The sequence below is a fragment of the Leuciscus leuciscus genome (genome assembly GCF_965113295.1).
Source record: "Leuciscus leuciscus genome assembly, chromosome: 20".
NCBI lineage: Eukaryota > Metazoa > Chordata > Actinopteri > Cypriniformes > Leuciscidae > Leuciscus > Leuciscus leuciscus.
In genome coordinates this window covers 8,184,362-8,251,138 of record NC_138744.1, presented here as the reverse complement: position 1 = coordinate 8,251,138, position 66,777 = coordinate 8,184,362, and the positions used below count along the sequence as shown (strand labels likewise).

Genomic DNA, 66,777 nt, shown 5'->3' with positions numbered 1-66,777 from the left:
AACGAATGAGTGAATTGAGACCGAAAGATTCCCACTACCCACCACCTCAACGTTTTCAACCAACCCAACAGCCAAATAAAAGCTAAACACAATCAGCTCTCTTATACACCAATCAGCTTGAGAAAGTGCTTTGGAAAGTGGGAGATGTTGAAACAGATGTTTTTCATATTGCTCTTGCTGTGTTAAACTGAGAAGTGTTGTGTTACATTAGCACAGCGAGGTTCGCTGCTGTCAGTATCGCCTTCAATTTCATTTCCCCGTAATTACACACAACTCCACTCTAGCGTCCATTAAAGCAGGTTTGAGCGGGCCTGCTCCACTGTACTGGCGCTCCAAAAATATGTATCCTTTTCAAAGGTAATATTAGTACGTTCCATGGCTCTCGCAGCAGCCATTAAAAAGTTCTCAGTATAACATCATTCAGTCAATTTGCATTCGAGCGTTCAAACAAGGAGGTTTGTGTTTTTCGGGTGTAAACCTTCCCCTTGAGAAACAGAAATGTAATCCAAACACTAAAACTCTGGAGTAAGTAGTCCGAACTTAACTGACCTCTCACTGAGGTGGGAATATTTTCATGCTCCCAGTCTGCATGTTGTGAAATTACAGCACTGGCCTCATTGTACAGGTATTTAATAATTATCTAGACCTACTCGTTTACCACCTGGAACTGATAATGACCAACTCGTACTGAACCCAAACTGTCCCGTTACCAGGTATAAATGGAGTTATATACTGAAGTTGTGCAAGCATAGTAAGAGTTGTAGTATGTGATGAAGATGATGGGTATTGTAGTTTTAAAGTGTACCCTACTTATCAGACATACACAGTGTGATGGAGGCAGTTTTTTTTTTTCACAGGGTCCCTACGCAGTTCACTGCTTCTTGCACACTGAGCAGGGGATATCTAAAATTTCACTTGACAAAATGTGTTTGGAATGCCCTGCAGCATCAAACACAGGCATCACTTTAGTCCTGAAGATTAGAAGTTATGTTGACATAATATACTTGTGTAGATACATATGAATATAATGTCAATTTAAATACTTTCCTGTTTTTAAATGCATCCATATGCATTTATATAAAATATATCATTATAAAATAAAAAAATTATAATATTATAAATTATTTTATTTTGGAAAAATGTAATGCATCATGCTCAAAACCCCTACATTTATTTATAAATGTATGTTGCAATGTTAAATATGAATGAACTTGTTTTGGTTGTATTAAATGTGTTTTCTTTATTTTTATGAGTAAAATCATATTGAACTTTTAAATTTTTTTTATTATTATTATTAATAATAATAAATAATTGTGCTTATTTTAAGTTATTAAAATCAGAAATGCGATTATTAAAATCAAAGATTTCATAAGAAGCCTTAAAGGGATAGTTCACCCAAAAATTTGCATTTTGTCATCATTTACTCACAGGTTGTTCCAAACCTGTTGAGACCGTTTCTTTCTCCTGTTGAAAACAAAAGGAGAAATTTTAAAGAATGTTGGTTATCAAAAAGTTGATGGTACCCATTGACTTCCATAGAGGGAAAAAATACTATGGAAGTCAATGGCTATACTGTCAACTGTCTGGTACTCATACAGGTTTGGAACAACTTGAGGGTGAGTAAGTAATGACCAAAATTTTCATTTTTGGGTGAATTATTCATTTATTGGTCACCAAGTAAGGACAAATGTAAAAAAAAATACTGAACTGTTTTACTCATCCATTTTTCTCCCTCTTTTTGTTTTGCTCATACAGACCCACAAGAAAAATAAGAAATGTCCCTTCCATGTGTCAGAGACTTACAGTCTCACTTGCCTCTGTCGATTAACATTGTATTGTATCATGAGGTTGAATAATGATATATTAAATGCATATCTTGAAAATCATTTTAATGTCAAAACAAACCACAATTCAGTATTGCATGAGTCTGTGGTATTTGCTTCAAGGCTGTTTTTGATATACGTAGATGTGCCTCCTATGTGATGTGGCAGTCTTTAGCAGTCATTCTTAGTCAAAGCTCCTCTTTCCATCACTCCATTCCACCTCTCCGCCAACATCACTCTTAGCCCACAAATGCTCCTTGTTTTCACTTTGCCCTTTCAGTGTCTCCTGTCTCAGACTTTTGACAGAGCGGCCTGACTCTTTCGCTGGAGGAAAGAGAAGGGTCCGTAAATCTGCCAAAACACCACTAGCGGTTGAGAAACAATGGCACACCCTGCACATTTTTCGACACTCTGAGAACCCCAGACTTCCCCTCAGCACAATGACCCGCCTCTCCTTTTGTTTGTCGATCTCAGCAGCCCTGCAAATCGGCATTGGCAGCGTTGGCTGGCGAGCCTCAAGATGCCTTGACCAACATGGTCACCTCTCCTGCCAATGGAGCAGGGGAAAGGAACAGAGAATGAGAGAAATGCTTTAATTGCTACAGGAATGACAGTTTCAGATGAAATTTGTTTGAGAAATGTGTGGGTAATCATATGAGGTGAGGGGAGTCGGACCCATCCAACAGCCTAATGGCAACTTCTGTGGCTTTCCAGACCATGAGCTGCAAAACCATTTCCAGAGAGTGAAGGAGAATTTTAGAGCAATTATATGTGCATGTGTTTGTTTAGATCGCATGAAAAAGCAGGCTGTTAGGGTTGTGCCACGAGATAATAACAAAAAATCATCCAGGTTCCAATATTCCAACATTCTCATAATCTTTAAAGGGATAGTTCACCCAAAAATGAAAATTTTGTCATTTACTCATGTCATTCCATAAAAGGAGACATTTCGAACAATGTACCGCTTGCTCTTTTCAGTTTAATTACAGTTAATGGGGACTGGAGCTTTCAATCTACAATAATCACAAGTAGGTAACACTTTATTTTGATGGTCTACTACAGACATTCTTCTAACTCCAAGTAACTGTGCAACTACATGTTAACTACCAGTCATTAGAATATAAGCAGATTGACTGCATAATGTCTGCTAACACTTTATTGTCTTAATCCCCCAACAAACATTCTATTGACTATAAGTAACTTTGCAAGTACATGTTAACTTATTAACCCTAACCCAAACCTAACAGTCTACTAATAGTCTAATTAGAGTTAGTAGACATGTAGTGGCAAATTCATTAGAGTTTGTTGACATGTGGCTGCAAAGTAGAATGTCTAAAGTGGACTATCGAAATAAAGCGTAAGCCAAAATGATCATAAAATGTTATTAAAGTAGTCCATATGTCTTGTGTGGTAAATTCCAAGACTTCAGAAGCCGACGGACTAAAATAAGTCTGTATTCATTGTTAATGTTCACGCAATGAGCTGTTATTTGACTGAATCATTGATTCAGAGAGAACTTGAAATTAGTTTTATAAATTGAACCGATTCATTGAAAAATTCATTAACAAAAATTAATTCCCAAATCAGATCTTGCTACTTCTCTCATGAACATGCATGGGAATGTCAGTAGTGAAAAACAACGGACATTTCAATTTGTTTATCACAAGCTTTCGAATAGGCATCCAGAAGACTTTTAATGGCAAATGATTCATCCAGACAACTTTTATGATTCTTTTACAGTGCTTGCTCTTACCCATCCCCTTTCTCATTCACTTTCAGGATTTTCTTCTAAATGAATCTTTTTTTTCCTACTAAAGAAAATGTCATGCGGGTTTTAACAGCATGCATTGTTGCCAAGTCTGCGGTTTTCCCGTGGAATTGGGCTACTCTTAAATTATTCCTGTGGGTTAAAGGTCGCAACATCACCAGCGCTCCAACCGAGAAATTTCATGACAACACACATATGAAACAATATTTAATGAGCATCTATTTATTTATCCTGAGAGGTCACTTTTAGGTATTCAATTTTCTCTCACCGTGAAACATTAGGCCAATTTGATCTGTTTTCAGGATGAATTATGCATAACACTTGTATTGACAAAGAACAGGATAGGAGATGGTGCTCTAAGCAGTATTGGTGAACTCAATACAGCAAAAGCCATTACAGTCATGGTTAATCAAGTGGTCTCCAAACTTTAAATCAATTCATTGTAGTTATCCCAGTAAAAAATGACATTCAAAAGTATGAGTAATTTGGCACAATAAAAGCCAGTGAACACTGTGTAAAGTAAAGAGAGGTTTACGTCTAGTCTGCTGACTTTACTGCGAGCGATGGGTTCAGTAAAGGGAAAAAAGATTATTTTGGCAAATCATTTTCAAATAAAATGCATTAAAAAAATCCACGTCTGGCTGGATGTGAATGTTACACTTTGCACTCGACCAATGCCAAACCATCAGGCGGTTCCAAAAACCCGTAGGTGATTTTTTTACAGCCCAATATCGAATGAAAGTATGGAGTTTTACACACAGAAGACTGTTGACATGACCGGCTAATTTCCGAAACGGTCTGCTGCATACCTGCAGGCGTCGGCAGGAGGGCATGATTTACACTCATCCGACATAATGCGGTTTCACATTAATAATGTGTTGTGTTCACTTTGTCACTTCTCTCGCACACACTCAAAATATGGTCAATCTCTTAGTAATGCTCTGTGTCAGGTCATGTACACAGAGCGTTCTGTGAGGCAGCCGGGCGATTGATGCATCCTGCTATTTATTGCCTTTAAAGTCTTTTTGGAATGTTATCGAATGGCATCCGAAGTGAGGACATACAGATAGACCATGGGTCCAGTATGGAACCCATTTTTGCATAATACATAGGATCTCACAATCTGACTTTGTTTCTCTTTATTGTGACTATATCTAACAATTGCAACTTTCATCTTTCAATTTTGCATAAGTGTGACTTTACAGCTTACAATTGTATATTTATATCTCACAATGTGACTTTACATCTTAGGGTACATTTACACCACAATGACGTGCTAAAAACAGAAACTATTTTCTTTTGCGTATGATAACGTTGTCAAAATGATCCCTGTTTACACTGATCCACAAAAACGATTAAAAACGCTGTATTCTGCTGCCAGGCCAGTAATTGGTGATGTCACTGTGTAAAGAACCCATAGATAGTATAAGAAATGGACAGAGTCATCTCATTGGAACTCAATTGAGGCAAGTGAAGCCCATTTTAAGCGATTTTTTAGGACTTCCGTTCCTGACGCGCAGACTCAAACTGAGCTTGACGACGTAGATGTGACGTGAGCAACCCGTCTGTCTTCTAGTGGCTGTGGCATGAGAAATCTGAATCATTCCCTTCCGAATCTTGCAGAGACGGAGATCGTGAGTAGGAGGTGTCCACGAGCTAGGAGCAGGAGAAACTTTTGCTAGGTATTCTGATTAATTATTTTGTCATTTTGCCTCCACGTCTCCCCGATTGCCCGCGAGCTTCTCCTCCCGTCAATACGGTAATCTCTGAGTCGCGTGGTTATGACGCAATCGTTAGCCTACTTTTACAAAAACTGTTTTTACGGGGCCATAACGTAAGCTACAAGGTAATGGAGCATTTTATACATTGTCGTGTTTCTTTAGAAATAAATAATGGACAAATGGAGTCTTCAAACGCCTCAGATGTAAAGTTATTCGCTGTCAAAGTGACGCCAAAATGAATGGGAGTCAATGGGATGCTAACATCAGGTGAAGTTCTGCTACAAGATGGTGGCACGCGGCCGGCTTCAACTTCCGGTCGACTTCCTTCCCGCTTGAAAGAAACACTACGTGCCTATATAGACTGAACACGTAATACGCATGCGCATGACGTCACCGGTTTCACAAATTCGCGTTTTTGTAGTTTACATAGAGACGATAATGGCATTGTTTTCAAAAACTTGCACTTTGAAACATGTTTTCAAATGTTTGCTTTTTCAGGCCACCGAAATGTCGTGTAAATGAACAGCCAACACACATAAAAAGTTTTCTGTTTTTTGTTGAAAATGTAATTTTTGGTGTAATGTAAACAGCCCATAACATTTTTTATATCTTTATATCTAACAATTGCAATTCATATCTCATGGTTTTGACTATTTTTGCATAATTGAACATTTATTTCTCATAACTGTGAATATATTCATAGCGTATCTCACTATTTTCTAACAATTACTACTTTATTTCTCATTATTATGACTTTATATCTAAGAATAGCATCTTTTATCTCACAATTTAGACTATTTTTTGCATAATTGCGACTTTATTTTTCATAATTGTGACTTTTAAACAATTGCAACTTATTTCTCAAAATTTTGACCATATTTTTTCATAATTGCAACTTTGTATCTACCAGTTGTTTCTTTATATTTCAAAATATTTGCATAATTGTGCTTAATATAAACTTTATATCTAAAATTTTCAAAAATTACATCTCAAATTTGTGACTTTATAACTTACAAATGTGACTTCAGATTTCACAGCTGTAACTTTATTTCTTTTTCCTCACAAGTACTTGTTTTGTTCTTTTACTCTGGCAGAAACAGGCTTCCATTGTCAAGCAATTTGTCATTAAACCCCAAATATGTACAACAGCATCTTGCATAGTGAGAGGAAGTTATTTTGCACATTGGTTTTTTTTTGTGATCCCTAGACAATCAGTTTCTCAGCTGTAGCTGGTTAAAACCCACTGTCATTTCAGTGGCCCAAACACCCTCAAACTTCTTTTTTTTTTACTTCCCCTAAATCTGCATGAGCTGACTCTCACTTTTACGATTAGGTAATCTCATTATAGCTTGCGATGACCTCATAGTTGTTGACAAGCGCCCTTTCATTAGTAACGCCGTTTCAGTAAGCATTAGCCAAGTCAAATTTTATTATGCTCCTGATGGCTTCTACCTCACAGCTAGTATAAATATTATTTATTATCCACTTTTCACTGCATTTTCATAATTTATGAGCTTGCGAGAGAGCGCTGGCCTGAATATAGATCGCTAGGCCTCTCTGTTATTTTGCACAACAGATAATCAATTTCATTAAGCAGTGTCAGGGTAAATCGGCTTGAAATCTGATAATTACATGTAAGTGAAACTTGTATAATTTTTACAATGCAGTGAAAATTGATTTCTCATCTGCTCTCCTCCAAGGCCTATTAGAGGCTTTCTCCAAAAGAAGAACGTAGCATTTATCAAACCTCATTGACTGCATTATGGCAAATGGCAAAGGTTGATATTTGGACAAAACGCCTTTGGAGACATCAAATTTTAGTGCAGGCAGTAAAGCGGATGGACAAGGCACCTAGATTTGCTTTTTTCTCTATGAAAACTCACTGTTATTCTGTGGAGACGGTTGCTCGCAAATTCATATTTAAAAGCAATGGAATGAATCCTCTGCAAACTAGTTCTTCCCACTGGGTGAGGGGGTTCAGGTGGAGGGCAGCCCAGTATTAGCAGTGCCCCGCGGTCAATGAGACGGCCTGATGGATGGAACACATTAAAGGTGTCTGCAGCCTTGGAAAAGAGGAACAGAAACACAGACCGGTACAGGCCTCAAGCTCAACAATATATGGCTGAGATGTCAATAGATTTTGACCTTTCCTGTCCTGGGCTACAATTCTCTTTGTGTTCTCAAAAAAAGACATACATTTCTCCAAGTGGGGCTGGGATGGTTACTTCTCAGTAAGGATGAAGGTATAATGAGGCAGGTGGCCTGTGAGTGAGTGCCTGTAAGACCCACCAGTCAGGTAGTCGAGGGTTGATCCCCAGGAGGAGGGATATCGGTGTGGTACGGTTGGCTGACAGCTCGGGAGGCCCTTATTGAAAAATCAATGTCCATTTGTGCGTCCAGCTCACCTGGCTGACTGCCAGCTTGCCTGAAGTCACCTAATGAAGCCTGATCCCGTTACCTGATTCCTCATTCGCTGTGTCAAAGTGACTTTGTGGCTGAAGTCATCCCTTTAGTTTCTTCTCCTCCTCTATTCTGAGGATCAAATGCATCTGCCAATCCATTCGGCTGTGTGCGAGTATGTGGTGAGTACATGAGAGCTGTCTGTGGGACAGCACAAACACTCAATCAAAATAGTACTAATATATCATGCTGAGAACATCAATCAGAACATCCCGCAAGCTGAAAAGAACACTGTGTCTACTTATGATGCTATTTATCATCCTAATTCCATAATCTGTGAGAGAGAGAGAGAGCAAATATTTTTTTAAGGGAACACAATGTGATCATGTCTTCAAGTTTCTAAAAAGAATACTTTTATTTTAATATGTGTTTTGATATTCTCTTCGCAACACAAAATAGCCAAAATATGTATGCGTTCGACACACGAGCATTGCCTTACTTCACCTGACCTGTCGAGAACAGCATGAAGTGTCTTATGCTGCCTTGAAGGATTAGTTCACTTTCAAACATTTTTTTGCTGATAATTTACTCACCCCGATGTCATCCAAGATATCCATGTCTTTCTTTCTTCAGTTGAAAAGAAATTAAGGTTTTTGAGGAAAACATTCCAGGATTTTTCTACACAGAATGGACTTCAATGGCAACCAACAATTCCAACGTTCAAAGAAGGTTCAAATGTCCGTCTCAATGGAGCTTCAAAGTCTCTACACGATCCCAGTCGAGAAATAAGAGTCTTATCCAGTGAAACGATGGGTCATTTAAAAAAAAAAAATATATATATATATATACTTTTTAACCACAAATGCCCATCTTGTACCATCTCTGAGATGTGCCACGTATTACGTCATCACGTTGGAAAGGTCACACACACACACACACACACACACACACACAAAAAAATAAAAAATTAATTAAAACAAAGATGTCGGACGATTTTGAAATTGGAGGAGAAAATGACCCATTTCCTCTTTTTTTTTTTTAAGAAAATGGCAGATCGTTTTGTGAGATAAAACTCTTATTTCTCGACTGGGATCATGTCGAGACTTTGAAGCTGCATTGAGACTGACATTTGAACCTTCTTTGAACATTGGAATCATTGGTTGCCATTAAAGTCCTGGAAAAATCCTGGAATGTTTTCCTAAAAAACCTTAATTTCTTTTTGACTGAAGAAAGAAAGACATGGATATCTTGGATGACATCGGGGTGAGTAAATTATCAGCAAAAACTTTTTTGAAAGTGAACTAATCCTTTAAGTTGTTAAAAATTGGACATCATTGCCCTCTCAATTTGTTTTTACCACTGGGAAGCTCGGGGGTCATTTTGATGCAATTTCTCGAGTTGAGCGTGCCATAAACTTTAAACATGGAGGAGGGGAGAATAATTGCTGCTGTGACTGGTATTATTTTGCCTTGACTTGACATTAAAGTAGTGCATATTTAGATGTATGAATAATCATTTGAAACGTATTGTATGTTTTATACACATCGAAAATGTCCTGTAAATAGCAAGCTGACTGTCTAGGATAGTGGTGTGAATGTTTATATGGTTGTATATATCATTTTGGCTTTAAAGGGACAGTTCACCCAAAAATGAAAATTATCCCATAATTCACTCACCCTCAAGCCATCCTAGATGTATATGACTTTCTTCTTTCAGCCAAACACAATCAGAGTTATATTACAAAATATCCTGGCTCTTCCAAGCTTTATAATGGGAGCGAATAGAGCCTGAGTTTTTGAAGCTCCAAAAAGCGCATCCATCCATCATAAAAGTTATCACTGGCTTCCGATAACGGCCGTACGCGAGTCGAGTTCCAGCAGAAGAGCCATTTTTTAGGAGAATTAACCCTTTAAAAGATTTTCCCAATAAAAAGGCAAGAATAAACCTGGTGTCCTCCATGTTTCCTGTTCTTTCCGACAACAAAGCACTTGAATGCGACAAGCTCGTAATCACAACTTCAGAAGTGGGAAGCAGGGAAATTTTCAATAGCATGTGAAGGCAGCATTAATACTCTTTCAAACTCAAGTTGTACAAATGTGAGTATGCAAGACATAAAAGCAAAAAATGTATCATACACCAGGCTTTAAGTACAACAAAGAGCTGTAAGTTGTAATATCTGTGTGTTTGATTTACTATGAAAGCCTGGCTAATAAGAATCATTTGTTAGCGAATTAGAACATTCTGGTGTCGCTGTATGTTTTTGAATCACTAAAACGAACTGTTTTGTTTTGTCATTGGTCCTGCTTTAGGCAAAAAACAGTATGTATATACGAATTCATAGTATTCGTAAAACAGTAGGCGAAAAGTACCCGGGTGACCTGTACTTCCAGCGAGATTCTGAAGCGTGCATTCACTGGAAACTTTACTATCCCATCAGGCCATGGGAAAGAATTTGTTAAAGGACAAGTTCGGTATTTTACACTTAAAGCCCTGTTTACAGATCGTATCTGATGAAATAGAACGGTTAAGATTAAAATTTGGACACATGCTGCTGTCCCGAGAATTTTAGGTTTATTTCGCTTCCCCCCCCCACCCCCACAATGGTTGTCTATATGCACTGGAAGATTCCGACCTAAAAACACATTAAACTTTCGTTTACAAAGACGTGAAACTCACCGAGTGGTCAGGGGTGTTCACTGATATGTTCCCTCAAAAATCGCTGAAAAAAATGCATTCCAACAGGTTTTATCGTAGTTTTTGTCCAACTCCATTGACTTAATAGGACGTGCTGTGAGACCGCAGCACCTTTACGGTATTACTCCGCCGCTTCTTCTTCTGCTTCTTCTGTGTATTCAATGAAATGCCCGTGGTTTGCTTGCAATTGGCAAAGGTGCATTATCGCCACCAACTGGGCTGGAGTGTCTATTATTCAAGCTCTCAACGGAAGAATCACGGGTGTGACGCGTTTGGCAAAATAGGTCCACAAAAGCTAAATAAACCTAAAATTCTCGGGACAGCAGCATGTGTCCAAATTTTAATCTTAACCGTTCTATTTCATCAGATACGATCTGTAAACAGGGCTTTAAGTGTAAAATACCGACAAAAATACTTGTCCTTTAATGGCAGCGAAGCGACACAATAGACGTCGTAGGTCACATGACAGTGACAACATGGTGGATGTAGTATACATCCAAATTTAATTCACACAATTTAAACACAATTAGAACATATATTTTTGTTGACTATAGTGTTCCGTTCAAATTTGAGATCTGTTTGAGATAGGAGATCTCTTAGGATGAACATAAAGAGAATTGGGAGGACATGATTGAGCAGTCTTGCAAGTAAGATTCAAACTAACATTGCCTGAATGGGCTGACCACTTGGCCAAGACTCCAATTACATTATTGACATTCATATTGGCAGTGAATTTAGTCTCTTCTCAAACTTATTAAGTTGCGCCCTTGCAGACTGGAGAAGACAGGACCGAGCTGGTTTAAACACTCATTTGACCTACACTTGTGTTTGCATGACTCTTTAAATATCCCACCTGCATTCGTCAGCCATCATATCCACCCACTGTTCAAAGTGAGAGGAACGAAGTGTCCTGTCTGCCCCCTGCCGTTTCCTCCTCTCCTCCGTCGGGCGGCCGTTGAGAGGGGGGGTACTGCACGCCATTGGTGTATAATGCAATTTGGTTGATTAAAAGAAAACATTAAAGCACTACCTTATTGAATTTGACGGCACGTACAGAACCGGATCTTTGCTGGCCACTCTCTTTTATTGGCTGGGATAAAGAGGATCACGTCATCCTCATCCTTCCCAACACACACACACAAATCTCAAACCTCAGACAAACCGTAGTTAAGAGGACGTCGGTCAGGACGGAGATTTGTTTAGCTCGCCCAACCCTTCCGTCGCAAAATGAACTCCTGCCAACCATGATTCAAGAGAACCCTACGGTCGGACAACTGAGGGAGTCCTTTTATTTATCTCGAAACAAGGCCAGTGACTTATAGCCTCTACTCTTTGCTTTCTCACCTCAGTGACTCATTCATTGTTCCGCTTGTTCCAGACTCTCTTAGAACAATGAAAGAGAGATGGGCTAAACACCAAACACCTGTCAATTCACTCCATTGTGAATTCCCTCTTCCATTCGTCTGATTTATCATCCGTACTGTCTCGAGAGCAATCACCATCAAACACTCTCAAAGCTCTATGTCAGTGACGGGACTCTTCTGGGAGTGATGCGGCACATCAGACCAGCTGTACTAACCAATAACAACTGAGACTTAGTAGGGATTTGCATTAAGCTCACACTGTCAATCAAAAACAGACTTTTTTCTTCTTCAGTTGAGCTCTGGTAGACATAGACACATGAAATAGCATTCCCAATGTCATTTTTCAGCAATATCACAGAGATGATATTCCCTGCTAATTGACTGAGACAAAGTCTGCCTTGCATTAATTTAGGTTAATAATTGGATTTCATCCATCCATCTTCCAAGTCCAATGTAGGGTTGTGGAGCCTAGAATTGGATTTCAGTTATTATTATATTTTATTATATAATGGAAAATGTGTGCATGTAGAAGCTTGGTGGAGCATTTATCCTATAGTGTACGGATATGAATAGCTAATGGACAATTTGAGTAAATTATTACTTGATTAATTAATTGGTCATGTCGCAGACAGGTCATGTTCCTGCAATTTCATCTTAGCTGTGGTAATGGAATCTTTTTCTAGCTACATTAAATTCAAAGGGATAGTTCACCAAAAAAAAGTACATTCTGTTTACACACCTTGTTATCATTCCAAAAATGCATGACTTTATTTATGTTTAAGAATGTTTCTCTTGTTTTCTACACAAAGAACCACATTACAGGGGCTTTCAAACAAAGACAAACTGATTTATGGTTGTCGAACCTGTTTTGATGGAAATAAGATTACAAAAAGGGATTTGAGAGTTATAGCAGAAGGCAAAATTTGCATTGCTCTGAACATCTCATTTAGTCTTCCACTGAAGAAAGAAAGACATTCAGGTTTGGAAAAGACACGCTACAGGTTGATAGCAGCTGGCTGTAGCAGATAGTCTCCTCAAAGTGTCCCATTGTTACATACAATAGTTACTACAGCTGATATTCAGAAGCTCCAGGGGAAGAGAAAGAATATAGCGTCAATTAGGAAAAATCAGAAAAGGTAATTCCCGTTTCCAGACAATAGTTTTTCAATGATGTCAGGTCAGGTCAAATCCGTCTTTCCTGTCACTTTCAGCTGAGTTATTGTTTTACTGGCTTCGTTTATGTAGAGCATATGTTTGCACGTACATTCTCTCTCTTCCTCTGGAGATCATGGAAGAGTCTCTGTGTTTGTGCAAGGCGAAGTTGGGAAGATAGACAGAGATGCATGCACACATGCATTTAATATTTATTAATTAAGATAGACAGAGATTGAGTGTTGCGATATGTACACATGCATTTAATATTTAATATTTATTTAAACACATATTTTTAAAAGATCCACATAAAACATAAAAAATGACTTCAAATTTACAAACTGAACGCATGTTCATCATACACTAAAAATGCTGGGTTGTTTCAACCCATGCTTGGGTCAAATATGGAAAAACACAACCGCTGGGTTTAAACTTTTAATTACAAATTTAAACCAGTGGTTGGGTTTGTCCATAGGCTATGTGACCCGAACATGGGTTGAAACAAACAACCCAGCATTTTGTACAGTTTTTTATTTTATTTTTTTATTCAAAAGATCTAGACAAATGTATATTTATGTATATCAAAAAGTGTGTATTTTTGAGTAATATTACAAAACACACAATCTGTCAGTTGTTCTGCTCCTGTGTTTACAGTAGCCACTGTCAGGGCCAGAGAGTGCGGAGTCCGGCTCCAAGGTTAAGAGTGATGACAGCGAACAGCATCAGGTCTCGGTGCAGCTGAGAAACCCGAGAACGGCCCAGATACGATCGTTCGCCAGTGATTCCCGCAAACGGTCCTCTCCACTCCACAGATAGCCGAGGAGGAGGAGGAGGGAGGAAGGCTACAGGCCTGAGCGAGATCACACCAGGGCATCACACACCTTGTCAACATCACCACTAAACAAAACATGACGCAGCACTCATTCTTGACACGGTGCGCGAGCGCGACATGCAAACAAAAGACGCCTTGATCCTTGCGATACGCGAGAGGAAACCCTCGTTCCACACGCCTGCTGGTCTCTTCACCCTTTAACAGCTATTGACGTGAATACATAATTCAACTCTTTGTTTGTTGCCCTACTGTGGGTTCTTGGCGAAGAGAGAAACACTTGATGCACAAGCGATCCTAAATAAACCCGAGCACCGAGATGCGAGGTCAGGTCAACTCCCCAACATACATGCATGTGTTTGTGTTTTATAACAAGATCAGCGAGAGAAAGAGGTTGTCGTGCAGTTCCATGGGCTACGTGTAATGAGGCTGTTTTACACATGCATAAGCGGGAAGCGTTTAAAGCTGTTTGTTTGCATTGGCTATGTCTGATGGGTTAAAATAGGTTAAAATGTGGTGAACTTGCTTGCGAAACTGAATTATTTAGAAAAATTCACTAATCTAAAATCTGCTATCGCAGAGTTCACCACATGGGAGCGAAAAGAAAAAAAAGTCTGTAAACTGATAACAGAGAGGATCGGATACCACCATGCAATTTATGAAATCAAATAAACTGTGAATCTAGGGTAAGATATGGATCCAGCACTCAGTTTATGCAGATCTAAAGGTGCCACCTCCTGGTCGTTAGTGGAAACTACATTAAAAAACGAGGTAAACTTTATTTGACTGTTTTAACAATGTTATATAATCTCAAAATGACCTTAATTTAGAATTAAACTGACCCTAAGATATTTTTTGCTTGACAAAAATGTATTGTCCAATGTGTAGGATGTGCAGCATATTTTAGTTTATCTTGTGAATAGTCTGGCTAGAGAGACCAATTCCAGGTTACTTTGATGCTTGCAGGTCCTCTGAAGAAGATCATTTTCACATAACATTTCTTCAAACTCCAGGTAAGAAAGCACAGAGTAAATGAACAGTGTTTTAACTTTAACTTTGAAACTCTGGCCTGCTTGCTGTCTTGTTTGCGCTTGTTTATTTTTATTTACTCTGCAGCAGATACCAAACGCTCAGTGCAAATGAAATGTGACAAAGGCAATGATTTCCGGATGCTCTGCGTTGACACCGCAGGGCTTTATTTTCAACTGACTTCGCCTGATCTAAACAGACTATGAGTTTCTTCACAGCTTCCTTTGCCAGGACAGACCACAACGAGCCATTCTGGAGACACCGTTGCAGACCAGCCTCTCCTGCAGACTTGGCATCCTTTGAAAAGCAAGAAGGCTGCACTTTTATAGGCTAGCTTGCACTGTTAGACTTTTCTGTAATTTCTACAGTTATTTACTTTAAATCCCCCAGTATTATACTGCTATTTCTCTTTACAGTAAATAACTGTGATTCCCATTGCATCATGGGAATTTTCTGTGACGTCTAACACCACATACAGAGACTTACTGTATTTTTTAAATTTGCTGTATACTACTGTATTTGACGTAACTGCCTCTCTGGCTGGCACCATTCCATCGTGCTTTTTATTTCCTAATTTTTGCCTTACACCGCGTGTCTACAACGCTATAATAGCCAGAGGCTGTCTATATTGGACACATTGAAGCGACCGGACCTTTAAATGCATACCTGTTTATCCCTTGTCAGAAATAGCGCGAGCGCTTGGACTCGTATCGGACTACGTCAGAAATATAACGGCCGCGGCGCATCACTACACCTATTTTTTACAGTCTATGCACTACACTGACTGTCTGGGATTTGTCGTGTCGCGTCAGAGCATCCAGTGTAGGTAATGGGGTCTGTCTTTTGTTGGATCGCGACGTTCGTGTCTGGCCCGGGGAAGAGACGGAATTCACTTCACCGAGAGAGAGAGAGAGATCAGCAAGCAAGGTAAAAAAACAAAACATTCTGTGTGTGTTGTCAGGATTGTGCCCAGTTTAACCTATGTTATAACGTTAACGTTAGCCTAACGTTACTCGTCGTCAGCATGGCGGTAACGAACTTTACCATGGTAAACTGAGCTAACGTTTCATTTTACACACTTTGTTAGATTATTGAATTGTCGAGTTAAAATATGCCAACGAGCAACGCGTTTACATTAACAATAAATGTGAATAAACTAATGTGAAATTCTGTTTATAGCCTAATGTTGGCCTACTGATGAGAACCTTTATAGTTTTAGCATTAGTTTGCAAACTATACCATATTATACTTTTTTTTTTTTATGGAATTTAATATTTACTTCCATTTTTGTGTTTAAAGGCAACTGCAACAAAGCGCCAATTCGCGCCAGTGACTTCCAGCAAGATTCCAGAGGTAGGCCAGCCCATTTGTGATATATTTTGAGATAAATTTGCTGAAATGATTAACAATACGCTATGTGAAAATTGCTTTTGAGCCACTGGTGCAGACTAGGTAGCTAACAATATCTTATAAAATCTCTATAAAATTGGCTAACTTTATATCAAATAAGTGACCTTTGCATTATGTCTAACTTTATTACACAGCAAATGAACCAATCAGAAGATGGACCATTGTCTTTGTTCAGTCTCACCAGATTAAATGTATCCAGGTAAGCACTGCAGTAAAACTCTCACTAATTCATTCATACAAAATCTAGCATTCTAAACAACTTAAGTTTATATTTTTGCATTATTTTGATATTTTATTAGCCAGAAGACTCTACCATTGCAGTCCCACCTGACTAGGAAGGTCCTAACATCAGCACGCAGGTGGGTTAACTACTGTAGGAAGGAGAACGATCATCACACAGTGATTTCTTGCATGTATCTTACTGTGTATTTGTCTCAAACAGGTACTCCTTCACTGCAGACAAGCTGAAATGGGCTAAAATCATCGATTTCAGTTGTTCTTTCTATGGATCTCAGCATTTTTGGACAGAATTTAGGATTTGTAAGTATTAAAATTTAATCTGGCATAATTTTATTTAGTTCTTTTGTATGCTATTTATTGACAAAAGCTGTTTACAAATATATATTCTTAAGTTTTTGTGAAAATAATAATACAAATTAACAAAAAAAGGAGGTTAAAAATAATGTGACACTAATACTCTCTCTCTCTTTCTCTCTCTCTCTCTCATATAGTGTTGGAACCGGGATCTCCTCTGAAGGACTGAGTACATTTGTGTTTGTGGGCACGCATGCAGACCAGGGAACACTCTGATGTTGTCAATCAAGTTCTGAACAGGAACCAATCTTTGGAGAAGTTCATTTATTCACAAAGGTGGACAAAAACATTGTGTTGGCTTTTTAAAGATTATTTTGATGATGACTTTTACTCCTATGCTGTAGAAAAGATGGAGTAGACAGTCAGACATTGATAATAATAAGAAATGTTTCTTGAGCATCAAAGAGACTTCTTTCAAAAACATTAAGACACTTAAATACTTATTTTGGCCTCCAGTGTACATGAATCCAACAAATTTTTGGAAATAAGTGAAATTATTTTGAAGGTGGGGTTATGTGTCATGTATTGTGAAAAGAACTGTGTTTTGTCCTGTGTTGGACATTTCCTTTTTGAATGCTTAAAAATGTATTTATATTCTGCAGTTTTATGAATGTAATGGTTGATATTTCATTATAATACTTGTATAAGCTAAACAACCAATGACTACATTCATTTAGTCCAGGGTTCACCAATCTCGGCCCTGGAGGGCCGCTGTCCTGCAGAGTTTAGCTCCAACTCCAATTAAACACACCTGAACCAGCTAATCAAGGTCTCATTAGGCATACTAGAAACTTTCAAACAGGTGTGTTGGAGCTGGTTGGAGCTAAACTCTGCAGGACAGCGGCCCTCCAGGACCGAGATTGGTGAACCCTGATTTAGTCAAATGCTAATGTTTTGTTTATGGTTTTATGTATGTTTTCAAAAATGTTTGCAGTGAAGGACAGCACATAATGTGTTAATTTAACACGTTTACACATCTTTGTGTTAACCTCTCTGACATATTTACTTTGTTAAAATCATTAATGTTAAAATCATTAACACAATGAATGAGTTAAAATTAACACAAAAAACATTATCCCTAAACTCACCCATTAATGTGTAAAAATTTCACACATCATTTCCAGCATTGGCATGTTTATTTTGTGATATATATGAAATGTTTTAAATAAAAAAATGGTATTTTGTGATAACTTTGTCTAATTGGTTTGTATGAAAGTAGTACTTATGTAGGATAAAAATAAAATTAATCATATATCAAAATTATCAAATCTAATTTATATTTAGTACAAATAAAAATAATTACAGTAGTGTACTGATTAGCTTCGTTTTTACAGTAATGCACTGTACTGATTAGCTTCGTTTTTACAGTAATGCACTGTATTACACAAAACTGAAATATGGTTTGGTACTGTAACTCTTAATTACAGTAACTTACTGGCAACAGTGTTGCCAGTAAGTTACTGTAAAAAACCCTTGAAAAGTCTAACAGTGTGGACAATGAATCAGTTTAGATGATGACAAATGACACCAGCTAAAGCAGCACATCTGTCTGTAGCTATTATTGTATTGCTTCAAGTGTGTTTCAGGGTCTAAAAGCTCTACATTTTGCAGAAAGGTTAATAGCAACACGATTGCACTCCCCCAAACTAAAACTTTAGAAAGGGAGAGCAAAATATTGCCTGCACTGTAAAAAAAATTGTTTCAACTTTTAAAAAAAGTAAGTTTTGTGCTGTAATAAATTTAGTAATAAAGTTTAGTCACTTGAAATGTGAATTTGTACTCAGTGACATCTTGGATATTTGAGTTGACTAAACGTAACATTTTAAGGCAGCACGAACACTTACTTTTTTAAGTTGAAACAACTTTTTTTTTTACATTGTGGTTGTCTCGGGTTGCTGTCTTACACTGTGTATGGCATATTGTTGGTTTAACTTTCCTGGTTGAGTTAATACAACGGAGATTGATTTAATAAATAGAAACTCAAAATATTATGTTATCTGAACCACATTAAATAAGTTGATTTGACAAAAGATAAAAAGTTGTGATAACGAATCATAATTATTATTTGGAGTTTATTATTATTATTATAATTAATTATAATTATAAAACTATTTGGAGACTTGGACGAATTCTGATTCACTTTTTTTTTTTTTTTTTTTACAATACTTGGCATTGAAAACCAAAGTCTACATTTGCAAATAAGTGTGCATGCATAAAGAAATGTGACTTTTGCATTTGCAATTGAATCTGGATTGTTTATCCAGACAGGTAGAAACCTCTCTGAGCCAAACAGGCCCCTCAGAGATTTCCCGTGGGCTTTTAGAAGCATTCTTATTCCACCTCATAATGACAAATGCTGCAGTCTAATAGAGCTGATGGGAGAAACTAATCTAGGTGCTAACGCAGAGTGCAGGGGAGCATAGTTCCACTTCAGCAAAAGGGCTTAAAGGATTGAATTTACATTACAAAGAGATATCAAGTCTAATGTTAATAAACCTCGGTAAAGCCGTACAAATACCTACATTGTGCTGCTACTAAAAATAATGCTGAGGAAACGCAGCCAAGAGTTGGGGTCAGATCCCTGAGGCTGTCTCTGTGGAAAGCTCTTCTCAGAAATCAATACCACTGGAAATTGTCCACAGGGGTTTCCAAGGGTACCAAGTATCCACACTTCAACTTTCCATCGAATGCTGGAGCATTTCTGTAGGAACAAGTGGCATCCCTGTGCTAGTGGATGAGTGGATGGGACTAGATGACTAAAAGCTTCCAGTGAGGTTAATGTGTTCCATCTTGAGAAGCTGAAGTGTACAACAAACAAATGCACAAAAACGTCTTTATTGGAAATGCTGCAAGTGCTTTAGTTGATTCAATCCTTCCGTAAAATCTGCAGCGCTAAGCGCATTTTCCAGAAAACCCTCATTCTCTTTAATCATGTATGATTTTGGAGAACCCAGGTTTCTAAGAACATATTGCTGATGGAGGCAAGCTGCCATGGATGTCGCATAGATTTGAAGGTGTCCCCTTACATGACAGTGTTGTTTAAAATGGACAGCATTGCTATTTTTAGCTTTGACATGGAGTTCAGAAACATGATTTATATTACAGGAAATAGGATGCAGAGAGTGGTTAAGGGGACAAATTACTTTCTATTTTTATATATACATTTTTGCTTACCGTCGACAAATAAAAAGCAGTCAAAAAATGTCTAAATTGTAAGTTGAACAACCGTTTGTGAAAAATAATGACAGTCCTGCTTTATAGGCTATTTACAGCGCGCGCCAAATTGTAATAGAAAGCGTGCGATACTTATGGTTACCTCTATTAGCGCTGACTAATCATACCGTCGACAAATAAAAGATGTCAACCCTTACAAAAAATAAGTTTATTCCACTGGTGCTATTAGTATAGGCCTGCTTCTTTTAAACTAAAATAATAATAAAGTATTGCAGTCTACTTTGTATGTAGCCTTCTTCTTAGAAATATAGGCTACTTAAAATTGCACTTATAGGCCTACTTGATTTATACTGACTGAAAAGTCTAATATTTGGCCAATACTTGTACACAATCTTTTGATGGAGATAATACTTAAAAGTATAATTAAGTGTTCTAAGTATAGGCTTACTTGGCTTGTAGTTGTGTAAAATCTTTTGATTGAGTATTAAATAGGCTACTTTTTTCACATAGTTTTACATACTGTACGTCTTATAAACTTACATTGATTTATAAAGAAAACAGATATGTTCCTAATTCCGAGCATCTGAATTTTTGTGTAGGCTAGTCCACTGGTAGTGTACAGGAATTTACTTAACTTCCGTTAAGTCCGCAAGACCGTAGGGTGTCCCATTTGTTTAGGTCTCAGAAGGGTGCCCCCTATGCGGTCGATTTGCGCCCTCGATGCGCACTTTTGCCGAGCCCGCACTGATGCCAGCTCCAGCAGACTTCTTCCCGACAGTCAAAGCGGCGTTACGTCACGAAAGTGCGGACTCAGAGGAAGACTGCGAGTGCTTAGGGTGCCATTTGGGACAAGGCCATAGCAGATTGTGTAAGAAGATAATGTAAAACAATGCGAATCAAACAGTAAACAGCATTTACATGGTCTAACGTTACTGAATGAAATGTAGACCCAGGAAGGGTTAACAACTGTGAAGCTGTGGGGGTGTTGATGGACTAATCAAATCCATCTTTGTTTTGGTCATCATTCTGAATCTGATCCGGGCGTAGTCTTTGACAAAAATGTGTTTTTCTCAGCTTTTTGTTTCAAATGTTTGTTTTTTTATTCGATTTTTTTAGTGTTGATAAAAAAGGACGCGTGAAGCTAATGAAAAGAGTTAAAGGTAGCCTATTTCAAGTATAAAAAATTAATACCTAAATAGTAGTAGTATGCAAAAAAAGTAAACTGTTTTAGTATGATGTTATGTTCACTTACAAGTATACTAACAGCATTAAACTACTAAACTAAGTTAGTAGTTTACTTAGAGTATACTTCCAATTGTAGTTTCATAAATTAAAAATGTGCTACAAGTATTTGACTAGTAAACTACCACTACATATAAGTTCACTTGTAGTATAGTTGCAGTATAAATGAAAAACTTGGTGTACTTCGTGTACTCACAGTTTACTACTGTTACACTTAAAGTATACTTTTACACACTAAAAAGTGGGCCAATTTAGTCCCAAGTAATATTGAAACAGTACACTTACAAGTATACTTCTAGTATATTGATATTAGTATACTTACTACACAAAGTATACTTAAAAATATACTTGAACTTTACTAAAGTATACTTAATAAAATGAACTTTAAGTATACTTATTTTTCGTAAGGGAATAATGTATAAATGACAAGTTAAACATTCGTTGAAAAATAACAACAGTCATACTGCAATAGAAACCACACCATACTATACCTCAGGTGACTTAGTAGCGTCTATTTTGTGATCAGTATGTGCTCTGACTAACTAATTTTAATAACTGTTCCGTTTACATGCTGCCTTCAAAAGAAATTCTATTAACATTTTTAATTCCCCTTTGAGACAGCCGGTAGAACCGTCCTAGATAATGTGGGCAATTACCAGTGACTCATTAGGCCTTTCTAAAAATTTAGATATTACTCATTGCGAGGAAAATGTTATGAGCAGACTAATTTTCCAGTAAAATCAAAACATTTATTATTTAACAATCAGTTACAAGCTTACACGTTACTTTTATATTGATAACAAACGTGAAGCATCTACACCGGTTTAAGACACAGAAAAGTTAATATAATGAGTTTAAAGCTAAAATATTTACAGGAAAGGCTCAATGCAATTTATGACCAGCTAATGTTTTGGAGACCGACTTTTTTTTTTTTTTTTTTTTCAAGATGCACAAAACCAGTTCAGAGTCAGACAGCCAACTCATGATTATAAATTCAGGTGAAGTGGTCACGCTTATTGCTATCAAATAGATACATACTAATGATTTATCACAAGCAATGAAACACAAAATCAAGAATAATATCATTTTATTTTCATACCAGAGTGAGTCAGTTATGAGTTTAATGAACTGTCATTTATCATCAGAGTATGCACTGATAGAGATAAATAGATTGCATTTGTAATTCTTATGATAAATCTTGTGAGCACAGAAGATTTATTAATTTTTTCTCAATTGTGTCAATACTATAGGTTCAGCTGAGTCAGTGAAGATACAGGAGTTATGCTTTGCTCTCTCAGAGAGATGGATTTAAATTTCCAAAAGATGGCAAATCATTGTGTGGCAGCTTCCTCCATTAAATATTTATAAAATATTTTAGTGCTGGGGGGGGGGCGGGGGGGATATTAGATTTCTGCATGGCTCGTTCCACACATGAACTAACAAGGACAATGTGAGAAAATAATGGCAAAAACATCCCAAAAATACATTTTAGCAGTGCTGCAAAGGACAATGCTTTTTGAGCATCTAAATGCACCGAAGTGCTCCAAACCAGAGACTGTAGCGCTCGATCACGCTACATGCCATGATGAAATGGATCAAGTGAAATATTTCAGTTTTCTGAAAGAGTAAGAAAGAGGCAGTGGGATTGTCAGTATTAGCAGCAGGATTCTGTACAACCGGACTCATTTCTTTAGCTAAATCAGCTTTAGTTCTCACATTTTCAGCTTGGAGATTAAGAGTTTGAATACTATCAGCAACTTCATTTAACACAACCTGAAGTTTGGTCTGTTTATCCAAAAAGTAACTTGCTTTATGACAAATGTTATCATGCTGTATATTTCTGGAGCCTGAGAAATCTGTTACGTGATACTAGGTTTTTCTGCATCAGTAAGCAACTGTCACTGATTCAAGGTTAAAAAACAACAAAAAAACAAGCTCTTTTGGCCATGCTGGAAAGGTCCACGTTATGCTGGCAGTCCAATAGAGATGAATGGAGAACTGGAGAAAAGAGTCAACTAACGGCATTGCCATTCTCCTCCTCGACCAAACTATGTGGTGGCGATGAGCGACTGGGGCTCGATCTTGTTCTTAAATTAATCGAACCATAGAGCTTTGCGGAGTGCTTGGAATAGGCAAAGGCTTTCCTTCTGTACATCTCACCCTTCCATATGGAAATCATTAGCAGAGTGGACAGCACCACTCCGCCTAAAGTGAGAAGGCAAAGGCCTGCGATGACACACCTGTCCAGGTGCGCGCCTATCCTGGCGCTCTCGTTCTCCAGTCTTTCCATCTCGCGTGCGGAGACATTGTCGGGGTTCACTCTGACGTCACGAGGGACCGCGTACGATATGATCACCAGCGAGATCCCGGCGATAAGGAACGTGACTGCGCTGATGAACCCGTAATCCATGGATTTCGCCGAACTCTCCGAGCTGAGATCGAAGTCAGACATCAGCGACAACTCCTGGAGGCCCTCGGGACGGATTTCGCTGGAGGAGTCATGGAGCGAAGATGCACGTCGAACACTTTTCTCGCTCGCGTCCGGGGTGGCCAACCGGAGATTGACGTTTTCATCAATGTAGGTGAACGAGGTCTCCAGCTCCTCGTCGCAGCACACCCTGACCTTCTCTGCGGGATGATGGCGGTGCTGGCCATGTTGTCCTCTGAGAGGAGCCGTCCTTGGTGCTGAATTACACTGTCCCTCACAGGCAGGCACCTTCACAGTGGGAGAAGCTTCTTCCACCGAACTGTTTAGCCTGTGAACATGAAGAGGGCTAGAAGACCAATCCAGTACCCCAGGGGGATCGGGTCTTGCCCGTCTATTATCTATGTAGAGTAACTCCACCGAGGCCATCAGATCCACTCCCACGGATCACTCTGATTTCCTGCTGCATCAAGCCATCCACACAATACCTGTAAATGAAAATTACAATAATTCAGATGAGAAATCAATTCACAAAATCTATCCTAGTGAGAGATCGACCAATATTTTTTTCCAAATAATAACATTTATTTGTACATTTAAATGGCTGATAGCCAATATGAAGAACACATTTTTTGTTATATTTCAACTTTTGAAACAATAATAACTAAATAGCATACTATAAAAATATTCATTAAGAATGTTTTAATAATAACAGTTTAATATTGCGCATGGCCATGTATTTTTCCTTCGTTGCATGCTATTACAGTTAAAATTCATATTAACTCTTGACAAACTATATAACTATCATCACATACTATGTGACAAGCATTTTTGTAGCACACCTCACTTGTGCTCACAACTGTGACTCATGGGTACTATTTACTACTCTAAACCATTTATGTAGCCTACACTACAATGGGTTAGCAACAGTTAATGACTGTATTTGAACGAAATCCTTCGTCTCTTTAATGAAAGACGATTAAAGTTACTGATTAGTCCTACTGCTTCAATATCCAATTAGCAAAGCAATCCGTATAAAACCCAAGATAAGCCATAAGTCCCTTTTAAACGCACGACTTAACGGCCGATGGGGATATAGGGATATAGGCACGTCACAGTAGAGATCGATATCATGATCTTTTTTTTTTTTTTTTTTACATCCCATATCATTACAGATACTTTTACATGTCGCCTAAATGTTTGAATAACCAATTTTTATATTATTTTAATTTGTCATTTGATTTATGCAAATTTGTTTTGAAATCTATCTAAATAAAACGTCACATTTAGAATTATTATTAAAGAAAAAAATAACCAATAAACTGTAAAAGTGCGAATATCAGTATAAAAATGTGTCAAACTGATTATTGGTCAATATAGTCGAAATAAAGTCATCAACAAATCATCACATCTGCAATAGCTAAAACGTTACACTGTTTACCCAATAAACATCGATTTAAAACGGACATATATGCCATACAGTAGTTTTGGCACGTGTCCATCAGGCTGCATCGTTACACTCATCAATAGGTCATGCAATATCCCATAGAGAAAGCGACACAAACAGGACACATTTTGCATCTCGCTATATTTAACGATAGACGCAGATCACACATTGTTTGTTTGCTATAATCAATTGTTTTTTGTTAATACCTTCTCGTCTGATGAACATTTTGGCCTCCCGGCTTCTGCACTCCACCGTTCTCCCTCCCACGCTCCGTTTTAAAGATGAACTGAGCTCTTCATAGCGAAATTACTAATTCTACTATGGCAAAGGACCTTTCATGAATATTCATTAGGTAGAGTGACGTTTGTCGGTAATCTTCCAATTGGGAAGTGTTTGAGGATGAATATAAATAAGATAGTGCTGACGTCCCTTAGTTACCGTCTTATAGCGAACGCTTGGCTGTTGAATTTCAATTAGGTGCTGCAGACGTTCCTTGCTAACGTTCCAATGGCGAAGCAAACCGGTTATGAATATTAACAACCAAGTCTTCGCCATAGTAAGATTCGTAAACTTTCTTCCGGTATCGACGCCTCGCAGTTTTGCATCACTCTTGCGATGTCAAGTAAATCATAACAGGTTTAAAATTGTATTGGAACCATGGGAAATCAGGTTCTCGGAAGCGAATAGTAATTATCACCACCGTGATGGAAACTACAGCCTGGGGACATTTTCTACTACGACCAGTAAGAGGCAGCGGCTGTGCTAAACCACACCTATTCTACACCATCTGCTCTGTGGTCCTTTAAAAGCTTGAAAGATTACTAGTCAGTTTGAGCAAGGTTTATGTAATCTATTTTTAATCTGCCACAACCAGCCCATATCAGCTCATATTCTTCTAAATGACCTTATAAACAATACGTTTACATAATTTGTTCACATCTTGAGATTTAGGCTTTTTCAAACATTCTCAAGGCGTAGTCAGAAATAACCCCTAATCAGCAGTTCTCCCCTTGACAACAAACATTACATTTTATTTCAACAGATACGTGCTATTGTGTACACCAATACAAAGGATGACTTCGGATCAAGGCCAGGCAAGTTCCTATTTAACAGATGAGTCTGCAGAGAAGTGGGGCTTACTCAGCCACAGATTAATGTCCCAGGATGGTGGAGGCTCAGCTCAGGGAGTACAAGGTGCACAGTCATGAATTCCCATCTGTCACTGCTGGCATTATGAACATAGGTGGAGTAGCTGTATGCTCCAGTCGGTTTGGACTATTTTCAACAGGACGGAAGTCTCAGAAGGATGCACAGCTTATTTTGCTGCACACCCCTCTGAGATTTCCATACCGTCAGCGGCCAGCTGAGCCAATCCGGCATGCATTGCCAAGGACAAAATTGAGTTTCAGAGCCTTGGGTATCAACCGTCACCTTGGAATACAGAAGCACGCTGTGGCTCGTCAGTCTATCCTCGTGTTGTTTGGACCAGGTGATTACTCAGGCATAGAGTGACACGTAGCCAGCTGCTAAATAACATCACACAGCAGCTGCAAACCTGCAGTCACATAGCTTTGCTCTTGCATCTCTATTAAATAAAGGCAAAATTAAAGGTTAAAAAGCCCTAAATAAAATATAATGATCGTTTATAAACTGAGAAAATCACATTAGAATGAAATTTTAGAGTGGAACAGAACAAACAAGTGTAAAGTTTGGTTCTTTGTTTTAGGAACCTGCAAGGCAGTGTGTTTCTCAGAACCAAGAGTGTGAAACCAGGTGATGCCGCTTGTCTGAAAGTCTCTGCCACTGAGGTTAGTATCGTCACCCCCTTCAGCATCAAGAAGAAATTAACTTGGAATATAAATTGACCTGTGTACCTGTTGACCTATATAGTCCAGGTGTGCATGTTATGCAAACACACATCTTTGGACTGATTCAGAAATTTCAGATGACTATTATTAGACGTACAGTATACAGTTTCTGAGGTTGGTAAGATGTTTAACTTATGTCTCGTATGCTAAACAAGGCTGCATTTATTTAATCCAAAATAAAGACAGTAATATTGTGTAATATTTAAATCAGATAAAAAATACAGTAAAATCTGTTATATTGTGAAATGTCATTACAATTTAAAATAACTTTTTATTTTTATATATTTTAAAATGTAATTTAGTCGTGGCAGAGCTGAATTTTCAGCATCAATTCTCCAGTCTTCAGTGTCACATGATCCTTCAGAAATCATTCTCATATGCTGATTTGATGCTCAAGAAACATTTATTATTATTATCAGTCCTGTTCTGCTGTCCAATTTTAATTTTTTTTGGAAACCATTATTACTTTGATGAATAGAAAGTTCAAATGAAGATTTTTTTTTTTTTTTTTTTTTTTTGCAGCAATGTAAAAAGTCTTTACTTTGATATACTTTTGATCAATGTGATGCATCCTTTCTGAATAAAAGTATTAATTTCTTTAAAAATAAATCTTACTGACCCAAACTTTATATACTTGTGTATTGCATGTATAGGACTCTAAACTATGACAGAACTAACTTTGATAGTTTGGCCAGTTGCTGAAAAAAAAAGTTATACCCGGCATTGTTGGCAATTTTGTAATGCTGGAGGACACTTAGATCTTTATTGGCCTCTATGTGTCTTTGTGAAATATACAGACAAGGTAAGCAAATCCGAGTAGGTAGGGAAGGAAGGAGCTGTCCTTGGTCCTGAGAAGGAGTGAAGACTGAAATCAGTGCTGCCCACAGAGCTACACGTCACATGTCATGTGATCCAAGGTCACATGTTATGCGATCCAGGAGTTGAGCATATCAGGCTATATTTAGAATAGAATAGTACTTAATGAATACAGTGCAGAAGTATGCTACATTGTCACATGACCTCAAAATCGAATCCAAAAGATTATATATTAATAAATAATATAATAAATATAAATATAATAATTATGAAATAACTCAGCAGGTGGTTTTCTATTACCATCTTGTTATTTAGCATTTTTTAATGCAATTTTGCATTAAAAAATGACAACATTTTCCAGTCAGATGATTAAATTAGTCAATCAAAATAAAAGTCAAAGAGAAATCGCAGATAGACTAGTTCATTCATCACGCAAATTGAAAGTCAAGTTGAGAGAACATTGTATTGTGGGGCAAGTATGTGCATACAGAAGCAGTGAGCACAGTATTATACTGCAGAAATAAAGAATATGGTAGTATGCTATTCTGAATAAAGCCTCGGATAAGGAGGTGTATATCTGTAAGCTCTTTAAGGACAGGAATATTACTCTGACAAAGACCCATCTAAACTCTTAAGCCTCTTAAATACATTTAAGATATACATTTTAGGGCATGTGGAGAGGGAGCAAAGTGCTGAAAGCAAGAGATGGAGACAGAATTACCGACAGCTCTTTTAGTCATTAAACATCTTTGAAGGTCAACAAAAATAGTGACTCACTGATATCAAAATGTTTTTATTATCATAATATGAGCTCATCCCTGTCCATATAAAATCATAAAAGAGTTGAGAATCTAAACTGTACTTAAATCATGGACAAAGAAGTAGCACCATTGTCCTTGAACAAGGCATTGTGATAAATTTAATTTGATTAAAAAGTTTTGATTGGTCGATGCTGTCACCACCAACTACTACACAATCTCATTTTTCTAAAATGAACTGGCTCTCTTTGAAGCCAATAACAAGAACACGCGGAATGACTAGTTTCACCTCATTGTGTCCACGGCCTTTCGGATGGGAGACATGCAGGGTGAGATGTAGAAACGGGCTCTTGTCATTAGAAAAATGAGATAGTCCTGAGTCGCAGCCAGAAATGTTATTTATTCCTTTGAGATGTCGGCTGCCAAGCTTGGAGTGGTTTGCTGGCATTGAATCTGATTAAAAGCAGAACAACATCTTTGTGTTTTAAATTCGAAAGTTTGCTGAAATCAAATTCAATTAGAGAACGAATGAATCATACAGTCCGGCAGATGATGAATTATTCATTGCATTTCCATAACAAACGATGAAATCACAGCCTTGTCTTTATGAATGCTTGTCACGCTCCCATATTCATAAACTCTTGCTTCTCAGCTTGATTATCTCTTAGATCCCTCACAGTCTTTCTAGAAGTTGGGTGATGAACCATTACAGGAAGTTAACTTTGATCAATGCAATATGGTCTCCTTTGTCTCTTTCTTGAGGAGAGATTTGCCAAACAATAGCTTCCAGATTTTATTCATCTCATTATATATACGTTTTCTGGCCACAGTTTGAGTTGAATTGAGATAAAGTGGGAATGAGTTGTTATGGGATTCAAATTAAAATACAATGTAAAAATCTTCCAAAATGTCTATCTTGATTCTTAATCATAGTTATGTTAGCCTACAGGAAACAGCATTTTCATTTGAGGAAACATAACTATTCTGAATCTGTTAAAGGAAGTTTAAGCATTATAACATACTCCTAATAATGAAATGTTAAATGATAATGTGTTTTAGTTGCTTTACATTTCTCTTAGAGTAAGAAAGAGTTCTAGAATCTGCAATTAAACGCGGTTGGGGACTATTTGTGCGCTCAATCAAAATGTCCACTAGATGTCAGTGCAACACTAATCATACAAATCAGAATGTGAAAAGTCAAACATTTACATAAGGTGATCACCTATATGAAGATAATTTATGGATGCCAATATATTGTTCAAACCAAGCATTATCTATCTATAACTTTAAAACAAATAATAAATCAGAAAATGTGTCACATCTTGCTTCCTTTTTTCTAGCCTTGTGTTTACACTTCCAAAGCTCTAGAACGATTAAACCCCTTACTGAAATGTTGATATTTTTTAAGGTGCCCATAATGGATTATGTCTTTATAGCCGTCAGATATCACCCCCTCAGAGTCATAAACTCTACAAATAGACTTGACCTTCGCAAAATGGAAAAATGAATGACTTGTAGCACTTACTGTCTGCAATAGATTTCATGATCCAAAATGTAGCCTATAAATTAATAAATTAATAAAAAAGAAACCCTGATAAATCCAGAGGATTTGACAGCTGTAAATTTCTGTTATTTACTCCTCTCAAGAATATAAAGCAATCTGTGTCAAGTCTCGAGAGAGCACAAAAGCTGTCAAAAATTATTTAATAATTTTTTGTGACATGAATGAGACTGGCATGCTTTTGATAAAGATTTAACAACACATTAAGAAATAATACTAATCTAATTATACAAAAGTGCCTCAATCAAAAATTTTTTTTTTAAAAATTGGACCTTGATGAACTGCTTAAAGTCACCATAAAAATCAAAGCTAACAACTATTTTTTATGGAATATTGCATTGCTAATTTTTTATTTATTTATCTGTGCATATATGCAAAGTATTGTAATGAAACTCTAGATGGCGCAGGCTGACAAGTTCTTAACTCAATCTTTTTGCAATCACATCATTCTCTGATTTGTTCCTTCTGTATCAGTAGCCAATGAGCTTGCTACCTTCCCCAGCTCCACCTGTATAGATCTGCTATGGGTAATTCATGTATGCTATATAGAGACAGAGCGTATTTAGGCCACGCCCACACCCGGGGGGAAAACAATCAAAACGTCTCCATTGACTTTGCATTGCGAGAGGCTGCCTCCTTGTAATTTCTTGCTTCTAACAAAAGACAGACAAATGCCTAAAAGCTGCTGTGTGACAAGGTGTACAGCAAACAAGCTAAAAAACCCAGAAATACGTTTTTATTAGCTCTCGACCCCAAAAAACGAGTGTTTAGGACATAAAAGTGGATACAGGCAGTTGAGACAGAGCGTCACGTGTCTCATTACTCTGAGAACTAACGTACGCCCGCTGGAGGAGACCGTAATCGGCAACACAGGATAGTTTATCTTACAGAAATATAATATATAAAACTGACATTTGGATATTTGACTCACCAGTGACCAAATGTTTAACTTACTGCACACGTAGTGTATTTTTAGTGCATACTGAGTGTCAGGATCCCACAATTTACCCATTCAGTCCAGCCTGTATCCACTTTTATGTCCTCAAACGCTCATTTTTTGGGGTCGACAGCTTATGAAAACTTATTTCAGGGTTTCTTAGCTTGTTTGCTGTACACCTTGTCACATAGCAGCTTTTAGGCATTATTCTGTCTTTTGTTAGAAGCAAGAAATGACAAGGAGGCAGCCTCTCGCAAGTCAATGGAGACCGTTGGACTGTTTTCCCCCCTGGTGGGCGGGGTCTTCAGATTATGACGCGTTGCGCTCTGTCTCTATTGTACAGAAGCAGCATGTCTTACTTGCTCACAGCAGCGTCATGCATGTATTGGCAGTAGCAAGTCCTGTACTTACTCTGCAGCAGCAGTGAAGCAGATCTATTCCACCCAGACCAAACTTATCAAAGTTGTCAAATCCATTACCATGCCAAACACTCCGAGAGTTGTCATGACAGAGCGTTCTTTTTTTCTTTTTTTTTTTTTACAAAGTTCATGTGCCCTCGTAATCTTTAATCAAAATATCTTCCCCTCCCACTTGCATTGTCATCTCCTCTTCTTTGATGACGTGTTTACTGGAGAAAGGGCGGGACTACCTGTCAATCACATGAGATCAACCAATAGCATACAACAATCCAAACAATTCCCGATGGACAAGATCAAGTCGCGCCTCACTCGGATATACATCACAATAGGGAAGAAAAGACTATCGCAACTTCCGTTTCATGCTAAATTGAATGTTAGCAAAGCTAAAAGGTCTACACAGATAAACCTGTAGCTTTTTTCCACTTCCTCAAAAATGATTTCAATTGACCTGTTTGTACAAATAATGTCACAATATGTAAAATAACAACTGTAATATGTTATACATCATAGCTCAATAACCTATAGATTAATCCCAGTGATTTGTCTCTCATCATAAATACACAAAAGACTGTCATTAAGCCATTTAAGACCTGTGCATCAATAGACTCAGTTAAGTGTCAATAATGGCTCTCATGGGTGTAAAACTGCATTTTGCAGGTGAAATCAAACTTGGCCAGCCTTCCTGGGCTTGGATCAATCTGTAACCTTATCATACCCCTTGAAACAAACTGCGTAAAAGCAAGCACTATCAGTTCTGATATAACCAAAGCAAACTGACTTTTAAACAAACACCATATTGCAGAGGAACATTTTAATTATTACGTGAAATGGGCCTATTGGGGGACAGTTTAGGCGAGAAACCCATAATTGAACAGACACTTCCTCTCTTGCTTGCTTCGGCATTACGCACCGCACAACCTGCCCTTACTGACGCTCTCGGTCGCGTATTAGGGTTACCACGGTCTCAGACCATATCAGCCTGTTCAGCCCTGGGCGGTGCAACACCTCTGTCAGCTCTCTGCAGTTATCCACACTAGGGAAAGGATTTTTATATATCACACAAATTACCACGGACACATTCTTGGCTTCGCACCAAACGAAACTGCGTTAATTTGCATCTCTGAGGTCTAAAGCCGGCTGTGACTGGAGCGTGTTTTTTTCCAGAAGGACATTTAAAACGGACATTTTAACTTTACTGAATTTTCTTTCTCTGGAATACTAAATATGACCTTTTTTGCGCGCGTCCTGGAGAGCTGAAAAGTGATTTCTGCGGGGAAAAAAGGAAACAAACAGAAGTGGAGCATGGATAACGGCACTATATTCAAATTTAACAACAACACTACTTCGATATGGACTGATTATACTGTCGAATACAAGGTCGCGAGCATCTTATTAGTGATCCTTATTTGTGGAGTTGGAATTGTTGGCAACATTATGGTCATTCTTGTGGTCTTAACGACCAAGCACATGCGTACCCCAACTAACTGTTACTTGGTGAGTCTGGCCGTTGCCGACCTCATGGTCCTGACGGCAGCGGGGCTGCCCAACATCACCGAGAGTCTGTTCGGCGGACAGTGGGTGTATGGATACGCCGGGTGCCTCTCCATCACTTATTTTCAGTACCTGGGTATCAACGCGTCATCCTGCTCCATCACAGCCTTCACCATTGAACGCTACATTGCTATTTGCCACCCGATAAAAGCGCAGTTTATGTGCACCCTCTCCAGAGCCAAGAAGATCATTGTTCTCGTTTGGGTTTTAACTTCCCTCTATTGCGTTATGTGGTTTTATCTTTCCGACACGACAGAAGTCGTTTTTGACAACGCTGTCCTCGTGACATGCGCCTACAAAGTATCCAGAAACATGTATTTGCCAATATATTTCACAGACTATGCGGTGTTCTACGTTATCCCTCTTTTGCTGGCCACTGTTTTATACGGATTTATCGCAAGAATTCTTTTCCTCAACCCACTGCCGTTGGATCCCAAGGAAAGTCGAAGAAACTGGAAAAAGCAGTCGTCCGTGCATGGGAACTCCAGGAGTTCCTCCAGCAGCACGACTGCTGCTTCTCGGAGACAGGTAAAGTGTTGATTTTAACGCATAACTTTGTGCGTAATTGTGCGCATGGGGACCCTGCGGTATAAGTTAGCAGCATTCACTGGTTTGGAATGTGAATCGGAGTTTAATAATTCTGGTTCCGATTCCTCTAAACGGTTTGACTGTTCCATATACTAAGATTAGGTACGATTTAGAGAAAGATTATAAGATTGTTTTTTATTTTTTATTAATGAATACATAGGCTAAATAAATAAATTCATTTCCTATTAGGCCTACATCTAGGGTAACAGCAAATTTGAAATAAATGTAATACAATTCTTGCAAAAATGTTGTTCAAAGACGTTTTAGAGACATTTTTATAAATGCACCAGCAATTGCGTTTAGCGATCATAATTCCTTCGAGATTTTGATCGCTATGGTTTTGATTCACTAAAAAAAAATCTCATTCAACTCATTAGATTCATTTGGGAATATAACTGCTCTGGTCGCGATGTGTGTTTTAAAAGAACCGATTCATTAGATTCATTCTTTCGAGATTCGGAATACATTCATTCACACTAAAGAGTCGGTGCATAAGAGTCATTTTTCGGTTGCGCAGGTTGCGCTGCAGATTCGGTAGCGGTGTTGTGGTAGTGCAGGAAACATTTGTGATCCCGAACCGGAACACATCAGGTTTGCCAGTTATTAAAAAAAAAAAAAAAAAAAAAGATGTTTTGTGACGGCTCACGGCTCACATGGCCTCGAGCAGGTAAAGGTCCAAATGCGTAGTGAAGCTAGGCGCCATCTGATGAACTCGGAGCGACTGCACTTGTGTTGCCCTAGGGCTCTTTGCCTGGTTGTCCAACATGGAGAGAAACATAGACTCTTATGACCTTTAAAAAACCAGTCTTTAAGCTATGAATTTGCTCAGGCTCTACAAATGTGTTTTCCATAAATGAACCATGACATGTTATGGTGTGTTAACACATTTGGCAACAATCTGGCAAACAATACAACAGCTGTACCGTGATAATCATGTTTATACTGTTGCAAAAGGCTAAGACTGAGTGAAAAAATAAAATGAGCATGCTTTAATTAGAAAACAGGTATCCTGTTAGTTAACATGTCACCCATTTTCACAGACATTCACACTTTGATCTTACACCTTAATTGGAAAAAAAATATCAATTTTGTAAAGTTATTAATGGTATCTACACAATGCAAAACCCATATTTCACTTAAACACTGTTGAGGCTTATAATAAATATAATATAATATAGGTTCCACTTTATTTTAAGGTGTCATTGTTACAGTGTAATTATATATGTAAGTGCTGAGTAATTTTAAGCAACTGCATGTACTTACTAAAGGGTTAGGGTAGGATTAGGATTTTTGGTTGAGGGTTAGTTGCATGTGATTATGCATAATTTACTGTTATTATTATGGTTAGTACATGTAGCATATGTAACGAGGTTACTGTAAAATGAAGTGTTACCGTAATCTAATTATGTAATATGTATCTGGTAAAATGAGAATGAGTTTAAAGAGGGATCAATTATGAGGGATCAGAGAGTTAAATAATATAACTAAAAACATCTGTCATGCTGTCTGCTGTAGGTGACAAAGATGCTGGCAGTGGTGGTGATTCTCTTTGCTTTGCTGTGGATGCCCTATCGGACGCTGGTGGTGGTCAACTCCTTCCTCAAGGACGCCTATCTGGACACCTGGTTCCTCCTGTTCTGCCGTCTCTGCATTTACATGAACAGCGCCATCAACCCTATCATTTACAATGCCATGTCGCAGAAGTTTCGCGCCGCCTTCCAAAAACTGTGCCATTGCGGGCCCCAGCGCTCCGAGAAGCCCCCCACTTACAGCGTGGCCCTCACGTACAGCGTCATCAAGGAGACCTCCAACGGAGAAAGCCCAGACCACTACACCACAGAGCTAGACGACATCCGCGGAGCCGCCGAAGAGCTCCTGCCCGAGAGGAAGAGGTTGTCATTTAAAGAGTCCTCACCAGCTTGTAAAGACACATTGGCAAATGCTTAGCTCCTCGTTGGTTTGTGTTGATTAGGTTGCTTAATTTGCAGTGTCAGCAGTTTCACGGTGCCTCAGAGTAGCCTGGAGTGGTGGCCACATGAAAACAGCATTTTGACAATCACAGACTTTAATTTGCAGATTTATTCATAACTTTCCAAACTAGAGTATGTTGGCTGAAGACCAAAATAGGCCCCATTCCAGTCCTGTGCAGGTGCCGTAATGCTCCTAAAGCTATCATGGACAGACAATTGAATGGTTGATTGAACATGAAAGGGTGATGGTAGATTTGGAGGTGATTGAGTGTGTGAGCTCAGGAGTGACTTCTACTCTGAAGATTTGTGGACTCAAAGCACCACCACTGTGGTCACTGTGGCAATAACCACATGCATCACTGCCAAATCATCACTCTGGAAAACTTGTTCCAAGAACGGGTGTCAAATTGATACTCACACTGCACTCTGAAAAATTGGACAGTTGATTACTTCTCGGTTTCAATTGTAAGCTCAGTTTTACAATTGTGACTCAAATGTATCCTGTCCAATTTCTGCCCAAGGAGCATAAAATGACCCGAGTCTCAAATCATAATTTTACACCTAACCCTGACACTAGATTTAAGGGTGTTGCAGATTCAAGTCCTGAACTTTAGCATTTCAGCAAGCGAGGATTGACACCCACTTCCCACATTTATCAGTCTAAAACCAGAGTAAACATGCGTCTGTTGCTTTTGTCACATATATTGTGAATAGCATCATCAGCTGAGGCTGTTTTCTCACAGTGGCATTGATTTCCTAGCAGAGCTCAATTTTTGCAGATAGTACACTGCAAAATTATGGAGGAGATGAAAATAATTTGTCATTTTAGATGTTATATCTGTATCATTTGCATTTTTGTGGTATAATTAAGGTAAGGTAATTTAACAATTATTTCATAGGTAACACTTTACAATATGGATTCATTAGTTAACAAATTTAGTTAACATGAACAAAGAATGAACAGTCCTTCTACAGCATTTATTAATGCATTATTCAAATCGAAAGTTATATTTGTTAACACTAGTTAATGCACTTTGAACTAACATTAACGAAGATTAATAATTAACTACTGTAACAAATGTATTGCTCATTGTTAGTTCATGTTAGTTAATACATTAACTAATGTTAACGAATGAGACCTTATTGTAAAGTGTTACAAGTTTATGCTGTAACTACCTTGTTTTTAAAAAAAACCATGTTTCAGCTCTCTATCTGTAGTTTTCAGTAGTTGGTTGCTGTAAAATACCTGCGTTAACATGGATTGTAATGTGAAATTTTAACCTAACAACTAAAATATTTTTTTCTCATAATCAGTGAACACTTTATATGATGAAATGTACAGCTGTTGTGATGTAAGAAAAAAAAAGTGTATGGTGGTAACATTTGTTTTGTGTTTAAATTGCCTTTCTTGCTGTTTTAAACCATGTTTTGTATTTGTATTTTGTACAGTTGTTGTTTAAAATAAAGTAATAGCTATTTGGGAAATTCCTCTTGATTTCATTTTTATGGTTTAACATCCTCTAAATGTGATTGAACACACATAATGTTTATTTCAATAAACATTTCTACAACAATCCTGCAACATAAAATCCAATCAAATGGATTTCAGCTCATTTCCTTTAAATCATCCCCTGGATATTGGTTTTTGTCACAGATTACGCAGTGATGGAAAAAAACAGTCAAGCTGTTAAATTGTTTGTGTTTGAGTGTCCAGGTCAAAACACCTTTTAGGCCCGTCCCATTGCAGAAGCCGCCCTGACCCTCGCTAAGCTGTCAAGTTCATGGAGCCTCTGACGCAGGGCAGATGCTCAGCCAGAAGATGGACGTAGAAGATCTAGAGGAAGAGCCCAGACATTTATTACCGTTCCCTCCTGCCCTCTGATTACAATAAATCATCACTCCAGAAGTGGGTAATCAACAAAGTGATTTATGAGGGGCAATAAATTAAAGAGCACTAACAAACATTAGAGCATTTCTTACCGCACACTGAAGACTGGAGTAATGACGCTGAAAATTCAGCTTTAATAGGAATACATTCACTATTAAGTAGTTGCTAATTAGCATGCATATTGGCTGTTTATTGGTAAAGCACATATTAATGCCCTTTACTCTACCTCATACCCAAAACAGTGGGGGTGGTGGTAGTCTTAGTCACAATTTATACAAATTTACAATATATATCTCACCTTCTGTTAATGCTAACTGCTATCCCTTTTTTTCCTCAATTTAAAAAGGTATTATTTTCGCTGTTTTTGACCCATGCAACTTTTATTTTATTTAATTTTTTTCTTTATTTAAAAGGGACAGCACATTAATCAACATGAGTACAAAGTCCAACATGTAAATGTGCCAGATTTAGCCATAGAGACTAATTTTCATCTGCAGTCCGTAGCAGGTTGATGGTTAAGAGAAAACAATAAATACACTACAACAATACAATAAATACATATCAATAAGAAAGCCTTAGACAAGTAAGAATAACATAACCACTATTCCCGATCAGGACAACTGGCAGGTTGATGGCAAAAAAAAAAAAAAAAAAAAAAAAAAAAAACATAACACAAGTATCACACACAGTAGACACGGGTAAAAGTGTATAGACACACATTTGAATGCATCAACAACACATAAGCACACACACAGAGACACCACTATAGCGATGAATGCACACACATTATTCTGTATTATGGCAGCATATTTGATTTGACAATAACCAATGTTTTATGGATTTGGAGAATGATTTGATAGATGTATTTTACATCGATAAGGTTGTCACCTAGCCTGGAAATCCAGGCCTAAATCTAAAAGATTAATGGTCTGGCGTCGACTAATGAAAATCGGCCAGCTCGAGGGGCGGCACCAAGCATGCATTTGAAAATCTCACTGCATGCAATTGGATAACACTACGACCAATCACAACAATAAACCCCATACGCTTAGCTACCAGCGGAGCTAACTTTTAGATTATACTCTTACCGTATTCGGTCGGCAAAATCCGGTCGTCCTTCTTGCAAAGGAACGATTCGAGCGGCGTCTTCTGTTCCTGTTTTAGATAAAAAGCCAAGTCTAACTCGTTCATTGTAGCGGCCAAAGCCGTTTCAAACAACTGGTGTTCATCCATAGCCATCTTGCAATGTTTACTAATGACTTCAATGTCACAGCGCTGTCGTCATCTGTTTAGCTCGCCTCTGGCCCGCCTATATCAGATAACCCGATGTGATTGGTGCAGCTCAGATCGAGGGGCATATTTAATGAGCATCATTACTCGACACCAGAGTAACTCGCTGAGCAAATTCAACTTGTGCTCTTGCGAGAACTCTGGATTACCAGGGTAGTTGTCACCTACATTTTACATAGAAGTTCACAATTCTCAATTCTAATTAAAAAAAGCCTCAAATCCAAAACAGAACTATCCAAACTAATATAAAGTAAAAAAAAATTTAAAGTCAAGTAAAGTCATTAATAAAATAAGAACAATTGAACAAATTACAACTGATACCACATACAAAGCAATAGAACAAAAACACAAAATGAAATAAAATGTGGTTTAAAATCAGGTATAGGCTAGGTCTAACAGAAGACATATTACAGAAATGGAATAATCATACATTATTTTCACTGTATAAATTAAATATAATACTTATTAAGCTACAAAAGTTGTTCAATCAAGAGCAATGAGTGTTATTCTGTGTTTTGTTCTTTGATTAACATTAATGAAGCAGGTTTATTAGGCTGCTGTCACTTTAAGACCTGACGCAAATCCGATTTCTCCCATCTCTTTGCGTTCAAGACCTTCATTTAAGAATCTGCTTACGAGGATACTCACCAAAAACAGGCATTTTGACAATTTAGAGTGGGGTTTATTTTCAGTTGAAGCAATATATAAGTATAATATATGTTAATATACATTAATTGCACATTTTTTCCCTGTTGATTTATGTATTTATTTGATTGTTCCAACAAACTGTAGCATAAAAGGAATTTCACAGCATGGCTTCAGTTAACCTACATACATTTTTACCTTTTTACTGTATTTTTGATTAAATAAATGCAGCCTTGGTGAGCATAAGCGGCTTCTAAAAAATAACATTTTAAAACATCTTAATTATTCCAAACTTTTGACTGGTATTATATATGTACTTTTCCCACATTTGATTCACACCGTCTAATTGGTTACAAGTGCCAGCTGGGTTTCTGCATCAAAACTCATTGGCTTGTGTGCCTGGAGCCAAAAAGACACAAACAAATGAATCCAGCATTTGCCCTGAGTTGGATGTGGTGAGAATGAGAGAACGTTAATCTCAACCAAAGGTCTCTTGACACAAGAGTCAACAAAAGAGCTTAGCAGGACAGGGCTGATTAGTGTAAACAGCTACAGCCCAGTTCAGCCTCATGCACTTATGTCAACACTTGACAGTGGAGATAACCGTACACTCCTCTTCTATTTTAGGATGCTGCATTGTATAACATCATAACCTATACTGGAACACAAAGAGTCTGAAACACAAATGAATTGCATACTAGGTGCTCATTCATTGCATGTCTATAGAACATAAGGACGATCTGTGTGCATCTGTTTGGCATGCTGACAATAATCCTTTTTCAGATTTTACAAGGATAAACACATTTCATTAACAGCTGTTTTCTAAAATCTTCAGCAAACATGAACTGTACAGAAACAGTCTGTTTGCTACTGCAAATGAGACAAATGATGAAAATCAATGTTTTAAACTTCCACAGGCCACATAGTGGAACACAGAACAATAGACAGAGAAACCCGTTGCTTGAGGCTTGTACAGTTTTTCCGGTCCAAACTAAACAAAAACATACCGCAGTGACAAGCGCTCACATGGAAATGTCAACTCTCCATGTCTAGCTTGTCAAACTTAACATTCAATTATATGTGACTGGAAGTGCAGTTAAATTATTGTTGGCCTCGTGTTTTTCTGTCAAAGATACAACACATACCGTCATGCAGATAGACTGAAGAACATCTCAGTTGGCAGATATTAAACATTATTCATAAATGTAGCTAAAACAGAGGATCTTCAATACTGCTTATAGCAATGTCCTAAAAAAAAAACAGGCTCAATTCCAATATTTTGAGACCAAATTTGGAAATATAAAATTGACCTAGAATGGTGTTTTTTGGCCTGTCTCACCTCAGAGGTCTTGACCATCTCAACTGGTCTTGACCATCTCAACTGGTCTCCACAATCAAAATCATACATTTTGACATCCTCTATTGGATTCATATTCAATTAAACTATTTTAAAATAATGAACTAATTTTAATTACAGAAAACATGACAGTTTGTGCACAATCCGTTTGCCACATGATTTTTTTGTTTTTACCTTTATAACATTCCACAATAAAAATAAAATGGCTCATTGTCATTGGCCTGTACACTAAAAACCCTCAACTAAAACGACTTTTTCTGAAACCTTTATCAGTTTTGATATTTTTGAGTTTATTAAAGGGATAGTTCGCTTAAACATGAAAATGTCATCATTTTCTCACCCTAATGTTGTTTCAAACATTTCTTTCTTCTGATGAACACAAAATAAGATATTTTGAAGAATGTTGGTAATCAAACCGTTGATGGCATCCATTGACTTTACTAGTATTTTTTTTCCTATAGGGAAGTCAATGGCTACCGTCAACTGTTTGATTACCACAATTTTTTAAGGGATACTATCCCTTTAAGCGAAGAATTACCACTGAATTGACAATTGAATTGACACAAGTTCAACTCATTAACTGAGCTGACAAGGGGTGACACACACATACTTTATGCACTCACAAAGACACAAAATCTCACTCACAAACTTACTGAAGCATCTCTGCCTGTTTTCTTACTACACTGCTCAAAAAAATAAGGGAACACTTAAACATCACAGTACAACACAAATTCAATTAAACTTAATGGATATCAATATGTCCAGTTAGGAAGCATACGTGTATGAATCAGTTTCACCTGCTTTGGTGCAAATGAAACGGGTGCACTGGAAAAGCAACAGCAAGACCACCCCCAAAAAGGGAATAGTTTTGCAGGTGCTGGCCACAGACAACTACTCTTTCTTTATCCTTACTGACTGATGTGTCTTTTTTGTTAGGGTCCTTGTCACTACTTTTAGCATAAGGCAGTACCTGCAACCCAATCAGTTTGCACAATCCAGATCCTCCAGAATGGCACATCCATACATGCCGACAAGGAGTTTTGTTGTTTCTCCCAGAATTGGCAGGTCTGCCATTAGCACCCCGTTCACTACGCGGATGAGAGCAGGTTCACACTGAGCACGTGACAGACGTGAAAGTCTTGAGATGCCGTGGGGAACGTTATGCTGACTGCAACATCATCCAGCGAGACCGGTTTGGTAGTGGGTCAGTGATGGTCTGGGGAGGAACATTTTTGGAGGGTCACACAGACTGTTAGGTACTGGGAGGAAATCCTCAGAGCGATTGTCAGACCTTACACTGGGCACAGTGGGCCCTGGGTTTCTCCTGGTGCATGACAACACCCGGTCTCATTTGGCCAGAGTGTGTAGAGATGAAGGCATTGATGCCATTAACTGGCCCTCACGTTCCCTAGACCTTAATCCAATTGAAAACCCCTGGGAGATTATGTATCTGAGCTTCCGAAGCTGCCAAGTAACACCACAGACTGCCCAGGAGCTCACTGAGGCCCTGATCCAGGTCTGGAAGGACATCCCCCAGGACACCATCCACCAGGACACCATCCACCATCTCATCAGGAGCATTCTCCTCATGTGTTTTTTGACCAACCCGAGCTACCCTTTGACCACCAATCTTTCACATGCTTTCATTTCATTTTATTATGGATGGGACGGTATCTGATGAAAACAGTAAAATTAATAAATAGAGCCAAATCGCGGAATCTTTAATATCAGTAGGTAAGATACTTGTCTAGATATCTCTGCTCACTTATGTGGGTTTATTATAAACAGCCACTTCTAAACCTAAATGTAAAAAGGATTTTAATATTACATTAAAGTTATATCAATAAGAAAGTAATTAAAAAACATACAGTATAATGCACGTAAGCACAGCAGATGACCTTCACTACCAGCACACACACACATACACATACTCATAAACTGAGAAATGCACCAATCTGATGGGGTATGTTATATCTCAACCTATAGAAGGTTAACAACACCCTCTGTATATTTCAGTGTATATACGTTACACTATATTATTTAAACTGGGTTGCATTCTGTTGCACTTACCTTTCTTTTCATTATGTGCAATATCATGCAGTACTTACTGTGCAATATGCTTGCACTGGTTTTGTGAGTACTGTTTTATATTGTCTTTGCATTGTCTTGATTATGGCATATTGTTTATTGATTGTACTGTAAATTGGTCATTATCGTATTGTTTCTATTCTACTTAAATTGTATTATTTAAATGAAATGTTAGTCCGCACAAGCTATATGTGATGGTACCGTAAGGATTGCATCAATTTCGCTATTCACTAGATAATAAAGAATCTTGAATCTTCTGTAATGCCCACGTCTAGTAAACACACACTCCCACCTCTGTAATAAACAAAAATATGTTAGTCCCATCCGAATCTGAACATGAAATCACAGACATCAGGTGATAAGAACTGTAAAATGACAACATTCAAAAGACAGCTGAAAACCAATCTCTTCCGTGAGCACTTAACCTTATAGAAAAAAAAAAAAAAAAAAAAAAATTCCTTTCCCTTTGAAACATCACTTATCAGGCTTATGCTACTCTGAATAATACCTGAACTTCGTATTTTGAGCACTTCTTGCGTTGTTGTTGCTTTTGCCTCTTTATGATGACTCGCTGAATTTTGTCCTAATTTGTAAGTCGCTTTGGACAAAGGCGTCTGCTAAATGACTAAATGTAAATGTAAATGTAATTCAAACCACTTTTAGAAAACTAGTCCCAATGTATTTCCTCTCTCATGACTGTGATAACCTATCTCTTAACTTATCTCATTCTTATAAGAAATAAGAAATAATTCTAATTTATAGTGGTACTTTGGGGCTATTTGAGATTTAAGTATCAAGATTTCTTAAATACATCACATTAATAACAGGCTATTTTCAAAGGAAATTCTAAGAATATCTAAAGAACAGTTTATAGCAATGATCTCATGCTTATGAAAAAGAGAACCTTAAATGGTGCGGCAATCACTGCACTGCTATCACAAGAGCAACAAAGTGAGTCGAAACCATATAATAATGGCTTGCTCAGGTGGTCATTGGCTTGCTGTCTCTGATTGGCTTTTGTTAGCCAAGTGAAAAAGTGCTATTCAAACTTAAAGACTTGATACTATCCATACTGTCTTCACCCAAAGGCATCTTTTCACTTTTCAAAGTTACTTTGGAGTGCTGCTGTGAAAAAAGACATGTGTGTGACTATTGACCTTTAAGGTCATTTTAACCGTAACCTGTAAAAAATATATACCTGGACCAGACACTGACATCAATGGATGTATGATCAATTGCACTTTAATGAACTTATATATGACGTATTATACTACCTGTGCTGCTTTCAGATAGAGTAAGTTCAGTAATGAACTGAATGACAAAGAAGTCAGTTATCGCATGATTTACAAATAGACCCTGGGAACAGTCCAGGTGTGCTCAACCCATGAAACCGAGATATATTATTTGCTGAATCAAAGACAAAATTGCTTTAGCATTTAAAATGATCAGAAATTAGCTTAATGTGCCTCAAGTAATTGTCACCGCATTTTTAAAGTAAGCTTGTGCCATTATGGTTGGGGGAATTAAGCAGCAAACATTCTCTGTGGATTATCTTACAGTGTGCCATGCAACACTTCATCCAGTGTGCTTATAATATACTGTAGGATGGGAGATTGAGCAGATGTTTCTGCCCGAACTGTGCCTAAAATTAATGGTTAACCTCTATCATTCCCATGTTGTAATGAATGAACAGTAAAGCCGCATGGGCATTGGCATTCACAAATCTCAAGCCAGTGTTGCTAGGCAACAATTATTTATATCCGTCAAAGCTCAAGTTGATGGATTTCTTGTGGACAGCTGAGGAAGAAACCCAGTGGAGGAAAATAACTCGTTCCAGAGGGTACTGATAGGTTCGTTCAGGTAAAAGCCAGATCATGACTGGACAAATCCGATAAGACATGATTCTACAGATTAATCAAATCACACTTTGGTTAAATCTTAGTATCGCTGAAAATTATAATTTTGGAATAAACCCAGAATATACAAATAAACCACCTTTGGCTATTTAGCACAATGGCATTATAGTCCAGTCATTTCAAGCCAAAATGGGGGTCAACCTTGACAAATTACAACAGAAGCAAACTCAACTGATTTTGTATCCTCAATATGTCCCGAGTAAGGGGGAAAAAAAGCCCAGAAGAATCCCATTAGGGGAAAGTAAAAAAAAATATATATATATCGTCTATTCATACGCCTATTCACTCTTTTCGTAAATAGGGTAAAAAAAAAAAACCTTTAGATATCACTATGAAAATTACTGAGTTGATTACTTACATCAAGACAAACAAAAAATGTATTACAAGTTTCTTTAAATTGTTTGTTAACATGGACAAACGGTGCATAATCTAACTACGTATGTGCTAATTTGCATAAATACCACAACAGATCTAAACATTTGGTATAGCCAGGTGAAAATGTCTTGTTGAATCTTGGTGACACATAACAGTAAAATACTTAATGTTAAGGTCTGAATGGAACCCATTTAGGCTACCCATGAGCATGAATTACATAGAGGCAGGAATAAGTACTTTAAACCAGCCTTTATGAATTATTATTGCAGAGATGGGGTTTGTGGCTGGGTCCGTGGGACTGTTTCTGGGGATTCACTTTTTATTTTGCCTACCTTTTGTCTTCTGCATTCTCCTTACCATTGTCTCCTGTTCTTCCCTCAGACTCGTCCCCCAGAAACAGTCCCACGGACCCAGCCCCAAACCCAATCTCTTAAAAATTAATAAAGGCTGGTTTAAAGTACTTCTTCCTGCCTCTATGTATTAATGCTCATGGGTAGCCTAAATGGGTTCCATTCAGACCTTAACATTAAGTATTTTACTGTTATGTGTCACCAAGATTCAACTAGACATTTTCACCTGGCTATACCCAATGTTTAGATCTGTTGTGGTATAATTAGATTATGCACCGTTTGTCCATGTTAACAAACAATTTCAAAAAACATGTAATAACTTTTTTGTTTGTCTTGATGTAAGTAATCAACTCAGTAATGTTCATGGTGATATCTAAAGGTTAAAATTGTTATCCTATTCAGGTAAGAAAAATAATGACTATAGGCGTATGAATAGGCTATATTTGGGTCTTTTTCTAAACTTTCCCCTAATGGGATTCTTTCTTCTGGGCTTTTTTTCCCCCTTACTCAGGACATATTGAGGATACAAAATCAGTTGAGTTTGCTTCTGTTGCAAAAAAAAACAACTTTTTTCATAAAATAACTGGACTATTATAAAAAATAATCATAGTAACATTTGCAGTTTCCAGCATTATTTGTGAAACTGATTGACTCAGACTAAAAGGCTAAAGATGGCTAAAGGCTAAAGATACAACATTTAATTTAGATGTATTCAGAAAAAAACAAAAACATGCTTTAAACAAAAAGCCACAAGTGCCTTATGAAAAAGGTTTTGCAGAACAAACAGTCCTTGAAAGAAGGGGCTCAGGCTTAGTATAACATGACATCTCTTAGGCTACTATAAGGTAAGTTGTGCTGTAAATCTCTCAACAGAAAATCTGTATTTTCAGCTGTTTGAACAAAAATCTGATCTTTTAAAATACTTTGTGATCCCTAAAATGACTGTAATAACTGTTTTCAAGCAGGTCTACTTTTAGATGGTCAAACACCATTGGTTAAACCAGGGCTCGACATTAACGCTTGTCCGCTTGTCTGGGACAAGTGGATTTTTTGAAGGGACAAGTAAAAGAGAATTTTCCTTGCCCGACCGGACAAATAGCCTGATAACAACATACTGAGTACAGTAGCCCATTCCTAAACAAATGCCTCATTCTTGAATGAATCAGACGTTTGAACAAATCGTTTGAATGAATGACTCATTGATTCGCTTATTAGAGGGTAACTCTCGCCAAAATTGAACCTAGGCTCTTTTTGTTAATCTACCCGAGTCAAACTTTCGTGTAAAAGCATAATTAGAATGGAATCGCCACTTTTAAGATTGACCGTATTTTCGTTTTAGGTCAAAATGCCTTTTGAATGGGAGTGCATGGGGCACTTCTATGATAGCTTCAAAATCGCTATTTTTAAAACACTAAGAAGGCTCGACACAACATGAAACTGTGCTCGAAGTATCAGGGGCTCTACACATGAACTTCAGCATTGACTACATTGTTTGTGTACACAAAGTTTACTAAAAAGAAAGGTTTTGTACGACTCACTTTATCAGTTAGTGTTTCCGGTGGCTGGAATTTTGTCAGTCAAAAGTAGTCGATCTCCGAATGCAACGTAATGAACTGACTTCATATGAGGAAATGTCATGAACTTGTAATTTCAATGAAAAGCATGATAACTTAAAAAAATATCCGTGAATTTATATGGAAACAAGCTTTAAGAGCTTTCCATCTTTACTCTCCTCATGTACGTTGCATTCGGAGATCGACTACTTTTGACTGACAAAATTCCAGCCACCGGAAACACTAACTAAAGTGAGTCGTACAAAACCTTTCTTTTTTTTCTTCACCACATGTGATATCATCGTAACTGCATTCTCTCCTGCATCGCTCACCCTCTGCACTTATAATAAACTTCTTGTTATTCACCCCAACCTTGTCTGCTGCCTTCTGATTGTGACACATATTACATAACATTTATGACAACACCATTTTAATAAATCATTGTGCCGTGTTCAACGCGTTGTTCCAGGAAGAGCGCGTCCACACAAGAGTACACATTTTGACAAGCACACATCTGAGGCGGTGTTGGTGACACGTTGTTGTTATATTTGATTATTAAATATGCAATTTAATAAATGATCAATCACATCGACTCATTTTACGATCCTAGCCCTTTATTTAGATTAAAAACTCTTCTCATTTATTTGGTGAGGAACATAGCGTTTTGTGCAGCATTTGTACACCATGTCATGCTGTTGTCTAAATGCCACTGCAGTAAAGGCATATTGCAGTATTAAGGCTAACAATTAATCAATTAATTGATCGTTAATTTAAACGACGATCGATAATTAATTTGTGCAAATTGACATCCCTTAACTTCCTTATATTTTTTATCCTTCACTAGGTGACAAAGAAATGCCAATAATGAATATATTGATGCATAAATAAAACACATGCAATTATAGCATTTTCTGTCAAAAAGATGAATATTGATATTTGACGCATGACTGAGAAGACAGCACACCAGCTCATATTTTACTTAATGGTTAATCATTATCCTTGAGACATTTGCCTTTTGTTTGATAAACAGACACCTGAGATGAAATGTGCATGCATAATATTATTAACTTAAAAGGACACTTCACACTCTGCTTTTGAAATTTTCAAACCTATATAATTTCCTTAAAAAAAAACAAAAAACTGTAGAATTCTGGTGGCAATGGTATCTAGTTAGAAATGTGCTTATTTTAATATACCATTTTATAAGATAGAAAAGATTCAATAAGAATCGCAATAGCCACCAAAATAACAATTACATCAGATTTGACTGCAGTGTTAGTCTGAAACCATAGTGTTATGCCCCTCAAAAAAAGCTCTTGATGCGGACAGAGATAAATAAGCCTTGAATGCTTTGAAACATTAATTTATACCTCATATTAGATCACATTAAACCTCTCATATCAAGCATTTGGTCACATTACGGCCCTCATATGAAGCTTTTCCACATAACTGAAAACCATTTCATATTTCATCATTGTGTACCATTTCAAATGTAATTATCTAATACATTAGTGTGAATTATATTTCCTTACACATCACTGGACCCCCACTGGAATCTCATTTTCCAGTTTTGTATTCTCCTTGTCACGCTGAATGCTAGATCTCCCACTGTCCCTTGTTCCCTCATGCCATGGGTTTTGGTGCGTCATAAGACTGACTGATCTCTTGGTTTACATAGCCTTAGTGCCTTGTGTTTTACAGAAGCCTCCTGTACAGAAGAAGTCTGAATGTGTTGAATTTTGACCTCTTAAGACTTTTTTTAGGAGAGGAGAGTGGCTTTATGTTGAGCCTGTCTCCTCAAGCTTTGAGTTATTTGCTTTGAGGTCATTCATCTGCATACTGATGAGGTCACCTATTAAAAGGTCAGCTAATGGCTACTTGACAGGTCACATCGAAAAGTGAAATTCTTCTGTCTGACCTTTACAAGAGCAGCACTAAATGTAGAGGTCAATTCACCTTTAAAGTCTGTAAAAAGGAAAATAAATAGCTGTGATGTATATTTTTGCTGACGTTGGAGTGTTGCTGCATGCAGAGTTTAAAATGAACATTTGCCAAGTGCCAAATGCTAGAAAAAACTGGCCATTGGATGATAACTTCATAAGAAAATGCTACCATGGCTTAAATGGAAATGTAAGAACAGAATAAAATATCACACATTAAGATTAGCCTAGAATGAAAATGTACATGTATACGTTTCAGACAATCTTTGCATCATAATATATATATTTCAATTATTAATTTTGCAAGTTACATTATGCCAGTAGGTGCCGACAAGTGACGGCTTTTATGAGTCAGTGACTCTCTACAGTCATTAGTTCAAAAACATTGATTCATTTGGGACAGGGCCATTCAGGAACAAAACAAGTGACTCTTTATAATTGAGTCATTGAACTCATTGAAATCATTTACTGAGCCAATTCGTTCAACAGATTGTTTCAAGAATTTCCAAAAGGACTGTATTTTATGAGTGAGCCATTGAATCAGACCAAACAATTAATTCTGCTGGATATATTTTTGTTCTAGTGATGATAGATTGGATCATTTTACTGACTTGGATCATTAAATCTCGTTCAGCAAAATTATTGAAGGCAGAGCTGCTTTTCAAATATTATATTTTCAATAGCCAAATTCCCTGAACATGCATGTCCATATGCAATCTTTGACCATCATTATAATGCAGTCCAAGATTATTTAGCAACAAAGTTCACAACTTCTCTTTTTTGTTCATTTGTCATGTGATGAGTTATTGTATAGGCTTTGTACAGACTTGCACTTGCTCTTTTCCCAAATACCAGCATTTAAATGCCTATCCTGTTTCCTGCTATTGCGATTCTGTGGTTGCATATGGCACAAAGGTAATTACACCGCTGGTAATTAATAAGCTGGCAAATGCTCAGGTAAATGTGTGTGCTAAAATGACAGTGACTTCAAATGTCAAGTATTCCTCCTTCTCCATTAAACTCCTGTCATGTTAGAGTCATGCATAGAGTCAAAGCCCTCGCTAACAACCGTGGATGTGACTCACATATGAATGGATCATGTGGAATTACGGTTTTGATGCTGTGCATGTGATAGCATTTGGTCTGAAATGGCATGTTGTACCAGGGGAAGAAATAAAGCTTATTAATATTTGGTGGGTAAGATAATAAAAAAATTTAAAAACGGTTTAATCAAAATGCTTGTAATAAATAAACCACTGAAATTTTATTGAAACACGTCTTTGGGGGAATTTCAAGCAAAGCTAAATAGCAATTTCCCCTGCGAGAGAGAAAGTTGCTCTCTAAATAATATGTGCTGGTGTATATCACCTGATGAATGAATTATTCATGAAAACACTCAGACCCTGAAGACAAAATGAACACTGCAAAAATTTTCTAAACTTCTTCATCTTCATCGTCTTCTTGACATTTTATTATATTTAAGAGCATGAGAAAAAATGCATAAGATGTAAAATTCAGATTTCACAGAATATAACTTTTATTTTGATTTAGTTTTAAGCATCAAACTAAATTTAGTGAGGTTAATTCTTAAACAAGAAAAAAACTATCTGGTAATGCAGTAATATATATTTCAGATATTAAAATGAATTACGAATATTTATTTACCCTATTTGTTTTGGTAGTGTATCCAACAATGTTTATTTATTTTAATTTAAATTTTTTTATTTTTTTTATTTTTTTTATTCAGTTCCACAGCTCTGCATGTCAGAATAAATCGGTCTCCATGCACATTTCCCTGGCATCAAATTTTGGCATGTCTAACAGGACTGTTTTTCTTCATGGATGGCTGAGTGATGAAATATAGATTGTTCCCTTTTATTGCACACTATATTCCACCAACAAGGCCCCTTCTACTCCTTATCTGTCTACATGTCCACAACCATCAAAAAAAAAAAAAGCTTATACGTGAATCCAAGGCTGCTCTCAAGTTTAGTGACTTTATATGCTTCGTGCCATTTGATCTCATGTAGAGCCCTAAGGCGAAATATAAAGATATATCCACTTTTAGACAACTGTAACAAGCTAGAGGGGATTATTGCTAAGTATTTTATTAATTAATCACTTACCGTTTTTGTTAGCCCACATTCAATTTGTATACTATATATAAAAAAAGATATCAGACATCAAAATATGCTTCTTAAATCGTTTAAGCCAACACACAAGCACTTCATTGGTTAACTGACTTCATATGCAACTGGCTAGGTAATTATTTTTAGGACAGGAACATTTTGCAATGCAATTGCATAGCTAATTTATTTCTATATGAATAATTATGATACACATTACAATATCTTTGCAAAATGTATTGGACAAAAAAACTAAAAACAATTAGTTTCAGCAGAACATGATCAACAGTCCTGGTATCCAACATTAAGTTTCTTCTAAAGAAAAGATTGCATTAACACCCAAGATGTTCTTCCCCACACCTTTGACATTTTGTCCCTCTGGACAGGGGACTTTCAGATAACGAAGTTTGAAAATACTTTTTCGAGGTCTGTGAGTTCCTATGGGTTGCCCAGAACATGAAGGTGATATGAGGCCAATAACCATGTTTCCTGTTCCTTCCTGTTCTAATAAAGATATTGCATTGCCAAGGAAACACTAATGTGCCACTGTGACTCATGCACCTCTTCGTGAGGAGATGAAAGGGCACAAATCATTTTGACTCATGCAGGACTGGACAAACGAGCATCGTTTTCATTTCAACCCCAATACAAACATGTTCTTGAAAGAGTCTGGCTTCTCCAGGCAAAAATGTCCTGTTTAGAAAGATCACGTTTGAACTTAGATTAGGAAAAGGTAGTTTGGGGATTGGTAAATATAGGGTTATATTTTTGCTTTAAAGCATATAGTTTGATGTTGGTATCAGATCAGGTTTAATGGAAAGTGTTAGCCATTGAAACATCTAAAACGTTAAATCCCTTTTATGTTAAAACACCTTTTGAGATATACATATGTTTGCAAATACTTGGAGGTTCATAAAACATTGAATTAATAGAATTTACACATTGATTTTTGTATAATTAACTGTTTAATGTAGTAAATGCATGACATTAGCATTTTCACTCTGTTCTGTTTCCAAAGACATAATAAAAAAAATTAAAAAAATACGTTAAAAAAAATTACAGTGTAACACGTAATTGAAGCTGTGACAGATGAGTGCATGAAGTATCCAACATTCCACACTTCATTTTTTCGGTTACTTAGGTGCATCTTCCGGGTATTTAAGGTGCACTTTTTCTTTTTGGAGTTCTCAGTGTGCCCATACACAAAAGAAATATATTTGAAATATATTTTCAGTATATTTAATTTTGGAATATATGCAAATATTTGAAATTGGCCCAATAAATATATTTCACACTTAACATCATATATTTTGGGTATATTTCAGAATATATTTGGAATATATGCCACATATATTTTGACACTTTTGGGGACCCATACAGAAAAAAATACATTGAAATATATTCTGAAATATAACAAAAATATATGATGTTAAGTGTGAAATATATTTATTGGGCCAATTTCAAATATTTGCATATATTCCAAAATATATACTGAAAATATATTTCAAATATATTTCTTTTGTGTATGGGTGAAAACACTACTTACACTATTCATACTAAGAAACGTCATAGAATAGTGCACAAGTGAATTGGGACGCACTTTTATATTTCATATTTGTCGTGCTTTAATGCTAATTATATTTAGCCAACCAAAAAGTGGAAATTACTGACTTCACCTTGGCCCTGTTGGCCTATAGTCCCCCTGCGGTGAAAATCAAGCTTTTAATATTGTTTATATGTCTAGGTGTGTATATGCTTAAGACAAATATATGTACAAATGCATAAGTCAACACCATTTCTGCATGAGTATTTTCTCCTATCGACTATTTTTGACTGTCAAAATGCCGGCGGACACAGCTACAGTGAGTTGTTCAAAATCGTTCTTTTTAGTAAACTCTGTGTACACAAACAATGTTCTCAATGCTAGAGTTCATGTGTAGAGCCCCTGGTGATACTTCGAGCAAGGTTTCATGTTGTGTCGAGCCTTCTTAGTGTTTTAAAAATAGCGATGTTTGATGCTATTATAGTAGTGCCCCAAGCACTCCCATTCAAAAGGCAATTTTCTTTTACCGAAAAGGAAAATACGGTCAAACTTAAAAGTGGCGTTTCCATTCTAATGATGCTTTTACACGAAAGTTTGCCTCAGATAGATTAACAAAAAGACCCTAGGTTGCATTTTGGCAACAGTTATCCTTTAAATGAGTTTTAAGGGATAACATTATTGACTACAGGGGGACTTAAATCAGTAGAGAAATCTGTACAGCTGAGGTAGATTAAATAATTAACAACATTTTAGCGAATGTCCCAGCTGGCCAGACTGCTCATTTTCTGAATGTAAATTAACTCGATGATTATGATTATGACATCTCCACGGACGCGAAAGCATGCTTACTTCACGCTGAAGACTAATAACAAGGCAGCGGTAATCACTGCGCCATGGCTACGCCTGATCCTGCTCACTAGATCAATGTCAGGGTAAAATTAAAATCTGACTCCAGGTCAAATGGCATTACGCATATTTTCGCATATTGCTATGATTCAAAATTCCTCACTTTGACAACAGAGCCCAAAACAACACTCTCTGTCCATCTGCATTATCATTGCTGAGCTGTATAACGGCATGATATGCGATGCACTGTACAGTCTGGAGAGACCCTGTAATCAGAGCAGTTCATTTACAGTGACAGTGCACAGACGGACCAGATTCACTGGAGCTGAGAGAGATTTAGTTGATTTAGATGATAGAGATTTATGGGATGTCAGCAACTCCAATATATGAGATGAAGTGCAGAAACCAAATTAAGTCCTTTCGAGGGAGATATTGATTCGTCCTTCCTTTTCAGTTAACCGTTACACAAATCACAATATTATTTTGCTTGATACTTTAACAGCCTCACACAATATTTTAAGATTCGGTAAATCTCTACGTCTATGAAAAATGAAATGATGGTAACAAGATGACATTTAACTATGATGGTGCTCTGTCATATTGACAAGGAATTCATTACATACAACGCAGAAATATCGTTTATAACGTGCTTCCCTTTAGCTTGCATCATTTACAGGAAGGAAGGGAGGATCTTTCCTATCAAATAAGATCTTGCACTCTTAAATGAAGCAAATAGTAACAAGATAAAAATGTGCAACTCATACAGGGATGTTTAGAAGGCCCAAATCCTGTAAGGATTGAAGTTGACTGAAGGGAAACATTAGCCTGTTCTTTTAAACAGCATAATTGATTTACGGCAGGGTGTATCCGTGTGCACACGTCTACCAGCCAAGCTGTCGGTCCTGCTTTATCTTTATGTTCTGTGAAGGACCGGAGGCCACAAACACATTCTCTGCTGCTTCATGATGCTCGCATGCTATCTTTCACTGGCTGTGTGTTTTCACAGCTGAATGTATCTGAAGACAGATACTGAGTATGGAACACAAAACACAACATCACCATCCTTTACTCTGCAAAGTCTGAGGGCTCTAGTAGCGCTGCTGACATTTTAAAGAATATTTTCCTTTGCTTTAACTTTGGAAGTGATATTTTATTAATAATGTGTTTTTTTGTGTGTTTTTTTACCAACTTCAGAATATAATATGTAGCCGCATTAAACAAAAAAATGCACAGTAAAACATTATTTTTCAAAGTTGTAAATAAAGCAAAAATGAAAACAAAAAAATGCTATTCTTTTCAGTTATAAAATATAAATATATCCATTTGAATCATCATTTGACAATAAGAATGATGTTAATTGCACATGGGTTTTGTGAATTATCTATAAGCCTGATTTACAAAAAGGAGAGGTGTTTGCATGAGGAGGAATGACAATGACTTCACGGCATATTTCAATCATGAAACTACATGCGATTTCAAAGCTTTGAGCTCTTGCTTAAACTGGATTATGGGTGATTAGTGAACAAGAGGCACATGGTTTTTTTATGAAATACCACGTTGAAAACTCCTTTTATTGTTCTTTTTACAGACTTTCACGAACCAGAAACTTTAGTTCCACACACACACAAACACACACTAAAACATTTATAAATATTGACTCCCAGTTCTCTCAAAGGAATTCCTCTCTGGCATCTGAACTGTCAGTAGGTCCACACTGTAATGTGCCTGTGGGATCTGGAAGCTCTCAGCCAAATCCCACAGGTGTCTAAAGTCTGTCTTCAGATATAATGGCCAAATTCTAATGCTTAACCATTTTAAAGCATGTGCGAGGAGCGTATCTGAGGTAAAGGTAAACTGGAGTTATGACTTAATTGCTTCCACTTATATTGCATTCAATGAGAAAGTCATCCAGACTGCAAATATTAAGAACATTGAAGTGTTACATTATATAAATATTTGTAATTAATCTAATTAATATGATATCCTATTACATAAATAATATGATAATTCTAACATAAACCTGGTAAATGATGGGAACTACCTAATTAGCTGGTGTGCTGCATTGGTTAGATTTCCCTTGCCCTCCAAACACGACAGCATTGCATTCATTTGTTCACTACTATTTTGTGATTCAGTGAAGGAGCAATAGTTAAGAATCTGGCAACATGAAAACCAAGATTGCTACACATCTGTTTCAAATTTGCTATGGCTTTATTCCTTAACATTTGAGAAAGGCACAATCAGGGATTTAATTTTGACTTTTGATTATGGTGTGTTTCCAAAATGCACTTTACATGCTTAAGACTGTGAGACTTTACACTATTCCACAAAACCCTCCACATTAATGTGAGGGGTAAAACAAGGAGACAACATGTCTCCAAAGAAGCGATTCAACGCTGCCCTCAAGGAAGTCTTTCAACAACTGGACAGGAAGATGGCATCAACATCACTGATGAAAGACAATCTAACAATTTTCTGATGGCATTTTTGGAGAAACAACAGAAGTCGAAGAGAAGCTGAACCAACTGGACCAAGAAAGTGAAAAGGTTGGACTCCAAATAAACCGATCAAAGACAATATGGATGAAAAACCACCAGGTCAAGCATGGCACCATCCAGATCAGATCTTAAAAGATTAAAGAAGTCAATAGTTACACCTACTGTACCTGGGCCAAGAAATTACAATGGGACACACCAACAGCAATGAACTATCTCGCCGACAGAAAGCAGCATGACGAAAGTTGTTCTATCATCGGCGAGGTGATCACCACCAACGACCCAAACCTTCAAGCCTGTCTCTTCAATATCACCATACTACTAGCAATGCTATGTAGTGAGATGTGGTCTTTAACCAAATCAGATTAACAGAAAATTGCAGTAACTGAAAGAGCAATGGAGCGAATATGCTCAAAGTCACACGAAGAGACAAAATCACAAACAAATGTTTGCGGGAGGTGTCAAGATGTCAAAGGTGCGATCACAGAGGCAGCAAGGAAAAAGCTCTGATGGGCTAGGCATGTGGCTTGGATAGAGGATGAACGATGGACGCAGAAAGTGACAACCCGCTACCCCTATGAGGTGAAGCAACCACTCGATCGCTCACCAACCCAATGCCAAAAAATTGTTATATTGATAAGGCAATGTAATACTTACATTCATTTCAAAATGCATTGATCGTATTTGATGTAATTAAATAATCTACTCACACTAATGTTGTTACAAACCTGTTTTTTCTTACTTTATTCTGTTGAACAACTATCCTTTTAAATTTATTTGAGCTCAAACTGCCTCTCTCTGTGTGTGTGTATATACATGCTGGAATGCTGTTCAGATTGTTTAGGCTCAAAATATTCATAATTATCAAATTATACCAAGGATACACAGAAAACAGAAAAAAAAAAAAAAAAAAAGAAACACCGCGTTTCATATGGTCACCGTTGTGTTCAGGCAGCACTTCCTGTAGGACCATGCAATTGTGATGAATCCTCTCACTGGGAACATTGAAGTGCTTTTGCAGTGCTGTGATGTTAGACAAGTGAAAGAAAGATTTTTTTTTTTTTTAAAGAAGCGGATAGGCAACAATGGGAGGAGGTCAATGCAGTTTTCTAAACTTCCATAATGGAGATTTTTCCCTCAATGCAGGTTAGACAAACCTGAATGTAAAAAGTAAACAGAGAACTTTATCTCTGTGGGTGGTGCATCTTTACAACATTGGCAATAATAGCCAGGCAGGTTCCTTTCATCCTCCTAATGATGTTCAGAATATTCGGACGCTCTTATTGTGATTAAGAATGGTTAATGGATGCTCGAGTCACACCACTGGGAGGAGAGCACACATTCTCCTCACACAGCCCGTCAAAAACACAGAGCGCACACAAAAGGACTCATCAAAGCCGTACTGATAAACTAGAAGAAAAAAAGGAAAAGAAAACTGCATGCACCCACAATGCAAGAAGGCTTTTTTGTCAATTTTTTTTATTCGTCAAAAAAAGCTGCCAGTTGCCAGGGGTTCATAAATGCACAGCCGACTGACAGTATAGTGCAAAAGAGTGCAAAATAACCAAAACATTGGGAATATTACCGAAAATAATCCATAGTCAGGGACATTGTTTGTTCATATTGGCAAGAGTGCCTGTTTTGTGATGTTCCAGAACGGTTAAAGGCCACGTTTAAGTGTTAAAGTGCTTTTCAGAGCATATTTGTCATGTTCATTAACTATTCAGTGGGCATTACATAGTTTCTGCTGTCAGCCAATAGTCTAATCGTGCCTTTTGTACAGTATGAAATTACATGAAAATCTCAAAGTACAAATTCATAAATCACAATGCTGGGAAAGATCAGCTCTCCAAACAAACACTGGCACATTTATGACACCACATCACCCACAGTGTCGCCAGGACAAATACAGTAGCCATCAAGTTAGCTGAAGTGTGTCATTTCTGCTCCACTTGCATCAACCAAACTGCAGAAATAATAACGGTTTCACAAACACTCCCCCATTTAGTACTGGCCAGACAAACAGATGACTAGAAATCAGTCTAGAAATGGATAACTTAGAATAATCTACTCATTTTCATGTTGTTCCAAACCTCTGTATTTTGAATAATGCACTGGTCATTCTTTTCCATGCAATCAACAAATGGGCACTGGAGTTTAAAGGGATACTTTACCGATTAGCATTAAGCTTTGTATCAGTAGAAACCTGGTAGTATTTTCGAATGACCATGCTTCCCTCCCTCATGACCCCCTGAGACGAGAGATTTCTGTATTTTGTGTCTTGAAAAAAACCTCAGATGACGCAAAAATCGTCTGGTTCCACATGTTAGGGGGTGGGATCTCACTCAAAGAATGTACAAATAGTGTCAGCCATCTTTTTTTTTAAGCTAAGCTAACAGGCTCTTGCTCTTTGGAGAAAGCTGAGTAGTAGGCTAACCACGATGGCAGAAGGTAGTTTTGAAGATGATATGGCAGAAGGGTATTTTGAAGATCTGGTGCGTGAATCCGACGCTCGTGGCTACCTATACGAGCCGCAATACAGCGAGGAACAGTTGGGGATGATGGAGGAACAAGAGGTGGCCGTTAAATAAATAAATAATTTAAATTAATTTATCAACTAACTCGTCACGGAGCCTCAAGATAAAACGGCGTCTTTTCAGTTTCGAGTCAACTAGTAGCCTAGTAGTATCATTTCTTCCGATACTGCTGTCTGTAACCGGTAGGCGTGGCTTGGGAGTGGCCTCGTAGGGCAGCAAAGCAAGTGCATTCTGGGAGTTGTTGTCTTTCATCCACCTGAGCCAAAAATACATTTTCTGGCTTTTCTCAGTCTAGAAGGCACCAACTTCTAAAATAATTTCACATTTCTACTACATAAATGACCCAATTTAAATACACATTCATCTTTCCAGTGGTGAAATATCCCTTTAAAGCTTCAAAAAAGTGCAAAAGCATAAAAGTAGTTTGACTTGTGTGTTATATTCCAAGTCTTCTGAAGCCATGCACAATGAATAGTCTTTATTCAATACAATTTCCTTCCAGTGAGTTGAAATTTTGATCTGAATCAGTCCAATTCATGAATAAACCGGCTTTGTGAATCAGATAACCAGTGAGATCTGATTCATTCACAACAAACATTCTCTATTTCTCTCAGAATCAAGGCAAGAAGAGCTAGAGCGGATATCTAGAACACATGACTTTTGAATTTGTCAGTCTTTTCCTCCACCAAGTTATCATACGGCATCAGATATAGACTTTTAATATGATACAAGGGTCATACTGACCATTTTTACAATCCTTTTGTGCTGCTTTTAGTCATTTTAACCCAAATAGTGATTCACTTCACCTAAGTTCCGATTCAGGCCATGGCATTCCTTAAAAAAAATGCACCTTTTGTGTCAACATAAGAAAGTCATGCTGGTTTGGAATAACATGAGAGTGAGTAAATAATGACAGAACTGTCATTTTCCAGTGAGCTATTCCTTTAAATAATTTAAAAATAAAAAGTATTTTTTGGGAAAGTATCAGAGGACAGAGGTTTAAAGATGCCACAGTGCTTCACTGTAGGAAGACTGAAACACAAAAGAGTTTTGCCGGGTTTTAGATTCTTTCCAACACTGAGCACTCCCACTCTGAACAGAACCGTTTTTTGACCACCCCTTAAAACACAGAACAGATCCAGCACAATGCCAAATCGACCTCTAAAGCCTTCTGCTAAGCGCAGGATGTGGGCACCCTTGTTTTTGTCACTCTGCCACAGTGCTGTAAAATGTCAGGCCTATCAGAATCAATGTTAGCTGTCTGTGTGCCACTGCTCTCCGCCGTTTCCATCAGAAATCAGTTGAGCCCATCACCATCATAATAACTACGGCAATCGAAACGACTGATTCTGACCACACATCACTGATGAAAGAAGAAAAAGAAAGCATAAAAAGAAAAGAAAAGGATATAATATAATGTCGTGTTGCCGGCACTGTAATCATCTAATCACATTTTAATTGAAAAAAAAAAATGCAGCCGTCCATATCGTGTGTACCTTGGACAGCTGCATTAAGATCATGGGATCTCATTACACATAATCCATTTTAATTCCACCTCCCCTATTCTCCCTCTCCATCTCTTAATAGTGCATTCATATGATCAAATAAAAGAGTATCAGTGAGTGTGGTGGGTGAGTGGCCTTCATCAAGTCTGTGTGGGGGAGATGTGCTTTTGAGAGGATGAGGATGACAGCATTAAATGTTAATGGACTGGGAAAGGAGCAGAGGTGGGCTGCTGATCAGCCTCTCGGTGAAGTGCACGCATCAGGACACAGCTGCAAGAGACAACAGTGCTGGACCAGCAGGCCTGCTCTTACATTGCCACTCAACTCAGAATTAAACGCATTACCAAGTGGCCGTGAAATCGCAATATTTGTTTATCAAGTGTGTATCTGAGAGAGCAGATGAACGTTTGCTGCTTAGTTCATTAATGAAAGAAATATTTACAAGGCAAACTAAATAATTAAAAATGGAACAGGTGTCAAAATTATGTTTAGTAAGTTTCACTTTCATGGACTATTAGTTTGTTTATCATCAGTTTTTCTTTGTTTAGCTTTCCCGCCACTCTTTAGTTGTCATGGTTACTGAGTATGATTAGTCATTCTGTTCAGCTGTTCATCATTAATCACCCTTGTTTGCCTTACTAAGTTGCTGTGTTTTCAGTTCTCATTTGTCTGGTCATGTTAATGCTTAGGTTGTGTTTGTTTGTCTGCTTAGTTGACTCATGTGGATTATTAAAGACTTTCTGAACCTTCTTCATCCGGTGCTCTCTACAACCCAGTGTGATAACAGGTGCACATTTTCTTAAGCTTCATATGCACTAAAAGATTCAGAGGAAAAAGAGTCCAAATACTCTGGTTTCTCAGATGTTTCATCATCTTTTAAAATAGCTGCTATAACCCCAATTCTTTAGAGATCTGGTGCAGACCCTAACAAATTAGATCATTTCCATCATGTCTCAAATCTTTCTTTTATTTCCAAATTTCTTGAAAAGGCAGTGGCAGCACAGGTTCATGCACTTGTAAGAGTGTTTTCAGTCAGGGTTTCACTCTAAGTACGGAAACCGTCTTCGAGAGAGTAACTAATGATCTGTTAATGGCTGATGGCGGGTCCTCATCTTTTCTTGTTTTGCTTGCTTTGAGTGCAGCTTTTGACACCATTTCACACAGTATTCTGTTGAACTGTTTATACGCTATTGGTATCACTGGTATTCCTTTTGCCTGGTTCACTTCATACCGATCAAACCGTACACAGTTTGTAAAAAAAAAAAAAAATTGCATTCCTAACCTTCTTCTGTTAGCTGTGGTGTCCCCCAAGGTTCTGTTCTAGGTCCCCTATTGTTCCTAATTTACCTTCTCCAACTTGGTAATATTTTCTCCAAATTCGGTATTAAATTCCACTGTTACGCTGATGATACACAGTTTTACACAGCTACAAACCCTGATTCCATTCTTGCCTGTCTTACCAACTGCCTTCACGAAATAATAGTATGGTTTTCTGCCAACTTTCTCAAACTTAATGGCAGTAAGACTGAAGTCCTTATTGGCACTATTCTCTCTAAGTCCTGCAGTTTTTCTTTATCCATTGACTGTTCTTCCGTTTTTCCTTCCCATCAGGTTAGGAACTTGGGGGTCATCTTCGACAGCACCCTTTCATTTGAAGCTCACATTAATAACATAACCAGGTCTTGTACTCACTCCGCATAGTTCCGCTATTTGCTTGTCACCTCTCGTATTGACTACTGTAATTCTCTTTTATCTGTTTTACCACACAAATCTCTTCATAAACTCCAACTGCAGAATTCTGCTGCTCGTATCATAACCCGGACTCCATCTATTCATGGGTTTCATCAGGTCCCTTTCCACAGGTGTATAAAATCAAGCACCTAGATTATGAATGCAGACTGCATTGTGCTTGATAAATACACCTGTGGAAAGGGACCTGATGAAACCCATGAATACAACATATTACCCACATCACTTCAACAGCTTCATTGGCTTCCTATCAAATTCCGGATTGAGGGAATAGACATTTCCCTCGCCGGAAATGAACATTTCTTAGAATTAATAAACAATTAACACATGGGGCCCTATTTTAACGATCTGAAACGCAAGTGTCAAGCGCAAAGCGCAAGTAACTTTGTTGGCGGATCTCCGGCGCTGTTGCTATTTTCCCGGCGGGATAAATGACTCTTGCGCCCGACGCAAATCTAAAAGGGGTTGGTCTGAAGTAGCTTCATTATTCATAGGTGTGGTTTGGGTGTAACGTGAAATAAACCAATCAGAGCGACATCTCACATTCCCTTTAAGAGCAGGCGCGCTTGTTCTAAAGCGGATTCCTATTATAACGGCGGATTTGCCAGGCGCACACCAGCAGCGGTTCACAGCCGAGGAGACCGACGTTCTCGTCAGGGACATTGGGGATGGAGAAACCCACCCAAATTAACTTCGGTTAAACAGGCGTATGATAATTTGGGTAAATGTTTAAGTTAGATGTATGCTGTTTATAATAAACTATCTATCTATCTATCTATCTATCTAAACCGACGTGCGTCTGTGGAGGGAAAAGTCCGCTGTGCACGGGTGTAAAATAGAAATGATACATGCGTCGGTGTACAAAGTCAATTGCGCTGGTTGCAAGATAGTCAAGTCAAGTCAAGTCAAGTTTATTTGTATAGCGCTTTTCACAATACAGATTGTATCAAAGCAGCTTCACAGTATTAAATTTAAATAATACAACAAAGTTTGTTTCAAGAGGAATTTATTGATTGATCAAATTAAATTAAATATCCCCAAAATATCCCCAACTGAGCAAGCCAAAGGCAACAGTGGCAAGGAACCACTTAGGGCAGATAGGGCCCTAAGTGTTCACGTGATGAACAGGTTGATAGATTGTAATATTAATTTTACTACATTAAATTATTAACTCATCCAAATATTCATAATCAATTATTATAAGTTATGATTGATTATTAATATTTCTTTAGAGCTAATTTGCTACAGTGCACAGGAAAGCAAAAAATCTAAACAAATTAAAGGATGTTGCTTAATTTTAAGAAATTTAATTTTAAATATATTAAATTAACTGATAAAAAAAACAGGCATAAGAGAGCAAAAAACAAAAACAAAGAAAACACATCAAGGGCAAAATGTTGCTTAAAGGTACAATATGTAAGAATTTTGCATTAAAATATCCCAAAATCTCAAGGCCAGTGTTATATATTTTGTTAAGTTGATTACTTACAATATCCCAAATGTTTCCAACTATTTTTAAATCGTGAGAAAATTGCGATTTTAACCAAGGAAACGGGGCGTTAGAGCAGGGGGGAGCTGCGAGTCGCCAGTCAATTGCGTCATATCCGCGTTACCCTCGGTTTCCGCTCGTACTACGTGGAGTCCTGGACAAATGCGGAAGTTGTAGTTGTAGCGTCTATCAAGCTACAAACTTTAGCTTGTTTCTTGCAGTCGTTATGGGACACAATTATTCTTTACCGATTGCAGCTGGTTCTGTCGACAAAGCATGCTTAATTTTATATTTTCCAAATGTAGCATTCGGTAATAGTTATGTTTATGTAAGGAAAGTATTATTGCTTTAGATTTGTGTTTAGTTTATTGACATTGTTTATCACGTCTGGTGTTTATGGCCATGTAAATAAACATAGCATGTGTTATACATAAAGATTAATCAGTATTTTGGCAAATGATGTGGGCATGTTCGAATGTACTTTTACAACAATTGTTTAGAACATGTAAAACTGCGCAGCGTTATCACAACAATGAATTCAACAAATACAGTAACATCTATGAAGTATTAAACCTTATTTTTCTTGCGGTTAATTCATTTTAATGAAATAAAAGTGTGATGAGGTTTAAGAGTCAGGAAGGAAGAAGACGCGTCGTCGTGACTGGGACTCGTACTTTATTAAAATAAAGCAAAACACTCAAAAGCCGCGCACAACGCGCATTCACCGTGGCAACCGCGACGGCACAAAACAGTTCAAAAATGAGAGCTCGGATCCACCGGTTTTCTTCCTCTGCGTCCAATTTTCTCTCCAGTCTCTCTCTCGTTCTAGCGCGGCTTATAAGCGGTCTCTCCACGCCGATCACTGCAATAAGACACAGGTGCATTTGCACTTGACCTACTTGCTCGTCTCTTTTCTCTCCCATCACAGACCGCGCTGAACCACGCCAGCCTCGCCACTAAAAGCATGTCATTAAACGCAACATTTATAAAAACAGAACTTAGCCTCATCCATGAACATGATTTTTCGATTCCCGTCTGACTGATTTACATCCACGGTGGAGTTTAAAACGACAGTTCCCATCATTCCACGCTCCTTCACATCGTCATCAAGCTACGCCGTTGTTGTTGTTTGGAACGTAGCGCCCTCTAGCGGCAAAAATTCTTGCATATTGTACCTTTAATTTTAGATAATACACATAAAATGTATATTAAAATTGTACATTTGTTTACAAGAGTACATTTACTTGAAGCCTCAAGCATCATCTCATAGATGTGAGCAGAAAACAAAACATGTCTTAAGAGATGCAAAATATAGGCTTTTGAATAAACATGGCTCCAGGGATTACACAGTTACTGAGTTTAGCAGATGGCTAGGAAAAATTTAAACGAGTCACAAATAGCAAACAATTCCCCGGCAATGTCTCAGAGGTTTTGCCTGGTTTATTTCTTTCTTTATTCTTTTATTTTGCATTGCTTTAATTACACGCGAGCCTCCGTGACTTCAGCTTAATGTGTGTGAGCATGTGTGAAAGAGAGAAGCTGTGTAAAGGGTGTATGTTAATATCCTCAATACTTCACCCAAAAATGAAAGTTTGGTTATCATTTATTCACCCTGTTGTCTTATGTTCCGGGATTAGGTGCATGGACCACCCAAGTGGGCTAACGCCACCCTGGCTCATATGTGTCCAAACCAAACACCTTAATGACTTTCAGTTACTTCAGTTATCAAACATACAGTGCACAGGTTTTTGTTTGGAGGCACTTTCTGTATTTATCTACACCCATTTGTGTTTAAAACAGCAGGACTGCAAATTTGGTTTGTACTTTGGTTATTTGTTCTTTCAAAGTCTTATCTGCTCAATAATCCAACTAGAAGAGAGCAGCTAAATTGTGTCTGTTTTCTCAGGTGAGCTTGTTTTGTTTTTGCGGTCTGGCAGTGTTTCCTGAAAGATAGCAAACCCTTAAGCATCCATCTGGAGTTGAAACTTGATATGTTAGGTAAGCTTCCAACATCCTCGATAACAAACCAAAGGAAACAAACTAGGCTACAACCATACTCAAACATAAATCTGATGGCATCCTTAAAAGGATAGTCCACCCAAAAATTTAACTTCTGTCATCATTTACTCACCATCTTTCTTCTGCAGAACACAAAATTATATTTTGAATAATGTTAGTAAGAAAACAGTTTCGGTTCCCATTGACTTCCATTATATGTACACAAAATACAATGGATGTCAATGGGAACCAGAACTGTTCGGTATACAAACATTCTTCAAAATATCTTTTGAGTTCTGCAGAAGAAAGAAAGTCATGTAGGTTTGGAATGACATGAGGGTGAGTAAATGACTGTGTATTTATTTATTTATTTTTTATTTTTTTTGGGTGGACTATCCCTTTAAATCTATAAGCAAAGCCCAAAATTCTGTGCAGTATAATTTTGTGCTCATCTTTGTAACTGTAAATGACTGTGTATTTTTTATTTTTTTTTTTATTTTTTTTGGGTGGACTATCCCTTTAAATCTATAAGCAAAGCCCAAAATTCTGTGCAGTATAATTTTGTGCTCATCTTTGTAACTGCTCTTGACAACTAAGCAATTTTAAAAATGGATCACATGTTCCTGGATGCGGATTGGTCAATACATTGGTCTAACCATGTTAAAATTATAGCATTGTTATGCGTTTTGTGGAACTGATTGCTCTATAAAAATCCTTATGTTTTTCACTCTCGTTTTGGTCTTTATGTGTTATCTTGTGTGTGACAATTTCACATTCTGTTGTTGTTGTTCTAATGCCAATAACTATTCATCAAGAGAATACTAAGAACAATGGGTAATTAGACTAATTTAGACTAAGATAATAACTCAAAGGTAATAAAACAAGCACAGAAAAAATTCAGCCACACTGTTTGCCATAAATGTCTGCTGAAATTCAAGTTATCCCTGGCATCTATGTTCCCTCTTATTTATTTTTTTCATTTCACACAGCTTTCTTAATAAAAGGGAGAGAAAGCGAGAAAAACTGAAATGAATTGTGGTGAGCAAAAGAGCCGAAGAAGAGAGAGAAAACGAGGTAAAATGTAAAAGCTTTTTTGTGGAATTTCACACAAGTTTGAGTGCAATGAAACATACTAATGTCACCATTAAACGGAACAATATTCTCTTACATAAGAAAAAACTGAGATATACAGTTATTTTGGTTGTGTTAAAACAGTCAATGGTCATTGGATGCCAATCAAATGAAACTTTGACAAAAAAAGCATCTGCCTCTTCCAGAATCAAGGACGTACTGAAGTTTGTTTTGGCGGAGGCTTTTGTTTACATCATCTGTTCTTTGTCATCAGAAGAGGCTTAATCTCCAAATTTGAGTGGGAGTGCCGACGGCATTAAGCAGGATCAAGTGGCTGAATCAGAATCACAGGGGGTTTAGGGCCTTCTTGCTAAAATGTGCCATCCACTCTAGAACAATGAACAGGAAGATTATCACTCTAAATCTGTATGAAAAGCTCTCTCAAACAAAGGAAGATCAATAACAAGTTCACCTGA

At 37.5% G+C, this 66,777-nt stretch overlaps 2 protein-coding genes and 2 long non-coding RNA genes across 4 annotated transcripts; 3 read left to right on the top strand and 1 right to left on the bottom strand.

Annotated features, from left to right (window-relative positions):
- Positions 1 to 15,744: 15,744 nt before the first annotated feature.
- Positions 15,745 to 16,683, top strand: LOC309483179. The gene is made up of 4 exons (XR_014200504.1): positions 15,745 to 16,133; positions 16,325 to 16,389; positions 16,490 to 16,549; positions 16,633 to 16,683. It is a non-coding gene; the product is annotated as an uncharacterized lncRNA (long non-coding RNA).
- Positions 16,684 to 21,935: 5,252 nt separating this feature from the next.
- On the bottom strand, positions 21,936 to 25,382 carry tmem74 (transmembrane protein 74). Its single transcript, XM_082148706.1, has 2 exons — positions 25,279 to 25,382; positions 21,936 to 24,113 (listed from the first exon to the last, which is right to left on the bottom strand). Exon 2 carries the CDS (start codon positions 24,052 to 24,054, stop codon positions 23,212 to 23,214), a length of 843 nt encoding a protein of 280 aa, XP_082004832.1. The 5' UTR covers positions 24,055 to 24,113; positions 25,279 to 25,382; the 3' UTR covers positions 21,936 to 23,211.
- A 273-nt stretch (positions 25,383 to 25,655) lies between these two features.
- On the top strand, positions 25,656 to 27,363 carry LOC309484626. The gene is made up of 3 exons (XR_014200927.1): positions 25,656 to 25,815; positions 26,115 to 26,561; positions 26,799 to 27,363. It is a non-coding gene; the product is annotated as an uncharacterized lncRNA (long non-coding RNA).
- Positions 27,364 to 31,693: 4,330 nt separating this feature from the next.
- Positions 31,694 to 37,025, top strand: trhra (thyrotropin-releasing hormone receptor a). The gene is made up of 2 exons (XM_082149003.1): positions 31,694 to 33,510; positions 35,086 to 37,025. The coding sequence occupies exons 1-2, from the start codon at positions 32,734 to 32,736 to the stop codon at positions 35,515 to 35,517; spliced, it is 1,209 nt and encodes a 402-aa protein (XP_082005129.1). The 5' UTR covers positions 31,694 to 32,733; the 3' UTR covers positions 35,518 to 37,025.
- Positions 37,026 to 66,777: the final 29,752 nt, after the last annotated feature.

Excerpts from the sequence above, each read along its gene's own strand:
- tmem74 (XM_082148706.1), bottom strand. The coding sequence starts at position 24,054 with ATGGCCTCGGTGGAGTTACTCTACATAGATAATAGACGGGCAAGACCC.
- trhra (XM_082149003.1), top strand. The coding sequence starts at position 32,734 with ATGGATAACGGCACTATATTCAAATTTAACAACAACACTACTTCGATA. Across the intron at positions 33,511-35,085 it reads CTGCTGCTTCTCGGAGACAG|GTGACAAAGATGCTGGCAGT; the intron begins GTAAAGTGTTGA and ends TGTCTGCTGTAG.